This window comes from Rutidosis leptorrhynchoides, chromosome 1 (genome assembly GCF_046630445.1).
Source record: "Rutidosis leptorrhynchoides isolate AG116_Rl617_1_P2 chromosome 1, CSIRO_AGI_Rlap_v1, whole genome shotgun sequence".
NCBI classification, from domain to species: Eukaryota; Viridiplantae; Streptophyta; class Magnoliopsida; order Asterales; family Asteraceae; genus Rutidosis; species Rutidosis leptorrhynchoides.
In genome coordinates this window covers 445,302,182-445,374,270 of record NC_092333.1, presented here as the reverse complement: position 1 = coordinate 445,374,270, position 72,089 = coordinate 445,302,182, and the positions used below count along the sequence as shown (strand labels likewise).

Here is a 72,089-nt window from a genome sequence, read left to right as displayed (position 1 = left end):
AAAAATGGTTTCCAATTTTCGAGTCAAAGTTTAGTTTCAAAAAAGTCAAATAATTCGTTCTTTGTGAAATTCGAATTCCAGTTAATGTTTTTGGATCAATTTATAATTTGAAACGTTTCTAGGAGTAATTTACAATGTATTTCATGTTGAAGTCGTAGTCTTAAACAATTCAGATTTCAAAATCAAGATTTGTGTTCATGGTATTCAAAACGAAACTGCGGCTTCTATTTTATTTTATTTTTTTCTGCTGTTAATTCCAATCACTCCAATAAACCATTTCTGTTTCATTTAAATGTCCTAAAACCAAAACATTTAACTCAACTGAAGGAAGGGTTTTGATCTGGTCGATTTGATTTTGAGAGGAGGAAGAAGAAATAGGAATTAGACGGGTTATAAAGTTATAGGTTGGTTATAATTACAGAAAAACGAGCTAGAGCAGGTGGTCATGGGAGTTTTGGGAGAGCGAGAGGTCTCGAGTTCGAGTTTGGTCTGGGACATTTTTTTTTAGAAAAGCATTATGAGGTAGTTTTCAAATAATAATAATAATAATAATAATAATAATAATAATAATAATAATAATAATAATAATAATAATTATTATTATTATTATTATTATTAATTATTAATTATTATTATTATTGTTATTATTATTATTATTGTTATTGGTAATATTAATTATTGTTATCATTACAAGTATTATAGTTATAATTACTATTATCATTATTATTATTATTATTACTAATATTGGTGTATTCATAAAAGTTACCATTTATTAACATTATCAAATATTATTGATATTATCATTATTAATAGTATGATTATAGTTATAAGTAGGAATATTGTTATTGTTATTATTATTATTATTATTAACGACTAATATATGTATTATCATTATTATTATGTAAAAATAAATACTATGATTAATACTATTATCATTTTGTTATTAAGTAACATCATTAAATACTACTAGCGTTATTATTAATAGTATTAGTAATATTGATATAAATATTATTATGATTAGGATATTATTATTAGTATCATTAAGTATAAGAATTATTATTATTATTAAGTATTATGTACTAATATTAAAAATTATTATTTTCGCTACCATTATTACCAAATTATTCATTTTTCTACTGATACTATCATCATGAAATTTATAATTAAAAACTATCATCGATATTATTATTAACAAAATTATTAACTTTAATACCTTTATTAGTAATATTAAGTATTATAGTTATTATCATTTTTACCATTATTAATATTATATTAGTTACTATATTTTAACAAACAAACAATATATATATTTAATACGTATAACATAATAAAATTAATATTTTAATATACCAAATGAATATATGAAACATATATATATATATTTTTGATATATATATATATATATATATATATATATATATATATATATATATATATATATTATTGTTTAATTTCAATTATGTGTATTAATAAATAAACAAATGATATAGGTTCGTGAATCCGAGGCCAACCCTGCATTGTTCAGTTGTTCAATACCGTCATATGTATTTTTACTACAAAATACAGTATTGTGAGTTTCATTACTCCCTTTTTAAATGCTTTTGCAATATATATTTCTGAGACTGAGAATACATGCGCTGTTTTATAAATGCTTTACGAAATAGACACAAGTAATCGAAACTACATTCTATGGTTGAATGATCAAAGCCGAATATGCCCCTTTTTACTTGGTAACCTAAGAATTAGTAAACCAGTCTACTAATTGACGCAAATCCTAAAGATAGATCTATTGGGCCCAACAAACCCCATCCGTTGTAGCGGATGCTTTAGTACTTCGATGTTGTTTTATCATGTCCGATGGATGTCCCAGAATGATAGGGGATATTCTTATATTCATCTTGTTAATGTCGGTAACCAGGTGTTCAATCCATATGAATGATTATTTTTATCTCTATGCATGGGACGTATATTTATGAGAACTGAAAATGAAATCCCGTGGTCTATTAAAATTATGAAATGATTATTTATGATAAACTAATGAACTCACCAACCTTTTTGGTTGACACTTGAAAGCGTGTTTATTCTCAGGTATGATGTTAAAGCATAGGGGTACGAAATAGTTATAATTTTACTACGAAATACTATTAAATACGATACAATTTTACACAAGTTATTTATTTATTTATAGAGTGGATATACCTAAACCTTGCTACAACACTTATAGGCAGTGTACCTAATCGTACAGTAGTCTAGTTTTTAGTAAGTCCGGTTCGTTCCATAGGGAGCAAGCCAAGTTTAACGCTATATATTTTTTTAAACTATATTTGTATATATATATATATATATATATATATATATATATATATATATATATATATATATATATATATATATATATATATATATATATATATATATAGTATTATTATTATTATTAAAAAGGGAGGTTTTACCGTTTAATGACCGGTTTGTCGATTTTATGTCTTAAGTCGCAGTTAAAACCTAATGTAAAATATTAAAGATAAATATAACTTAATTTAAAGAGTAAAGTAAATGACAATAATTAAAGTGCGATAAATTAAAGTGTGATAAATAAAATGACAGTAAATAAAATTGCGATAATTAAAAAGTACGATAATTAAAAAGTGCGATAAATAAAAACGCAATGAATAAAATGACAGTAAATAAAAGTGCGATGAAATATGAAATAAAGGAATTATGCTTATTTAAACTTCCGTAATCATGATGTTTGACGTGTTGATTTTAGTTTATTACCATGGGTTAATTGTCCTTTGTCCTAGATTATTCGATATGTCCATCTGGTTTTTGTCCATAATAGTCCATCCGTCATAAATATAAAGTGCGAGTGTCCTCATCAAATTATCCTTATACCCGAAGTCAAATATTCCAACTAATTGGGGACTTAAACTATAATAAGGTTTTAATACTTTATTATCAATTACACCAAGTGTCCTTGCATGTAATCCACCCCTGTTTTAATGAGTCCATTGACTATTAATTCATTCCCGTGCCCGGTCAAATGAACGATTATTAGTACTTATAAATATCCTTCCCATCGTGTCCGATCGAGTGTATGTGGTTATTTATAATTACGTCCAATTGTAAATCTTTATATTAAATTAACGAACTATCATTCAGTTAAACAAATATAAAGCCCATTAATAGTCCATAGTCCAATTTCTACAAGTGTCGATCTTTTGTCCAAACCCCAATTATGGTACAAAGCCCAATTACCCCGTCTTTAATATTTAGCCCAACATCATGATTACTTCGATTTAAATAAGCATAATAATAACTTAGCTACGAGACATTAATTTAAAAAGGTTGAACATAACTTACAATGAGTATTAATAGCGTAGTGTTACACGGACAGAATTTCGACTTACACACTTACAACATTCGCCACTATAACCTTATTATTATTAATCTTAAATTAAAATTAAAATTATAAATATAATATATATATATATAAATTGAGAGAGAGATAGATAAAAGGTGAGTTCATCGAGCAGAATTCACTGGCTTTTATAGGCCCACGTTTCACTGTACAGCTCCACGAGTACGGAGCTTTTGTGCTTCAAAGCTCCGCGAGTGCGGAGGTTCGATTTCCAGCTCACACAATTTGGATCCTAGCTTGCCGACGGTTTTTAATATATAAATATAATATATATAATTTTATAGAATTAATTATATATTATATTATATTTATGTGCATAGTTAATTTGTAATTTTAGGTCCGTTGCGTAGCGCGTTGATAGTTGGTTCATGTCCCGGTTCCGGATTTTTGAATGCCTTTTCGTATGATTTAATATCTTGTACTTTGCATTTTGCGGCTTGTACTCTTGTCATTTTTAGTCGTTCTTAATCAATAAATTGAACCACTTAAATTGTATCTTGTACTTTTTAGCGTTTTGGTCATTTGCATCTTTAAATCGTCGATTCTGTCTTTTGTCTTCACCTTTTATTATTTAAACGAATATCACTTGTAAATAAAACAATTGCAACCAAAAGCTTGTCTTTCTTGAAGGATAATGCTATGAAATATATGTTCATTTTTAGCATTATCAAATATTCCCACACTTGAGCGTTGCTTGTCCTCAAGCAATATAGATCTTGAATAAAACTTTACTAGAATCACTTCTTTATTCTTCACACTTTGTACATCAGTGATTTCAATACGGCGGTATGAACAATGGTAGTAACGATGTGGTTTGCAGTCCCACATGACTATAAAAATTTAGATCCTTTAGGAAATTGGATCTTTATGAAAACATTTGATCTTTAGAAAATTCAATCTAGCTTTTACCCTAGATAAGTTTTCCGGAATAACCCTTCACCAGTGTTTGCAAAATGTTTTTGTGGGTTTCAGATTTGAAAATTTTAGCTCAAAACTTATGGTTTTATGTCACCTACTTGCTAACCTTGTATTAGGAAAGAAACACGTCCAGTATACTTGCTTCGTATATTACCTTTCGGTAAACTACCGTCCGGTTGTAAAGGAAAGCGTTGAACAAGCAACTGTTAAGGCAATGTCCCGTGACATGCTTTTGATTATGGTCTATATCATGTCGGATGCAATTACTATCCTTTGTAGGAGTAATAGTAAAGATCACCCTATAGTTTTTCGGTCTGGCACAAGGTCCTGTCTTCGACCATGCTATGCAACCACCATTCTTACGGTTGACACCCGATTTGGTTCAGGTGACCTAATGAATTCCGGTGAATTCTTAGGATTTTACGTTCAATGGTAATGAACGCATTAAAAATGGGCTTTCAGAAAACAAATCGGTTTTAATTTGATCAAAATATTTTCTTGTTCAAGCTCGAGTTTAGATATCATTGAATTCCATGAGTTTGTAATTGTCAATCTTTAAAGTCAATCTCAAGGATTGAGTAATATCATGCTTAAATGCTGATTTTTAATCTTTAAGGAGATTATCCTTTCTGGGGGTCTGATTCATTAGTCTTATCAAGCTAGTTTGCACGGCGCCCTCCCCATTTTACGAGACAGATCCTCTCATAGTTAGGATAAGTCTGACCACATGGCGAACCTGTTTGATGCTGAGGTCCGTAGATTTCCTGCTGATTTTAGAGATGACTTTTCTAGATTTTTCATCAACCTACAGCTGGTCTGGACGACAACTTCCTGACCTAAATCAAGAAGCGCGTGTCTTTTTCTGAAGACTTTACTTCATTTTAATGATGGAATTGATTCATCGTGTAGACCCATCTTTTCTTTCAAATGTATTACAGTAAATCGGGTAAAACTGATTAGTTTAGTCCAAAGCAAAAGTACCTGCAATAATCTTGTACAAAAATATGTTATATCTGTTTTAAAGAACTTGGTAAATTCTTTCTACACTTAGCTTTTATTTATTCTTTTCTTTGCCTTTTTATTCTCCTTTATTCCATTTTAAATGAATTCAAGCATTTTTGGGTTGTTTCTCAATTTATGTTCTCTTCGAGGTAACAATAATTTCGGTATTCACCTAGTTTTACCGTTCATAAATATGTATAAACATGATTTTGAATTCATTTGGTTGAAATTTTTTTCAAATTTTCACAAAATTTGGCAATTAAACTAAGTGTAAACCCGAGAGAATTTATAACCCTTCCTCACACTTGAGATCTTGCAATGTCCTCATTTGCAAGAAATCAGTAAAAATTTAAATTCATGAGGGTGATTAGTGTAGAAAAATGATTAAAAATACCGAGTTTGCAAACATATTATTTTATATCACATTTGATATTTTGCGTCTTATCGTCAAAATTAGTAGCTTTTGCTGAACTTTAATGCCAGCCTTTGAAAATGCGTTGTTTTACCCTGTTTTGTACATAAGATAAACTACAAACATACATAATATTTTTATTAATTTCATATAAACCTACAAAACAAAATAAAATTCAGAATGGGGGAAAGAAAACTAGTTCTTTAGTGTCTGCTAGTGGAAAAGACCAATCGGATTCCATTCTCGGAACTACAAGAGAACAGAACAACTAACTTTAGACAGCATTTTCTTTTTAGAACATTTGAATCTCCCCACACTTAGGTAGTTGTGGTGTCGAAATTGTGATTAACTTCATTGTTAATTTCTTTTGGACCATAATCAATTTGCATATCTGTGACTTTTGCTTTAAGCCATTGGTCGGATTCCTGTGTAATATACACAAATTCAACTAGTTTTTCCTTTTCTTTAGGCGATAGATTGGATATTAACCGGTTACATAAATTAAAGTTCCCCTTAATTCTAGCATCGCGAATCCGTTTAATAAGTTTCTTCATTGAACTATTAATAACGGAGTCATTTAATTTCGTATCAACAACGGGGTTCTTTGTTATCAGGTCATTATTAGGTGTTACTTCATTTTCCCCACACTTAGGCGTTTTATTACTGTTAAGCACTACCGTTGGAGTTGGTAAAACAATATGGTTCTTACCAACAGTTTTTGTTGGTTCAACGGTTTTGGTTGGTGGAGATTTAGCCTTTCGACTCACAAAGGTGATCGATTTTTCATCATTACTAAGTGTCATTCTACCCTCTCTTACATCAAATAACGCCCCGGTGGATGCTAAGAATGGTCGACCTAAAATTAAAGGAATGTTTGAGTCCCCTTCTATGTCAATGACAATGAATTCGACTAAAAAGGTTAAATTACCCACTTGAATGGGTAGGTTGTCAGCAATTTCAACTGGGTGCCTAATGGTTTGATCAAAGAGTTGAACACTCATTTCCGTTGGACTTAACTCACCTACTCCTAATCTCTTATATAATGAAAGAGGCATAACACTCACACTCGCACCTAAATCTTCTAGTGCATCATACATGACACAATCACTAAGTAGACAAGGAACAATAAATTCACCCGGATCACCCATCCTGGGTGGAACTTTTGGTGGAACTGTCTTCACCGGATTTATTTTTACGGTTTTTGTTTCTTGTACTTTCTTATTCTCCTACTTCTTTCCAGAGGTATCACAAATTTTATTACTTATTACTTGCTCATACTCAACTCCTTTTCTTGGAAACGGGATGGGTGGTCTGTATGGTGCCACCACTAGCTTTACATACTCGGGTGGTGGTGGTGTTGTAACTTCTTCATTGTTACTCACATCGAAAACCTTCCCATCTTCTGGTGTTGGTTTTTCAGAATTTGTTGATACCATATTAACATTTTCATTCAGAGGATTTACTTCAGTATTACTCGGTAGCTTTCCTTGTTCCCTCTCATTAGTCATGCTAGCAAGAGTACCTATGTGTTTTTCTAGATTCAGAATGGAAGCTTGTTGAGTTCTTAATGACTGAACAAACCTCTCATTTGTTTGGGTTTGAGATGTAATAAATTGTGTTTGAGATTCCATTAGCTTTGCCATCATTTCTTCCAGATTTAGCTTTTTCTCTTCGGTTTGTTGAGGTGGTTTATATAAGCCAGGTCTTTGTTGATTGAAAGTGTTGTTTTGAGTTGGTTGGTTATTCAGACCTTGTTAGTTATACGAGTTATTGTTGGGTCCATTTGGATTGTAAAGAATGTTTTAATTTCGATTGAAGTTTGGCCTTGGCGGTTGATAGTTATTTTGATAATTATTTCCCGGCCTTTGGTTCATGTAGGAAACATTCTCACGTTGTTCCATCATTTGCTCGATGTGACAATCTTTCGTTAAGTGTGGTCCACCGCATTGCTCACAATGGATTCGTATTGCGTGAATATCTTTATTTATCTTTTCCATTCGTCTCTCGAAAGCATCTATTTTTGCGGAAACGGAATCAAAGTCATGGCTAGAATCGGCTCTAGCCGCTTTAGATGAATGAAATTTATCTTTTTCTTGGTGCCACTCATGAGAGTGGGAGGCTGTATTATCAATTATCTTGTGAGCTTCAGTTGCAGTTTTCTTCATAATGGAACCACCAGCTGCTATGTCGATGTCTTTTCGTGTAGTAATATCGACACCTTGGTAGAATATTTATACTATTTGATAAGTATCTAAACCATGCTGGGGACATCCTTTCAACAACTTTTCAAATCTTGTCCACGCCCCACATAGAGTTTCATTTGGCTTCTGCGTGAATGTAACAATTTCTCCTTGAAGTCTCACAGCTTTATATGCCGGAAAGAATTGTTTAAGAAATTTTTCAACTAAAACATCCCATGTATCAATCGCCCCTTCAAGTAACGATTCTAACCATTTTTGGCTTCTCGCTTTAAAGTCCAGGGAAACAACATGAGATATATCTGTTCATCCTCAACTTCTCGGATTTTGAATAGTGTACAAATCCTATTAAAGGTACGAAGATGTTCGTTTGGATCTTCTTTTGGCGTACCACTAAATTGGCATTGGTTAGTTACCATGTGTAGGATTTGTCCTTTGATTTCATAATCTGGTGCATTAACATCTGGCTTAATAATGGCGTGACCTTGGCCCGTGCGTGTAGCTCTCTTTCGGTCTTCCATACTTAGAGGTTCTTGATTTTCCATAATTGGATTTGTTGAATCTGAATCACTAGAGGATTATGATTTAATGGTTTTTTCCTCGACAATCTCTAGATGAGTGATTTGTGGTTTAGGAGGAATGATTAGTGGTTCAGGATCTCTGAATGGTCCTTGAATATCCTCCGGATTCTCAATTGTGAGGTCTGGTTCAAAAAAATGGATTATCAAAAATTTGAATTGGAGTACTTGGTAGACTAGATGACGATTCTAAAGAAAAATCAACGGCGACAATGTTGGCTAGATGTTTTGATCGAGTTACAGGATGTGAACGTATGAAAGGTGTTGAACGTTTTGCTCGGTGCATTCACTGAATATCCTATTAGTTATAAAAGATAAAAATTATATAAGTTATCAAATTAATAGACTTTTCTGATTTTGCCCACGTTTTGAATAGCCAATAGATGCAGCAGGTAGCCAGGACCCTTTAAATCGGAAGCCCACAACTCGCCACTAACAAATCCAACTATTACTACGAACCAGAAAATTTTGGATGTCTATCAATTTAACCGCTTAAAATAATTTTTTGTCGAATTTTAAAGAAAATAAAGAAAATTCTATGTCCTAAAAACTAGAGTGTCGAGAAATAAGAAAGAAAAAGAGCGCGTCGAAAAACGCCGAAAAAAATAAAAGGTCGAAAAATAATCGTTGAAAAACAAACAGTCGAAAAATAATAATAAGAAAATAAACGTCGAAACTAAGAATTCTAAAAACTAAAAATTAAAACTTACGTCTAAATGTATTAAAGCTTAAAAAGAATTCTATATCCAAAACGGCAATAACTTAAAAAGGCACTAAAACTTAAAACGGCGTCGTAAAATTTTAAAGCACCTAAATCTTAGTCTATAGAAAAAGCACTTAAGGGATTTTACGGCAAAGCCTAAAAATCTAGAGCTACTATGGCAAAATACTAAGTTTAAAATTAATTACGAACGATAAAAATATACAAATTATGAATTAAACTAATAAAAATAATAATAAACAAAAAATGATAAAATTACTTATTTTTATAAAAATATTAATTTTTTTAAAAAAATATTAGATTATGAATTAATAAAACTAATTAAAACCTAAAAGTAATAAAAACTAAACTAATTAATATTAAAACATAACCCTAATCTAAATTAATTAATAATAATAATTAATAAAATCAAACCCTAAATCGTACGTCTGATGATCAGGCCCTGTCAAGTCACCTCATGCGACCGCATGCGGTATTAGTTGTCTAGCTATGCGATTGCATGGATCCGGAAACCAGGCCAGATTGTTTGGGCTTCGACAGGCTTCGGCCCGATTAATTTTTTTTTTCTGTTTTATCTTTATATAAAATATTTATATAAATAAAAACATATATTTTAAAAATTACCTATTAGTTTTTGTAACTAAAAAAATACAAACTTTTAAATTTTAAAACGTAAAAATATAGTTATATATATATATATATATATATATATATATATATATATATATATATATATATATATATATATATATATATTCTTTTCTTTTTTTATGTTTTTATATTTAAAATTTACTATATTTTTACAAAAATAGATTAAAAATAAATATTTATATATATATATATATATATATATATATATATATATATATATATATATATATATATATATATATATATATATATATATATTTTAGAAAAATAGCGTTTCGCTTCGGCGTTGTTGAGTTCCCCGGCAGCGGCGCCAAAAATACTTGATGTTAAAGCAGAGGGGTACGAAATAGTTATAATTTTACTACGAAATACTATTAAATACGATACAATTTTACACAAGTTATTTATTTATTTATAGAGTGGATATACCTAAACCTTGCTACAACACTTATAGGCAGTGTACCTAATCGTACAGTAGTGTAGTTTTTAGTAAGTCTGGTTCGTTCCACAGGGAGCTAGCCAAGTTTAATGCTATATATTTTTTTAAACTATATTTTTATAAATAAATAAATAAATATATATATATATATATATATATATATATATATATATATATATATATATATATATATATATATATATATATATATGGCAGGATCAATGGGGAAGTAACCAATCGGGGGGAAGCGGGGGGAAGCAAATTTTTTTTTTCCTTTTTTTTGAATTTTTTTTTTCCGGCATCAAGATCACACGAAAATATGAACATTTAGAAGAGACACTTCGTGATGAATGTTATTATTTAGGCGGGAAAACGATCGACAAAAATAACATTCAAGATAATATTGCTCGTGAAGAATATGAAGGTTTTTTTTTCATGTTTTGTGAAGTAAAATTTAGCCCGATTTAGAGTTTAGGGTTTAGGGTTTAGGGTTTAGGGTTCTAAATCGTTCGTGTTAAAAACTTAATCTAAATCCTAAATCTAAACCCTAAACCCTAAATTTCTAAACCCTAATATCTAAACCCTATAAAACCTAATATCTAAACCCTAATATCTAAACCCCAATAGCTAAAACCTCAAAATACGCTCGAAAAACACGATAATTGTTATATATTGATTCTTCAAGCGTTTTCCCGCCAAAATAAAAACATTTATCACAAAGTGTCTCTACTAAATATTCATATTTTCATCTCATCTATAATGTTCGTGAACAAAGTTTTTTCAAAAATGAAAAAAAAAAATTTGCTTCCCCCCGCTTCCCCCCGAATGGTTACTTCCCTCTTGATCCTACCACTATATATATATATATATATATATATATATATATATATATATATATATATATATATATATATATATATATATATATATATATATATATATATATATATATATATATAAGTAGTATTATTATTATTATTATAAAGGGGGGTTTTACTGTTTAATGACCGGTTTGTCGATTTTATGTCTTAAGTCGCAGTTAAAACCTAATGTAAAATATTAAAAATAAATATAACTTAATTTAAAGCGTAAAGTAAATGACAATAATTAAAGTGCGATAAATTAAAGTGCGATAAATAAAATAAAAGTAAATAAAATTGCGATAATTAAAAAGTACGATAATTAAAAAATGCGATAAATAAAAATGCAATGAATAAAATGACAGTAAATAAAAGTGCGATGAAATATGAAATAAAGGAATTATGCTTATTTAAACTTCCGTAATCATGATGTTTGACGTGTTGATTTTAGTTTATTACCATGGGTTAATTGTCCTTTGTCCTGGATTATTCGATATGTGTGACACCGCTATTTTTTTTATAATAAATACGTGGCGGAAGCATAATATTAATTAATTACGATATCGACATTTGGACAAACCGATGTCACGTGTCATTAAAACAATTTACATATTAACAGGAAGAGACGTAAATACATTCTGTTTTCAAAAGTACACGGTTCATATTCTAAAAGACCACATCCGAGTTAACCCTGTCAAACATAACATCGTCATGCTCGTCTTCTCCCCAAAATGCGACATTTACAAAAGCTAATAACCTGCAGGGAGGAGATGGAGGGGAATTAGCACGAAGCTAAGTGAGTACGACTAACTACAGGCCATAGCATACACAAGTGTTATAATAATCATGTCACATAGTCTAACACACAAACATCACCCAAGTGCCGTCTACAGAGACTTTGGCGGCTCGGCCAAACCATTAACCACCAGCTGATCGGACTGGGGCTTACCAGAAGTTCCTCCACCACCGCATGTATATACATAATCCACACGCGACGGACGCGTCATTCACATTTATATACACCACGATTGTCTAGGCCACCACATGAGGAACCCAACCCGCAGGTTGATCTCTCCTACCGAGGCCACCACATAATAGGGACGCACTGGGCTCCAGCAGACAAGCATCAACCAACATGCAGTCATCACAATGTACTAACTATCCACAACAATAAGTATATCTAACAAGCATGGCAATTATAATATAACATGCTTCTGTATACTATATTCTCCAGTTAGTCCCACTCACCAATTACTAGCAAACGAGAAGGTGTTCAGTTATCTAATCACTGAACCTTCTCTTTCTCATTTTCTCCTGAGAAATACATATACACGAGTTAGTTTCTATTCGATAGCACAAAACAGCACAATACAGAAATTTTTGTCAGAAAACGTATCCGCTAAATTTTTTTTGCTTAACACTTATGCACTTTCAATGATTAAAGCATGAAATGCTACAAATCTTACCTTGATAGAATCAGTAAATCACGAGGAACACAAAAATATAAATGATTTGAGCTCTAAAACAAGAATCAAGGATTAGAGTTTGGTAGGTGAGGGAGATGAAGAACGGGTGTGTTTGGGAATTTTCTGGAAGAATGCAGAAATGGGCTGCACTAGTCAACATATTAAGTTTAAATCCTACACTGTGCAACACACGGGTATTTATCAGTTATCTGATATCTTTCGTACATCATTTGGCAACCCAAACGAAGTCCAAATTAAATAAATAAACCTGTTCTGTGACCCTTATCACGAACTGGTCCTAAGCACATCATTAAATAATAATAAATATTAAATAAAAATAAAAGCATATAGTAACACTAAACTAATTTAAGGGCACTTTAGTAATCTTACAACTAGGCTCGATTGAAGATGTTATAATATGTCCATCTGGTTTTTGTCCATAATAGTCCATCAGTCATAAATATAAAGTGCGAGTGTCCTCGTTAAATTATCCTTATACTCGAAGTCAAATATTCCAACTAATTGGGGACTTAAACTATAATAAGGTTTTAATACTTTATTATCAATTACAACAAGTGTCCTTGCATGTAATCCACCCCGGTTTTAATGAGTCCATTGACTATTAATCCATTCCCGTGTCCGGTCAAATGAACGATTATTAGTACTTATAAATATCCCGCCCATCGTGTCCGATCGAGTGTATGTGGTTATTTATAATAACGTCCAATTATAAATCTTTATATTAAATTAACGAACTATCATTCAGTTAAACAAATATAAAGCCCATTAATAGTCCATAGTCCAATTTCTACAAGTGTCGATCTTTTGTCCAAACCCCAATTATGGTACAAAGCCCATTTACCCCGTCTTTAATATTTAGCCCAACATCATGATTACTTCGATTTAAATAAGCATAATAATAACTTAGCTACGAGACATTAATTTAAAAAGGTTGAACATAACTTACAATGAGTATTAATAGCGTAGCGTTACACGGACAGAATTTCGACTTACACACTTACAACATTCGCCACTATAACCTTATTATTATTAATCTTAAATTAAAATTAAAATTATAAATATAAATATATATATAAATTGAGAGAGAGATAGATAAAAGGTGTGTTCATCGAGCAGAATTCGCCGGCTTTTATAGGCCCACGTTTCACTGTACAGCTCCGCGAGTGCGGAGCTTTTATGCTTCAAAGCTCCGCGAGTGCGGAGGTTCGATTTCCAGCTTACACAATTTGGATCCTAGCTTGCCGACGGTTTTTAATATATAAATATAATATGTATATATATAATTATATAGAATTAATTATATATTATATTATATTTATGTGCATAGTTAATTTGTAATTTTAGGTCCGTTGCTTCGCGCGTTGATAGTTGGTTCATGTCCCGGTTTCGAATTTTTGAACGCCTTTTCGTATGATTTAATATCTTGTACTTTACGTTTTGCGGCTTGTACTCTTGTCATTTTTAGTCGTTCTTCATCAATAAATTGAACCACTTAAATTGTATCTTGTACTTTTTAGCGTTTTGGTCAATTACATCTTTAAATCGTCGATTCTGTCTTTTGTCTTCACCTTTTATTATTTAAACGAATATCACTTGTAAATAGAACAAATGCAACCAAAAGCTTGTCTTTCTTGAAGGATAATGCTATGAAATATATGTTCATTTTTAGCATTATCAAGGTACGAAAGAAATCTTCCGCTGTGCAATTGCTCATCTTAGAGATATTACTTGGAGTCATTCATGACATATTTCAAAAGACGTTGCATTCGAGTTGTCGAGTTCATCAAGATTATTATTAAGTCAATTATAGATGGATATATTATGAAATAGTATGCATGCCGTCAACTTTCGATGTAAATGAAAGTTTGTCTTTTAAAAACGAATGCAATGTTTGTAAAATGTATCATATAGAGGTCAAGTACCTCGCGATGTAATCATATGTTATTGTATTCGTCCTTATGGATTTGGACGGGTCGTCTCACTCTCTGGGCTAAAGCAATCTAAACTGCATGCTTGACACAGAATTGTACCTTAATAACCAAACGTTTCAGCAAAACCCCAAATGAGATTGTTTACAATCGCAAACCCGGTGTTCAGTTTTTCGATTTTCATATGTACTTGCTATGTCTTAAACGATCTTGAAAATTTAGGAAAGTTTATTCCTAAGAGTGATGAAGGAATCTTCATAGGATATTCTCGTGATGAGAATGCTTATCGAATGTACAACAAATGGACTAAGATCGTTAATGAGAGTGTCAATGTTCAGTTTGATGAACTTTCTGAAATGGTGATAGAACAAAATAAATTCAACTATGATCCTCAATGTTCAACAACAACCGCTGATGTGCAGCGGAGGGGTATATAAAATACTTATTTTTTTTAGCAGGAAATACTATTAAATACGATACAATTTTACACAAGATATTTATTTATTTATAGAATGGATATACTTAAACCTTGCTACAACACTTATAGGCAGTGTACCTAATCGTACAGTAGTGTAATTTTTAGTAAGTCCGGTTCGTTCCACAGGGAATCTTTTTAAACAAAGCTTAACGCTATATTAGTTTACTTTAATAAAAATACAAATATATATATATATATAAGTAATATTATTATTATAAAGGGGGGTTTTTACCGTTTAATGACCGGTTTGTCGATTTTAAAACTTTAGTCGCAGTTAAAACCAAATGTAAAATATTAAAAATGAATACAAGACTTAAATTAAAGCATAAAGTAAATAATGATAATGAAATTGCGAATAATAAAAGTGCGATAAAATAAACTTGCGATAATTAAAAAGTACGATAATTAAAAGTGCAATTAAATACAATAACAATAAAAATGCGATAATTAGAAGTGCAATTAAATATAAAATAAAGGAAATTAAATATGAAATAAAAGAATTATGCTTATTTAAACTTCAGTAATCATGATGTTTGACGTGTTGATTTTAGTTTTATGCCCATGGGTTAATTGTCCTTTGTCCTGGATTATTTAATATGTCCGTCTGGTTTTTGTCCATAACAGTCCATCAGTCATAAATATAAAGTGCGAGTGTCCTCGTCAAATTATCCTTATACCCGAAGTTAAATATTCCAACTAATTGGGGATTTAAACTGTAACAAGATTTTAATACTTTGTTTAATAATTACACCAGGATGTCGACTGAGTGTAACCCAAGGTTTTAATATTTTGTTATCAATTATACCAAATGTCCTTGTACATAATTTCACCCCTGTTTTAATTATTCTAGTGGCTATTAATCCATTCCCGTGTCCGGTTAAATGAACGATTATTCGTACATATAAATACCCCGCCCATCGTATCCGATTGAGTGTATATGGTAATTTATAGCGACGCCCAATTGTAATTCTTTATATTAACATTAAAAAACTATCATTTAGTTAAACAAATATAAAGCCCATTAATAGCCCATAGTCTAATTTCCACAAGTGTCGTTCTTTTGTCCAAACCCCAATTATGGTACAAAGCCCAATTACCCAATTTTAGTAATTAGCCCAACATCATGATTACTTCGTTTTAAATAAGCATAATAATAACTTAGCTACGAGACATTAATATAAAAGGGTTGAACATAACTTACAATGATTAAAAATAGCGTAGCGTTACACGGACAGAATTTCGTCTTACACCCTTACAATATTCGCTAACATACCCTTATTATTAGAATTATAATTAAAATTAAAATTAAAATATAAATTATAAATATAAATATATCGTATGAATGAGGAGAAAAAAGATGATGAAAATGATCAGATTTCGGTTTGCTTTATAGGGAGTTTCAAAACTGGGGGCTCCGCGACTCGCGGCCATTTTGGCCTTCAAACTCCGCGAGTCGCGGAGAATGAAATTACAGCTCAGTCCCTTTGGAGTCTTTCTTGCCGACAGTTTTTATTATTTATTATAATATATAAATAATTATAAGAATTATTTAAATATTATATTATATTTATGTGCATAGTTGACTTGTAATTTTTAGTCCGTTGCTTCGAGCGTTGAGAGTTGACTCTGGTCCCGGTTCCGGATTTTCGAACGTCCTTGCGTACAATTTAATATCTTGTACTTTGCGTTTTGAATCTTGTACTCTTGTAATTTCGAGACGTTTCTTATCAATAATTGGAACCTCTTTGATTGTCTTTTGTACTTTTGAGCTTTTTGGTCGTTTGCGTCTTCAATTCGTCGAATCTGTCTTTTGTCTTCACCTTTTATTATTTAAACGAATATCACTTGTAAATAGAACAATTGCAACTAAAAGCTTGTCTTTCTTGAGGAATAATGCTATGAAATATATGTTCGTTTTTAGCATTATCAAATATTCCCACACTTGAGCGTTGCTTGTCCTCAAGCAATATCGTCTTGAAATACTAGAATCACTTCTTTATTCTTCACACTTTGTACATCAGTGATTTTCTATACGACGGTATAAACAATGGTAGTAACGATATGGTTTACAGTCCCACATGACTATAAAAATTTAGATCCATTAAGGAAATTGGATCTTTATGAAAACATTTGATCTTTTGAAAATTAAATCTTGTTTTTACCCTAGATAAGTTTTCCGGAATAACCCTTTACCGGTGTTTGCAAAATATTTTTGTGGGTTTGGTGGGTTTTAGATTTGAAAATTTTAGCTCAAAACTTGTGGTTTTGTGTCACCCACTTGCTAACCTTGTATTTGGAAAGCAACACGTCCAGTTTACTTGTCCCGTATATTACCTTTCGATAAACTACCGTCCGGTTGTAAAGGAAAGCGTTGAACAAGCAACTGTTAAGGCAATGTCCCCTGACATGCTTTTAATTATGGTTTATATCGTGTCGGACGCAATTACTATCCTTGGTAGGAGCAATAGTAAAGCTCACCCTTATAATTTTTCGGTATGGCACAAGGTCCTGTCTTTGACCACTATGCAACCACCGTTCTTACGGTTGACACCCGATTTAGTTCAGGTGACCTAATGAATTCCAGGTGAATTCCTAGGATTTTACGTTCAATGGTAATGAACGCATTAAAAATAGGGTTTTCAGAAAACAAATCGGTTTGTAATTTTGATCAAAATATTTTCTCGTTCAAGCTCGAGTTTAGATATCATTGAATTCCATGAGTTTGAATTCTCAATCTTTAAGGTCAATCTCTAGGATTGAGTAATATCAGTCTTAAAAGCTGATTTTTAATCTTTAAGGAGATTATCCTTTCTGGGGATCTGATTCATTAGTCTTATCCAGCTAATTTGCATGGTGCCCCCCCCCATTGTACAAGATAAATCCTTCTCATGGTTAGGATAAATCTGACCACTTGGCGACCCTGTTTAATGCTGAGGTCCGTGGATTTCCTGCTGATTTTAGTGATGACTTTTCTAGATTTTTCGTCAACCTACAGCTGGTCTGGACGACAACTTCATGACCTAAATCAAGAAGCGCGTGTCTTTTTCGGAAGACTTTACTTCCTTTTAATGATGGAATTGATTCATCGTGTAGATCCATCTCTTCTTTTCTTTCATCGGGTAAAACAGTTTAGTTTAGTCCAAAGCAAAAGTATTTTCAGTTATTTGTTACAGATATATGTGACATATGTTTAAGATAACTTGGTAAATTTTCCCACACTTGGCTTTTATTTTCCTTTTTATCGTCCTTTATTCCATTTTAAATGAATTTTAACATTTTGGTTTGTTTCTCAATTTATGTCCTTTTTGAGGTAACAATAATTTCGGTGTTAAAACCTAGTTTTATCGTTCATAAATATGTATAAACATGATTTTTAGTTCATTTAATTGAAAATTTTGAAAATTTTTACTAGAATTGGGTAGTCAGTATATAAGACCAGGGCTGTTCTTTATTATCAGAGAGCACTAGATTCTAATACAACTACTGCTTTACTAGTATTTTTAATGGTAACCAAGTGTAAATATAACCCCTTCCCACACTTAAATCCGAAAGAATTTAACCCCTTCCCACACTTAAGATCTTGCAATGCCCTCATTTGCAAGAAATCAGTAACAATTTAAATTATTGAGGGTGATTTGTGTGAAAATGATTAAATTTTACCAAAGTTTCCAAATATATTGGCGTTTGTTTGCTGAATGATAAATGGTGCACATCATTTGTTCATTCCGTCTTGTTGTTATTTCACATATATTTTGCATTTTATCGTCAAAATTAGTTGCTTTTGCTAAACTTAATGCCAGTCTTTGAAAATGCGTTGTTTTACCCTGTTGTGTACATAAGATAAACTGCAAACATATATACATATTTTTGAAGTTTGGTATATTACCCCACATTCAAAAATTATTAAAATCTAAGAATAAAAGTTAGATAATTATAAAAATGATTACAATATTAACAAAAGTATTAAACGTATCAATAATTACAAATTACAAAAAAAAAACTAAGTATACTAGGGATGATACTGGTACCAATAGGGGTTCCAGGCATAACCATAGGTGCTATAGAATTCTTCGGCAGGGTCATACGTAGGATACGGTGGCTGCATCTCTATAGACCAGGGAGGGAAGATGGGTTTCGGTGTAGGAATATAGTTTCTACCTATATGTTGGCAATGAGCTATGATTTGGTTCTGATGAACTTGCCAATCTTCAAATGTTCTCTGTCTAGCATTTTCGTATTCCTGAGAAGCTATAAACCTTTACATTTCTTGCATCTCATTCCCCCCTCCTACATTACCTTGCTGTTGGTTTCTCTCCACCTGTGGATGTCTACCATGGTATCGTACTGCGGCGTTATTTCGCCTCTTCAAAACTTTCGCACCATGGTATACATTTAAACCTATAGTATCGCGGGGTTCTGGTTCTTCTACTAATAATCCCCCCCGACTTATATCCACACCGAGATATTCACCAATCAAAGTAATGAAAATACCACCTCCTATTATGCTATGCGGTCGCATCCCCCGAACCATAGCTGATAAATAATAACCCACACAATACGGTATACTTACAGCGCTTTGTGGGTCTCGAATACACATATGGTAAAACAAATCCTGTTCATTTACTTTTTCCTTGTTCTTACCCCTTTGTGTAATCGAATTAGCTAAAAACCTATGTATCACTCTTAATTCGGCTCTATCTATATCCAAATAAGAGTAATTTCCCCCTTTGAAACGGTGATGGCTTGTCATTTGACTCCACACACCGTGTGTATCAAAATTTTCATCTATCTTTCTACCGTTTAGTATCAACCCTCTACAATCGGCAGACGCTAACTCCTCAGGCGTATATATACGTAAAGCCTGAGCCATGTCCAGTAAAGACATGTGGCGCATCGAACCGCCTAACAAAAATCTAATAAAAGAACGATCGGTTAAACTAGCTACCCGATCATTCAACTCTATACTACACAACAATTCTTCACACCATACTTTATATACAGGTCTACGCATGGTGAATAAACGTACCCAGTCATTAAAAGAAGAATTACCATACCTCTGTACAAGTAATTCCCTAATTGGCCCGGCCAATTCTACAGCTTCTAAGGGTCCCCATTCTATGACCCTTGGTACCTCAACAACCTTAGAATGAAGAGTATGCAAACCCCTTTGGTATTTTGGATAATCTATCCAAAGTCTGTCAAATCTCAGGTTCGGGTGCAACTCTTCCAAGTGCATATCGGAAAAGGTCATGACTGGATGAGGTATATCCTGCTTGTAGTAGTTATCCACCTCCTGTTGTTCCGCATTCTCAGCAGGAGCATTGCGGGCTTGGGATGAAGATTCACCCCTTTCAGTCTGCAAAACACATCAAACACAAATTTTGTGCATACAAATATGCATTAGTGTCAGCAAAATCATCAATCAAAATAATTACAATGACATGATCAATTTATATCAAACTTAAGCTCATTTTCACATTTTTATCAAATCTACACTTTTTCAAATAAGCATATACGAAAATGTTCGCCAAGTTCATAAGCATTCAACTCAAATAACATGTCAAAATAATCATTACTAGCAATTAAACAAGTTTCAAATGGCATTATCTTTCAAAAATCAAGTTCATGAATTTTAGACTTGAAAAAGTCCACTTTAATTCTCAAAATCATGTTTAGGCTCAAAGTTTGGATCATTTAACTACCTAAACATGTTACACTACTTAATTTAGCAACAATTCATGACAAAAATCGGCCATAACCTGTTTATATCAAAAAGCCCCAAATTTGCTCAAGAACACAAACCCTAGATTATTCAAAATTTGAAGTTTAAGGCTTCTAATCATGTTAAATAGCATCAATCTAGGTTATACAAGCATAATACATAAACAATTTAAGCCTAATTACACTAAAAAGCATTAAAATCAAATTGGGGAAAAAATTGCTCAAGAACACCAAATTTCGGATTAAATGGTGTTTAGGTGTAGAAATTTACCGTTTTTCTTGAGTAATTCCTAGATAGCATCCTTCTCAACATGATTTTAGTAAAAGATTTGGTGATTAACGGTTAAAAATTGTGATTTTAGGGGTGTTTTTGGGTGTTTTTTCGAGCAGTTTTTCGCTATGTTTTTGAGTTTTGGGGAGTGAAACTGAAACTGATCGTTCAGCTCTTTTTATTTTTTTTTCTGATTTTCGACCCCTCCGCGAGTCGCGGAGATTAAAGCTCTAAACTCCGCGACTCGCGGAGTTTGGTATTTTTTTTTTTTATAATCTTTAACTTATTAAAACAATTAAGTAATTAATTTTAAAATTTTGTTTCCCTTGTTATTTAGGACGAGGTCGTTTCGGATCGATGTCCTAGTCCGTCCCTCGACAAAATTTTAAAATTTGTCTTTTTGTAGCGATTGTTTTAAAAGCTAAGATTTTTGGGTTTTTTCAATGTTTTTGGCATACTTTAATTCAATAAGATTAAAAATAATGATAATAAAAGTTCTCGTCCCTCCCTCGGGTAAAGCAATTTCGGTTCAAAGACCTAGTCTTCAACTTACGACGAATTTTAAAAATCATATTTTTAACTTAATGAGATAAAGTAAATTTTTGTTTTTAAATTCACACAAATTAAATATAAAATTCAAAATTAATATTAAAAATTCACACCAAACTTAATATTTGAAATGCATAAAATTAAAAATTCATATTTTAAAAATTAAAAATTCACACCAAACTTAATTTTAAAAATTCATATTATAAATTCACACCAAACTTATATTAATTTTTCAAATATTTACAATTTTAAAAATATTTTTTTTTTACAAAGTTTACAATATTAATTTAAGATTTAAATATTAATTTTAAAAACATGGTAAAAATAAAATTAAAAATCTTTTTGTCTTTTTATCCCACTTTAATCAATCAAATATTATCAAAAATATGCGCCCCTCTTTTTGGTAAAGTAATTTCGGTTCCAAGACCTAATTTAACTCATGACGAATTTTTGAAATATTTTGGGTTGATTGATTAAAGATATTTATACCTTAAGAATAAACGTTAAATTTCGCAGTGATGTAATAAATTTTTGAATGATATCAATAATTTCGGTCGCCAAACCTAATTTTATTCAATACCAATTTAATACTTTTTAGCGAACAAATTAGCGTTTATTATCAAAAGGTTAAAAATAAAAATAAAAATAAAAACTGTACAGACATACCTGTGAGATAGATTTCTTAGTTATATGATCTATCCCATTCATAAGATAGTCGGTTTAATTGGTTTTCCATGGCTACATAGGCGTAACCTCGAGCATTCAGTGTCTTTTCTTCTAAACATATGAACGGTCCGTCTCTGCATAAAGTAACAAATTCGGTATTTGAATAGGTTTGATTATTTGAACATTTACCTCCATGTGACCATTTTCCGCATTTGTGACATCTTTCTAGGTGTCGTGCTCTTCTTTTCGCTGCGGATTTTGATTTTCCTTTACCAAATTGTAATTTATTATCTTCGCATCTGGATTCTTTTCTAACTCCGTCCATTCTTTCTCTGATTACTGATACTATTTCACTTGGTAGTATGTCATTATTACATTTAGTGATCAAAGCGTGTAGCATTAGACCATGGTTTAGTTCACAGGCAGTCTTCATTTTGTAAAAACCTAAAAAAATAAAAATTCAGAATGGGGGGAGAAGACTAGTTCTTTAGGGTCTGCTAGGGAAAGACCATTCGGGTTCCATTTTCGAGAACTACACGAAAACAGACAATCTAACTCTAACAGAAATATATATTATCCTTTAAAGACTTGATTCTCCCCACACTTAGTTAGCTGTGGTGTCGAAATTGTGATTAACTTCGTTGTCGACTTCCATCGGACCATGTATGTAATGTTTAACTCTGTGACCATTAACTTTAAATTCAATCCCATTTGAATTTATCAATTCTATCATTCCGTATGGGAAAACTCTTTTGACTATGAATGGTCCAGACCATCTTGATTTCAATTTTCCAGGAAATAGCTTGAATCGTGAATTGAAAAGAAGAACTCTGTCTCCTTCTTTAAATTCTTTTGAACTTCTGATTCTTTTATCATGCCATTTCTTCGTTCTTTCTTTATAGATTAACGAATTTTCGTATGCTTCATGTCTTAATTCTTCTAATTCGTTTAGTTGACTTAATCGTAGACGTCCGGCTTCATGTAAATCAAGATTACATGTCTTCAAAGCCCAAAATGCTTTGTGTTCAATTTCTACTGGAAGATGACATGCTTTTCCATAAACAAGTCTAAAAGGTGTGGTTCCAATTGGAGTTTTGTAGGCTGTTCTAAAAGCCCAGAGTGCATCCTCCAATTTAATGGACCATTCCTTCGGATTTGATCCTACGGTTTTCTCTAGAATACGTTTTAAAGCTCGGTTGGTATTTTCAACTTGTCCACTTGTTTGTGGATGATATGCGGTGGAGATTTTATGAGTTACTCCATATCTTTTAAGAACTTTCTCAAGTTGATTATTACAGAAATGAGTACCCCGATCACTTATTAAAGCTTTCGGTGTTCCAAACCTTGCAAAAAGACGTTTTAAAAAGTTGACTACAACTCGTGCATCGTTAGTTGGGAGAGCTTGTGCTTCCGCCCATTTAGATACATAATCAATGGCTACGAGTATATATAGATTATTATGAGATTTTGGAAATGGACCCATAAAGTCAATACCCCAAATGTCCAATACTTCACATACTTGGATGATATTTTGTGGCATTTCATCACGTTGACTTATTTTTCCGGCCCTTTGACATGCATCACAGGATTTGCAAAGAAGATGTGCGTCTTTAAAAATTGTAGGCCAATAGAATCCAGCTTCATAAACTTTTCTAGCTGTTAGTTGAGGCCCATAATGCCCTCCTGTTGGTCCTGTGTGACAATGGTTTAATATTTTACTAGCTTCATCTCCAAATACACATCGGCGTATTATTCCATCGGGACAACTTTTAAACAGATGTGGATCTTCCCAAAAATAGTGTTTTATATCACTGAAGAATTTCTTTCGTCTTTGGTACGATAATCCTTTTTCAAGGAATCCACATACTAAGTAGTTTGCATAGTCTGCAAACCATGGGATTTCATTATAATCTATCTTCAATAGATATTCATCAGGAAAGTTGTCTTGTATGGCTGATTCATTTAGAACTTCTAATTCGGGATTTTCAAGACGAGAAAGATGATTAGCGGCGAGATTTTCTGCTCCTCTTTTATCTTGGATTTCAATATCAAACTCTTGTAAGAGTAAGATCCAACGGATTAATCTTGGTTTAGCATCTTGTTTTGAAAATAGGTATCTAAGAGCAGAATGGTCGGTATAGACCACCGTTTTTGCTAGAACGAGATATGATCGAAATTTGTCAAAAGCAAAGACAATAGCAAGGAGTTCTTTTTCAGTAGTTGTATAGTTCGTTTGTGCTCCTTGTAATGTCTTACTAGCATAATATATAGGTTGAAATCGTTTTTCAATCCTTTGTCCTAAAACGGCTCCCATTGCAAAATCACTTGCATCGCACATTAGTTCAAATGGTAGATTCCAATTTGGTGTTATCATGATCGGCGCATTAGTGAGTTTCTCTTTAAGAATATTAAAAGATTTGATACACTCATCTGAAAAGATGAATGGAGCATCCTTTTCTAGGAGTTTATTCATAGGAGTGGCAATTTTAGAAAAATCTTTTATGAAACGTCGGTAAAAACCGGCATGCCCTAGAAAACTCCTAACTCCTCTAACATTGGTGGGATGTGGAAGTTTAGCAATTACATCTACTTTAGCTCTATCCACTTCAATTCCTTCTTTTGAAATTTTATGTCCAAGAACGATGCCTTCTTTAACCATGAAATGGCATTTCTCCCAATTAAGTACTAGATTTGATTTTTCGCATCTAATTAGCATTCGTTCCAGATTAACTAGACATGATTTAAATGTATCACCGAAGACTGAAAAGTCATCCATGAATACTTTCATGCATTCTTCTATCATGTCGTGAAAAATCGTCATCATACACCTTTGAAAGGTTTTAGGGGCGTTACAAAGTCTAAATGGCATGCGTTTGTAAGCAAAAGTACCATAGGGGCACGTGAATGTGATTTTCTCTTGATCTTCGGGTGCTATTGGAATTTGAAAATATCTGGAAAATCCATCTAGAAAACAATAGTAACTATCTCCGGCTAATCTTTCCAACATTTGATCTATGAAAGGTAAGGGAAAGTGATCTTTTCTGGTGGCGTCATTTAATTTTCTATAATCAATACATACACGCCATCCTGTTACAGTCCTAGTAGGAATAAGCTCATTTTTCTCATTTGTAATGACAGTCATGCCACCCTTCTTAGGTACGCATTGAACTGGGCTTACCCATGGACTATCAGAAATTGGATATATCAAACCTGCATCTAGCAGTTTAATAATCTCTTTCTTAATTACATCTTGCATATTAGGATTTAGTCTTCGTTGGCGTTGCACATACGTTTTATGACATTCTTCCATAAGGATTTTATGTGTGCAATACGAAGGACTTATTCCTTTAATATCATGAATCTTCCATGCAATGGCTGGTTTATGAGCTTTCAACACAGAAATGAGTTGTGATTTCTCATTTTCAGTAAGAGAAGACGATATTATTACAGGTAATTCAGATTCACCATGTAAATAGGATTTACATGGTGATTTAGTCTTCGTTGGCGTTGCACATACGTTTTATGACCTTCTTCCATAAGGATTTTATGTGTGCAATACGAAGGACTTATTCCTTTAATATCATGAATCTTCCATGCAATGGCTGGTTTATGAGCTTTCAACACAGAAATGAGTTGTGATTTCTCATTTTCAGTAAGAGAAGACGATATTATTACAGGTAATTCAGATTCACCATGTAAATAAGCGTATTCCAAATGGTTTGGAAGTGGCTTTAACTCTAATTTCGGAGGTTCTTCTATCGATGATTTGTATCGATATTTGTCTTCTTCTTTTAGCATTTGAATTTCTTCTGTTGTTGGTTCATATCCATTAGCTATAAGTGTAGCTAACATTTCAGCTTCATCAATTGGTTCATTACTTTCTCCTAAAGAGCATTCTCCTGTTCCTTGTAATTCTGGAAATTCTTCTAATAATTCTGCATGTGCATCTATAGTTTGAATATAATAACATGTATCATCTGCAGATTGTGGTTGTTGCATTGCTCTATCAACTGAAAAGGTAACACTCTCATCCTCTATACTTAGGGTCAGTTTCTTACCGAACACGTCTATCATTGCTTTAGCCGTGTTTAAGAATGGTCTTCCTAATATGAGAGGAACTTGAGAATCTTCTTCCATGTCCAAAACAACAAAATCTACTGGAAATACTAAAGTACCAACTTTAACTAGCATGTTCTCCATTATCCCTCTAGGATATTTTATTGATCTATCGGCTAGTTGTATGCTTATTCTGGTTGGTTTCAATTCTCCAAGGTCTAGTTTAGTGTATAGTGAATACGGCATTAGATTTATACTAGCACCTAAGTCTGCCAATGCTTCTATTGAACTAAGACTACCCAGAAAACATGGAATTGTGAAACTTCCTGGATCAGATAGTTTTTCTGGTATCTTATTCAACAGCACTGCTGAACAATTAGCATTCATAGTAACAGCCGAGAGTTCTTCCATTTTCTTCCTATTTGAGATTAGATCTTTCAAGAATTTAGCATATCTAGGCATTCCTGAAATCACATCAATGAAAGGAAGATTTACATTTATCTGTTTAAACATATCCAAGAATTTGGATTGCTCGGCTTCAAGTTTCTCTTTCTTCATTTTACTCGGATAAGGAAGTGGTGGTTGGTATGGTTTAACATAAGGTTTAGCCTTAACTGTGTTATCTTCATTAACCTTTTCAACTACCGGTTCTTTTTCCTTATCTTGATCAGGTTGTGGTTCTTGTGGAGTAGGAATAGCTTCATCAGAAGTTACAGGTATTTCAGGTGGTTTAAGTGTTGTACCACTTCTTGTGGTAATAGCTTTAGCTGTTTCATTCCGGGGGTTAGCATTTGTATCACTAGGTAGACTTCCCGGTTTTCTTTCACCTATTAACCTTGCTAGGTTACTTACTTCTTGTTCCAGATTTTGAATAGAAGCTTGTTGATTTCTAAATGCTTGAGCATTTTGTTCATTGGTTTGTTTTTGAGATGTGAAAAACTGCGTTTGAGTTTCAACTAGCTTCGTCATCATATCTTCTAAATTCGGCTTTTTATCATCGGTTTGTTGTGGTGGTTTGTTTTGAAAATTCGGTCTTTGCTGATTGTAATTATTATTGGATACTTGTTGATTGCTAGGACCTTGTTGGTTGTTGTATGGAATATTTCGGTTATAATTCTGGTTTTGATTGTAAATCGGTCTTGGCGGTTGATAATTATTCTGATAATTATTTTCAGGCCTTTGGTTTATGTATGAAATATTCTCTCTTTGTTCCATTGTTAATTCAATACTGAGACAATCTTTTGTCAAATGTGGTCCTCCACACTGCTCACAACTAATTCGTATTGAGTGAATATCTTTAGTCATCTTTTCCATTCGTCTTTCCACAGCATCTATCTTTGCTGAAATGGAATCTAAGTCATGGCTAGAATCGGCTCTAGCTGCTTTAGATGATCTAATGATATCTTTTTCTTGGTGCCACTCATGTGAGTGGGAAGCAGTATTATCAATAATTTTGTAAGCATCAGTTTCAGTTTTCTTCATAATAGAACCACCAGCTGCTATATCTATGTCTTTCCTTGTAGTGATGTCGCATCCTTGGTAGAATATTTGTACTATTTGACAGGTGTCTAAACCATGTTGCGGACATCCTCTTAACAACTTTCCATATCTAGTCCACGCCTCATATAGAGTTTCATTTGGTTTCTGTGTGAACGTAACAATTTCTGCTTGAAGTCTTACGGCTTTAGATGCAGGAAAGAATTGTTTAAGAAATTTGTCAATTAAAACGTCCCATGTATCAATCGCCCCTTCAGGTAACGATTCCAACCAATCTTTGGCTTCTCCCTTTAAAGTCCAGGGAAATAACATGAGATATATCTGTTCATCCTCCACTTCTCGGATTTTAAATAGTGTGCAGATCCTATTAAAGGTACGTAGATGTTCATTTGGATCTTCCTTCGGCGCACCACTAAATTGGCATTGATTAGTCACCATGTGTAGAATTTGTCCTATGATTTCATAATCTGGCGCATTAATGTCTGGATGAGTAATTGCGTGACCTTGGCCAGTGCGTTTAGCTCTCATTCGGTCTTCCATACTTAAAGGTTCCAGATTCTCCATAATTGAATTTGTTGAATCGATATCACTAGATGATTCTGATTTAATGGTTCGTTCCTCAACAATCTCTGTTTGAATGATTGGTGGTTCCGGAGGAAAGTTTAATGGTTCACGATCTACGAACCGTTCCTGAATATTTTCCGGATTCTCAATTGTGAGGTCGGGTTCAAAAAATGGATTATCGGAAATTTGAACTGAAGTACTTGGTCTACTGGATGACGATTCTAAAGAAAAATCAACGGCGGTAATATTTGCTAAATGTCTTGATCTAGTTACAGGTGGTGAACGTACAAAAGGTGGTGAACGTCTTGCTCGGTGCATTCACTGAATATCCTATTAGTTTTAAAAAGGAAAGAAAAATTATAATAAGTTATCCAACCAATAGACTTTTCTGATTTTGCCCACGTTTCGAATAGCCAAAAGATGCAGCAGAGGGGCATGATTCGTTTGGTCTCAATATAATTGAGGACTGTTTGGCTCCAATAACCCGGTCCACGTACAAATCCAACTATTACTACGAACCAGAAAATTTTGATGTCTATCAATTTAACCACTCAAAATAAATTTTCGTAATTTTAAGAAATTTAGATAAGAAGTAGAATAAAAATCTATGTCCTAAAAACTAGAATAGCGAGAAATAAGAAAGAAAAAGAGTTCGTCGAAAAAGGTTGAAAAAGAAAAATGGTTGAAAAATAAAAGGTGACGAACAAAATAAAAGAAACTTATAAAACTTAAAAATACTTGACTAACCTAACCTTATTACTACAACTAACTTAAAATTATAATCGCAAATTGAGATTACTAATTGGAATGATAATTGATACATAGGTAAAAGTCGTCTAAAAATATTAAAGCTTATGGGAAAAACTATATCCCAAATAGAAATAACTTAAAAAGAAACTAAAACTTAAAAAGGCGTCGCAAAATTCTAAAGTACCTAAATCTTAGTCTAAAGAAAAAGCACTTAAGGAATTCTACGGCAAAGCCTAAAAATCTAGGAATAAAAATAACTATGGCAAAAACTAAGTTTAAAACTAAATATGAGCTAAAAATACAAAAGTTACGCTAAAACGATTAAAAAGGGCCAAAATATAAAAATATACAAAAAGTTGTAAAAAGTACAATTTTTATAAAAATATTATTTTTATATTATTTATTTAATAAAACTACTAATTTTACAATTTAATTAAACTAATTTAACTAAAATATAAATTAAATAAAACTTAAATTAAAAATAAACTTAATTATAATAATAATAATAATTAGGGTTAATAATAATAATAATTAATAATAATCCGTAATAAATGCAGGATTAGGGCTTCCTGTTCGTGTGTCAGGTTACCTCCGCGACTTGCGGTATTCAAAGCTTCAAACCCCGCGACTCGCGGGGTTCCAGTTTTCAACTCTGAAACAGTTTGAAATTTTACGCGTTTTTTTTTTATATTTTCTGTTTTTAATATTTTCTGTTTATATAAAGAAAAATATGTGTATAATAAAAACTTATATTTAAAACTTAAATAAAAATAGAATTACTTTATAATTTTATAAATAAAAATCTTAAAACTAGATTTATATATATTTTTTTTATATGTTTTTAAATAAAAACAAAATACTTAAATAAAACTTATATAAAAATAAAGAAACTTTATAAAACTTAAATATTTATCAAACTCCTAAAATTATTTATATTTTTGTTTTTCTTTTTATATTTTCGAATTTCTAAAACGTATTTTTACAAAAACGAATTTTAATAAAATTTAACTAAAATTTTTTTTTTATATTAGCGTTGCGCTTCCGGCGTTTAAGAAGTTCCCCGGCAGCGGCGCCAAAAATACTTGATGTGCAGCGGAGGGGTATATAAAATACTTATTTTTTTTAGCAGGAAATACTATTAAATACGATACAATTTTACACAAGATATTTATTTATTTATAGAATGGATATACTTAAACCTTGCTACAACACTTATAGGCAGTGTACCTAATCGTACAGTAGTGTAGTTTTTAGTAAGTCCGGTTCGTTCCACAGGGAATCTTTTTAAACAAAGCTTAACGCTATATTAGTTTACTTTTATAAAAATACAAATATATATATATATAAGTAATATTATTATTATAAAGGGGGGTTTTTACCGTTTAATGACCGGTTTGTCGATTTTAAAACTTTAGTCGCAGTTAAAACCAAATGTAAAATATTAAAAATGAATACAAGACTTAAATTAAAGCATAAAGTAAATAACGATAATGAATTTCGAATAATAAAAGTGCGATAAAATAAACTTGCGATAATTAAAAAGTACGATAATTAAAAGTGCAATTAAATACAATTACAATAAAAATGCGATAATTAGAAGTGCAATTAAATATAAAATAAAGGAAATTAAATATGAAATAAAAGAATTATGCTTATTTAAACTTCAGTAATCATGATGTTTGACGTGTTGATTTTAGTTTTATGCCCATGGGTTAATTGTCCTTTGTCCTGGATTATTTAATATGTCCGTCTGGCTTTTGTCCATAACAGTCCATCAGTCATAAATATAAAGTGCGAGTGTCCTCGTCAAATTATCCTTATACCCGAAGTTAAATATTCCAACTAATTGGGGATTTAAACTGTAACAAGATTTTAATACTTTGTTTAATAATTACACCAGGATGTCGACTGAGTGTAACCCAAGGTTTTAATATTTTGTTATCAATTATACCAAATGTCCTTGTACATAATTTCACCCCTGTTTTAATTATTCTAGTGGCTATTAATCCATTCCCGTGTCCGGTTAAATGAACGATTATTCGTACATATAAATACCCCGCCCATCGTGTCCGATTGAGTGTATATGGTAATTTATAGCGACGCTCAATTGTAAATCTTTATATTAACATTAACAAACTATCATTTAGTTAAACAAATATAAAGCCCATTAATAGCCCATAGTCTAATTTTCACAAGTGTCGTTCTTTTGTCCAAACCCCAATTATGGTACAAAGCCCAATTACCCAATTTTAGTAATTAGCCCAACATCATGATTACTTCGTTTTAAATAAGCATAATAATAACTTAGCTACGAGACATTAATGTAAAAGGGTTAAACATAACTTACAATGATTAAAAATAGCGTAGCGTTACACGGACAGAATTTCGACTTACACCCTTACAATATTCGCTAACATACCCTTATTATTAGAATTATAATTAAAATTAAAATTAAAATATAAATTATAAATATAAATATATCGTATGAATGAGGAGAAAAAAGATGATGAAAATGATCAGATTTCGGTTTGCTTTATAGGGAGTTTCAAAACTGGGGGCTCCGCGACTCGCGGCCATTTTGGCCTTCAAACTCCGCGAGTCGCGGAGAATGAAATTACAGCTCAGTCCCTTTGGAGTCTTTCTTGCCGACGGTTTTTATTATTTATTATAATATATAAATAATTATAAGAATTATTTAAATATTATATTATATTTATGTGCATAGTTGACTTGTAATTTTTAGTCCGTTGCGTCGAGCGTTGAGAGTTGACTCTGGTCCCGGTTCCGGATTTTCGAACGTCCTTGCGTACAATTTAATATCTTGTACTTTGCGTTTTGAATCTTGTACTCTTGTAATTTCGAGACGTTTCTTATCAATATTTGGAACCTCTTTGATTGTCTTTTGTACTTTTGAGCTTTTTGGTCGTTTGCGTCTTCAATTCGTTGAATCTGTCTTTTGTCTTCACCTTTTATTATTTAAACGAATATCACTTGTAAATAGAACAATTGCAACTAAAAGCTTGTCTTTCTTGAGGAATAATGCTATGAAATATATGTTCGTTTTTAGCATTATCAACCGCCTCATCCACAAATTCAAAAGAAAGCCCTAACACTATTCGAACTTGAAATATTTTTCAAACATTTCTATCAAGGAAAAAAAATCACAAGTCCAAGTGTACCAACGTCAAATGATAAACCGTCTTCAACCGATGTCTCAACAAGTGCGTCTTCATCTACACAAGAAATCATTGAATGAACCCCACATGTATCGACTGCTACTCCTTTAATCGCACATCAACTGGAACATCTAATAGTGAACCTCTACAGAATACCATACATATTGCAACTCAATAAGTAACCACAACAATCTCAATTCCAAATCCCACATTGTACATCCAACTTCCACCAATATCACTGATATTTCTCAATTACACTATGTTTCTTATCGCAATATCGACCTTTTTTTACTCGGTTTTGATCTTTATTGCGCTTATAAGTGAAGAAAATGGGAAAAGTCGTGTTCTAAGCATTGTTGCAGTCTTGAGTACGAAATTGGTGCAAAGTTGACCAAAGTGTGTGAAAAAGATCAAGAAAACTACAAAGTGCTGAAATCTGACCAAGAACGACGTTCCACTCCATGGGAACGGCATTCCATTTGCCAGAAAGGCATTCCAAATTAAGGGAACAACGTTCCACCTACAGAAAAGGACGTTCCAGGTCTGAAGAACGATGTCCCAATACGAAGGAAATGAATAAAAATGGAACAGAGCATTTAGAGGCCGAATTGGAAACGACGTTCCTAATTAAGGAACGGAGTTCCACTTTCAAGTACACAAGAACGACGTTCCTAGAAATGGAACGGCATTCCACCTCATCGGGCACCAAAGGATTTTCTGGGCAGAATTTTAAGTGAAATATAAATAGAAAGAGATGAGGGTTTTTATAAGAGGAGTAGATTAATTAGAGCAGTTTTGGAGGCTGAGGTTAATTAGGGTTTTGACATCTCATCAATTAGGTTTTTAATCAAGTTTTCATCAATCTTCATCAATTACATCAAGGATTTGGAGCTAGCTCAAGATCTAGGGCTCGTTCTTCATCATCTTTATCTTCTACCTCTAGCACAATTTGTAATTTTCATAGTTTGGTACAAATTCATCTTTAATCTTGCAATATAATGTTTGATTCTTCATTTACTTTGATTATTATGTTAGTTCTTGCCATGCTTGGCTAGATTCTTATATGTACACTTGCTTATGAAGCTTGTAAGCTAAGGGTTGTTCATTACTTACGTTTATGATTGTCTTTGAATGAATCTATGAGTTGTTGGTTGAGTTATGCTATTAGAATTAGCTAAAGAACCTTTGCTATCTTTGTTTTGGACTTTACTTTGATTATATGAGTTGTCTAGATTTTCTTAGGGATTTGATTAGTGAAGCAACTGGTACTTCAACACTTAGGTGATCTAGACAATTAAATTGGGGATTTCAAGGAATTGGGTTCTTGGTTTGAATTGGTTTTTAATTAGTCCTTAGTCAAAATAGAAGTTTGGTTTTCTTAAGGGATTTTGATTACCAAAAGGAATTTAGGGGACTTTAATCCAAGTTAAGTACCAATGTCACTCTTATGATTCAACTAGATCTTATTGATGTAAGCTTATGGGAATTCGCGAATATTGAATTGATCATTATAGTTTTGTTAGGGATACTAGAACACATTGTTTGAACACAATTTCATCATAATTAGAACAAAGAACAATATGAATGCTTCAAGTGGAATAGTCAAGTGTGCATGCTTTTATTATATTGTTATTTTCTAATCATTTCTATTTACTTGCTAATACTGCGAGTGTCTTTCAAAACATTTCACAAAACCCCCCAACCAAACAAACCTTAGGATAATTATTTGTTTTCATTAATCCGATTGGCAATTATCGCTCTCTTGGGATGAATCTTAAATGAAAAACTTACTAATACAAGGACCGAGTCATTGTTTCTCGAAGCTTGTCATCTTAGTCGAATCCACGTTTAATTCAATTATAAATTTAAAAGAAAGCAATATGCGACAAGCACATCAATCATCAAATTCAGAGCTACATGAAAATTCTTTGGACTACCTCGAGACCAGGGCCCCAAGAGTGCCACCGCACCGGGAATTAAAAATTTAGGGGCATCAAAATTACAGTTGCTGTTTTACTATACTAGAGGGCTTTAATATGATTTACTGCGATTAAACACGAGTTATAATGAACATGTTATGTTTTAGGTAAAGATTAAACTACTGTAGAAGCTAAAATAAGCAAATCTCAAATTCAGTTTTAATGGAGTTTTAGTTTTAGTGAAGAAGATGACCAAAAGAAAGAGGTGGGGTGGTGGCCACGTAAGTGGTTTTGACTTTTTCTTACTTTATAATTTTAACCCGTTTTAAAATTTTGTAACATTTTCATATTCACCCTTACACTTTATAAGTCTATCACTTCACAATTTTCACACCAAGTCAATATACTTTAGGATATTAGAATAAAATAACATGATAGCAAACATGAAAATAATAATTATGATAAAAAGTGACTTAAGAAACATATTGCAACCACAAGTTAAAAAAAAAATTAATAATCATAGATTGTTAACATTCTTGTTAAATTAAAGATCAGATAGCTCAAAGAGGTAAGGCCAAATACTAAAATTTCTGATAAATTGAATATAAGTTTAAGTATTATCCATAAAAAAATTATGATTTCGATTATGCACTCAAGTGACCTTCTTAAGCTGCAGACTTAAGTGACTTAAGTGACGATGGCATAACTCATGAGTAGTACATGACAAATGTCCTTTAAATTTCCCGATTTTAGAATAAAACTTTAGATCAATAATTTAATTGACGTTTTTATTAAAAAAAATTGTATATAAATATCGTTTTAGGTGGATATGTGGACTTATAATTCGAAGTCTATCTTCAAATATTATAAGAGTTAAACTTAATAATAATAATAATATTCGGTAATAATAATAATAATAATAATAATAATAATAATAATAATAATAATAATAATAATAATAATAATAATAATAATAATAATAATAATAATCGATGTGAGGATGATCGCATAGTTTAACTAGGTTACCTAAAAATAGTGTATTTTTTATTTATAAGGACATCTTTTTTCAGAGTCGCACGGGGGATCCAAAATTACAGGATCGGCTCTGCTCGAGACTTTGCCCACATCTTCAGATGTGGATAATACCCTATATAATGATTAACATGATCACCTACTTCACTTAAATCTATGGACTATTGATAATCCAATTAATCAAGTGATTCGTAATCCAAATGCACATGTCACCACCCGAAGAGCCTCAACCAACTTTTATCTCTGCGCAAGCTTTCTCGGCATCATTGAACCAATAAAAGTCGTGGAAGCTTTAGAATAATCAAGTTTGGGCAATTGAAATGCAAGAAGAACTCAAACAATTTGATCAAAAAAATTTATGACTTGTTCCAAAACCAAAGGATGCTTCCATTATTGGCACAAAATGAATTTTCAAAAACAAGAAGAACAAAAACGGGGTTATTGACTTTGATGAAACATTTGCCCCTGCTACCCGCATCGAAGCCTTTCAGGATTTCTTAGCATACGCTACTCATAAAGACTTTATAGTCTTTCAAACGGAAGTAAAAAAAAAAAAGCTTTCCTTAATGGAACTCTCAATCTATGTCAAACAACTAAAAGGTTTTGCAAGTAAAGTTCATCATAACTATGTATATAGGCTTGACAAAGATCTATACGGACTTAAACTATAATAACCCAAATAATATTAGATTAATCATACTATGTACATAATAATAAAAAGAAACTAGTAGTAATGATAATTGTATATAATCTAAATCTAAATGTAATTTAAAAAAAATACTCCTATCAACTATATCGTAATGATAATTAAAATGTTGATTAGTGAAATAGTTACTATGTCGATTTTGGGGACGAAATCATTTTAAGGAGGTAATGTTGTAATAAATGTTAATTTTCAAGTTAGTTTAAATTTTATTATTTTTTATTTCGGGGACGAAAGAAATTTAAGTGGAATATGTTATAATAACCCAAATAATATTAGATTAATCGTACTATGTACATAATAATAATAATATTAATAATAATACTAATTAACAATAATAATAATGATAATAATAATAATAATAATAATAATAATAATAATAATAATAATAATAATAATAATAATAATAATAATAATAATAATAATAAGAAAGTAATAGTAATGATAATTGTATATAATCTATATCTAAATGTCATTTAAAAAAAAAGACTCATATCAACTATATTGTAATGTATAGAGTTCTATTAAAATCCTATAATGATGATGTCATCATTAGACTAATTCCTTTGTTAAAAAAATTAAAAAAAACAAAAGAAAAAAATCTAAGCATGGTGAGTGATGTCATTAATCTAAATAATATTGAATTAAAATTAAATCTTATTAATTAATTATTATTATTAAATTTTAATAATAATTATTAAAATTAGATAATTTTGAATTATTTTAATTAATTATTTTGAGTTGAGTACGAGAAGGTATAAAAGCTAGACAGAAAGAAACCAATTCTAAATTTATATTTTAATTTACACTTTTAAAATAAAATGACAATCAATATTATCTCTTATGATTGGATATGGATTGTTTAGTATGCATTTTAGGTGTTTGATGAAATGTTCAGCTAACGAGTTTCTTAGTCGGACTCTGTGGTTCTACGGGTCACTTAAATAAATGACTTTAGCATTTACGTTCACTTAATACCTAACACATATCATTAAACTGTTTCGTTTAAACAAACTCGTGGTTTCACGGTTCATTTCACGAGTGATAATTAAAATGTTGATTAGTGAAATAATTAATACCTAGTGTGCATTAAAAAAAGAAAAAAAAAACAAAAAGAAAAAAAAAAAGGGACTAGGTAGACCGTAGAAGAAGTCAACATAGTTGCAAATATGAAAAACTCAAATCCCATATTTTCAGTTTACCGTTCTGATTTCTAGGCCAAATGGGAAGGACTACTTTACACACGACTTGAAAGGCACAATTAATTTCATGAGAATTAGTGAATTTTGATACATAGTGGGAGTAACATGAATATGTGTGTATGGTATATTTACGATTACGCTTGACCACCGTAATTATAAATATAAGTTGCACATGATCATTACGAAAATATTTCTTAAGGCAGAATAGGGTTATGGATAAGATTTTCAATATCTCAGACGACATTGTAATTATTAATGAAAAATGCTTAATCGCAAAACTTTAAAACTTAGTAATAAATGTGATGTCCTGTTTCATGTTTTGAATGGGTCGTTACATAAACAAGCTCAAAGAGCATGGTATGATGTGGTAACACAATTCCTTCTCAAACATGGTTTCTCCAAAAGATCAATTGACCTATTGGTTTCTCCAAAAGATCAATTGACCTAAACATGTTTATAAAAAAGCCAAAATGAGATGTTATTCTTATCCAAATTTATGTTGATGACATTATTTTGAATCAACTAATAAAAATTACCGCAATAAAGTTTTTGATTTAATGGTTAAACATTTTCAAATGAGTATGATTGGTTCACTTAAGCTTTTTTTAGGTTTTCAAGTACGGCAAATGTCAAATGGTATTTTTATGCATCAAACCAAATACATAACTGACAAGTTATCTAAATATGATATGGAAAATATCCAAACAATTGCAACTCCCACAGAATGTCGTACCAAAATTCATCATGACTTTGATGGAAAACTAGTAGGTAAAACTTTGTATTGTATCTCAGTATGATTACTTCCCTCATGTATCTAACCGCTAGTCATTCAGATATTTCTTTCACTACATGTCTATGTGCCAGGTACCAAGAAAATTCAATGGAGTCACATCTCAAAGTAGTAAAAAGAAATTGCTGCTATCTTATGGGCATGAGTACCTTAGGAATCTGGTATCCTCGTGGTACAAGATTCAATTTAGTTGCATACTCTGATGCGGATCATGCGGGTTGCAAACTTGACCGTAAGAGCACCTCTGGACATATCCAGTTCTTGGGTGACAAACCTAGTTCTTCATGAAAAAATTGTTAGTTGGTCCTTAAAGAAACAACTTTGTGTCTCCAACTCAACTGTTGAAGCAAAAATACGTAGTTTTTGCAGCTTGTTGTTCACAAGTACTGTGGATGAAAACACAGCCTACATATTACAGATTCACATTCACTAAATCGTAATCTACTATGACTCACAAAGTGCATCTTTCATAACCTACAACCCTGTTCAACATAGTAGAACAAAACACATTAATATTCGCTACCACTTCATCAGTGATCATGTGGACAAAGGTAACATCGAGCTGTAATTTGTTCCCACTGATGCCCAACTTGCTAACTTATGTACTAAACCTATAAACGAAGCTTAATTCAGCCTTTTTAAAAATAAACTCGGTATGGTGAATCTTCAACCCACTCCAGATCAATATGATCTTTGAACTTGCACTTTCTCACTTGAATTTATCACCGTTATATATTTGTAACTTTTGCATCATTTAAAACCAAAACTATGTTTCTATAATACTGAACTGAAAAGAACAAAAATATTGTACGCTTCATAATTGCTTTTGTACACATAATAGTGCAAAACATATTATTCGGTGTTTTTCTCGCAAGTTATATCAATTCATATCTCTGAGGTTTTACGAAAACAAAGTGATCGACATTGATCAAAGGAAGAAAACTTCCATAGTGTGAAACTTGTACAATAGATTTGATACCGGCGAGGTTGACCTCGGAGTTTGAATACAATTGTCTGATCCCAGCGATGTAGATGGCGGAGTATGAAAATTGTACAATTGTCCGATCTCAGCGAGGTAAACCCAGAGTATGAAACTTGTAGTACGATCCGGCGAGGTTGACCACGAAAAATGAAACTTGTACACGACATCTTTCCCGTGTCTTTCCCATCTCACCTTTTTTAACCCAAAGTGATTTTGTTAGGAATTGATACTTGCACTGTGTCACAATCCTAAAACTAAGGATTTACTGTTGATGACACATTTCAATACCTTAAGTCACTTAAGACTTTATCCAGAACTTCTTTCATTTGTTTATCCTGTTCTAGATCACAAGAATAGCCAACGTCAGAACATTTGATTATTGTGTCGCAATCCTAGAACACAAGGATTAGCCGCGGTTCGCATATTCCACTCTTCAACCTAACATTTTTTTTCATGTTCTTACAGCTATATTATTTATCACTAACTTGTTCTTGATGTTTTCATTACACAAACACATCATGAAGGGAGAGAAAAAGATCAAGTTAATTTTCACCCACTTTCGAGAAAATTCTCATGAAATCACTGTTGCTTCGCTCCTCAACATCAATTACAAAGCCTACCACTCAAGCTTCCGCACCGCCACTTCTAAAAGTCCGCACACTAAATTTTCAACTTCAATATTGTCATATTCATGAAAAACCTAAACCTATATCCAATTACGGGGAACAAGAGAACGCAATAATTTAGGGAGCTAGAGATCTCATCAATCAAGGGGGAGCAAGAAAATATACACCCAACTTCCTCTTTCAAGCATGCAAAACTTCACAACCAATCCGAGAGACCCACAACTTCTTCCAAAAGAAGAAGTTTCCAACAAAGTTAACAACACAATGAAACACAATGCATATCGTGTACTAAGAAGATTTGGAACCCAATTGTACCAAGCTTCACGTTTCTGCATTCTACTTTAATTTCAACTGAAGTTGAGGTTAATTTTTAATAGGGAGTGATCCGTACACCACCAGTTTTTAGCCGTACACCACCAAACATGCATTATGATGTTGTACTGTACAACAATGTAAAGCATGTTTAGTGGTGTACGGCTAAAAATTGGTGGTGTACGAATCATCACCCATTTTTAATTGGAGCTTTTCTTTACGTTATTTATATTATGTCATTTTTTAATTTTTTAATAATTTAGAGTGTTTATGTTTCTTGTTTTTCTTTCCTTTCTGTAAAATGGGCTAAACCCCTAAGGCCCTAAGTATGCACTTAGAAATCATGACCCCTAGCTAGCCAAGGGACGAAAATAGCTTTCTGACATTTTCAGGCGTCGACCGTACTTGCCAGCTAGGTATATCGTATCGATTTACCACTCGTTAGAAACCAAAATTTAATTTGAATATAAAATGTATATTAATTTTTGTCCTTACGTGTTATCGAATAAACCACCGCTTTGGTGATTTGGTTAAACTTTTTTCCGTTAGAGCAACAAGTGCTTGTTCTTAAACCAAGGGTGCTTAAAAGTTTTTTACATGCGAATCACTTTTTGCTCAGCTGGTCCCTCTATTTTACATCAAATCGCTAACAGCATCCCTTACTTTCTAATTTAGATTTTTGTATCCTTTAATAATTTTAATTTTGCAATCCGAGTCCCTCCGTCTAGATTTCGTTAAAAATGTCCGTTAACCCTTGACATGTGCTTTGCATGTGAGGGTAAATTTGTCTTTTTAACCTTGTTCTTCTTCAGATGAAGAAAGAAGAATGGTAAAGAGATTATTTTACCTTCACATGCAAGGCACATGTCAATGGTTAACGGACCTTTTTAACGGAATTTAGACGGAGAGACTCGAATTGCAAAATTAAAATTATTAAAGGATGCGAAAATCCAAATTAGAAAGCAAGGGATGCTGTTAGCGATTTGGTGACCAACTAAGCAAAAAAGTCCATGCGAATGGATAAAATGGGATTTGTGGCAAAAACTCGTTTTAAGTGTTACTACGACTTCGTACGTCATTAAAGATGGTTTTATTAAAAATACTCAAGTAAACATTTTTGGTAAAACCCGCTTGTATTAAACAACACGAATCAAAAAAGCGTTGAGAGTTCAACTAACTAACCCTTATGCAAGGATTGTTTAATCACGTCAATCTTGATAACGACCCAATTTATTTGATTTAAACTTAACTTTGTTTTGAAAGGTACGACGATTGGTCTATATTTGTTATATGGTTAAAATTGATACATTTCGTTAAGTTGTTTTAATCGTTAGACAAAATGCTAGGAGAGGTAACATCCAAGTGAGTACTCTTTCTTTTATTGTTTCTCATTATTATTCTTTCTTTCTTTCACCACAAAAACCCCTCAAACATTTATTACTATGTGGCAAACATTTATTAATAAATGTTTTGCCACAAACATTTATTACTATGAAAAATAATATAAATCGATCACCAATCACCAATCTTAAACACTCCGCCTCTCTTGAAACGAACCAGACTTACTGATTAATTTTCTACATCGATCTGGGTTGTTACACGTACGTGTGCGATAGTGATCAGTAATTTAGGTAATTGTAATTTAAAGGTCTATCATATACACATCAACACTCTCAACCCCTTTTTAAACCCTAGAGTTGACCAAAATTACAATAATTTCATAACACTAGAGTACAAAATTTTCATATATAATATATTATGAATGATCTGCGTTTGTCAACACAGTTTATTAGTGTTTAATACAATTATAATTATATAATTATATAATCATAGTAAACGCTTATATATAGAACGGTGATATTTCACTATTATTATTATAATAAATCTATTACAATTAAAAATTAATGGGTCATTTTTATATAATAAAAAGTTGTCAACGAATGTATAATGGATTCATAATAATATTAATTAATTTATATATTACATATAGATACAAAAAGAATTATAATAATGCTTAAATATAATATTAATTTCCTAATCAATAATCTTTAGAAACAAAATGCATATAAAACTTTTATTATTAGAAAATTTAATTTAATTGAATATGAAGTTTAATAAGAAAAAAATAGGTTTCCTTTATAGTTTCATTTTTAACTAATTAATAATAATGATAAATTTAATTTTAAATTTTACTTAATTATTAACTGAATGCCCTACTGTCTTGTCACATACATAGAGTCATGGTGTCACATTTAAAGTACGCGGACGATGTGGTTGTCGTGTCAGATGTTGCTGTATGTATTCTTTGAAATTTATCCTAGCTCCTTGTTAGGTTTTTTAATATATTTTGTCGTTCAAAAAAATATATGTCTAATTATATATATATATATATATATATATATATATATATATATATATATATAACTCGCACTATAAAAACATGTATACACACGCATTTCATTTATCAATTTCAGAACTCTCTATATCAATATCTATATCTAGGGTTTCAAACGTGTGTTCCATCTCCGTTGATAAATTGTTCCTCTTTTCGAATATACATCGTTGAATTAGCTTAACCGGAAACTAATGGCGGTGAATCAAATTTTGTTGGTGACTTCAATGATGGTATTATTTGGCATTATTTGTTCACTTGTTGATGCTCAATTCACTTTACCTGCTCCCGATTTCAGTGAGGGTAATTAATCCTTTTTCGTTTAAATTATTCAGTTATTTATTTTGTTTTGTTTTTATATGATATTTATTAATTTATTAATTGATGGAGTTTAGAGGATCTAATATTGTTGTTACATATTGGCACGACTTTAGCTTGGTATCAGATGTTGTTAGATATTGGCAAGACTTTAGCTTAGTAATTAGTATTAGATTTTTATGTAATTTTTTATTATCTTTTTTAAAAAGAGATATTATTTAATAAAATCATGTATGGAGATGATACTAGGAAACACCGTCTATTGTGAAACCCAAAAGGGTTTCTTAGTGTAAACTTCCAATTTTGAATTTATTATTAGCCTCTCATGAATCAGAATAAGCACTATATTACTTTTATCTTATATGGGATTATGAAAGCATAATTTTTATATGACATGAGCTTGATTATATCAATCTGATGTGAGGTTGATTATTATATACAATACAAGAGTATATATGGAAATGTATCGTGTTTAAGAAATTTTGACTGAGCTCTGATTTTATAGTTTGAATCTTCTTAAATCATTTGGAATTTTATTTGCTTTTAATTTAATCATTTGACATTTTATATGATTTAATCATTTGACACTATATCATTTTTGGTTTGTTTTTCATTTAATTCACTCTTTTCTTATTATTAGAAGGGCAATGTTAAATTAGATATAATAAAATATAAATTAAATACAAGAACATACGGCGAACACAACCTTTAGTTGAACTGGTAGCGAAACTTGAACTTATTTTTAAGGCTCGCCATGTCGGGAGTGGTCTTTGTTCGGTTCGTCGGGTGGGCTCACCCTGGCCATGTGCTAGAGGGCACCATTAGCACGAACTTGTCCTTGTTCCGCCCTCGAGGTTTTCGTGATGACCTTTATGGTTATCAAGCATATATCATGACGATGAAATGTATAATTTTGTTGTACATTTATCTGCGTTATTAGTACATTGGAATAATTAATTAATATATAATGTCTCAATTTTTGAGGATAGGTGTGATGGTTATGAATGATTATGTTATAAGTTTGTGTTGCTGATGTGGTTGTCTGTTCTAGTCGGAAATTGTCTAATACTTCAATAGAGGATTATGATGGTCATATTCTGTATCAAATAGATAGCCATTTGAATACAAATGATTAATCTAGATTTTAAACATGTTAACTTTTAAAATTTAAATATGTTAACTTTTAAATTGACTATGTATTTATAGATTCAATAGAATAGATAAGTATAGTTGTTTGGATTTGTGCGTTGATGATTGAATAATTGCAGGGACTTCTATTGATTAAGGCATCGCTTATACATTGATGATTTTTGCATTTCTTGTAACTTATTTCATCTGAAAAAGTTAAATCATGGTGAAAGAAAATAAGAAGATATTATTGAAGAATCAAGTAATACAAGCACTTATGTCACTACCCTAATTAATTTCTTTTATGTATTAATTGTGTATTTTATTTTATTTTTTGTCGTGTGTAATATTTTATGTATTTTGTAAAGTGTCGTGTGAAATCAACATGACATCTTTTCCTCACCTATAAAAGGAAGTGTCATTTCGGTTGTAAATAATCTCAAGTTTGAGAAATAAAAACACATAGTGTTGTCTTTGAGATTCTTTCTTATTCTTTCTTGCATTTAGTCTTATATTTTTTTAGCATGTGTTTAATCTTTCTTCTAAGTCTTATATACATATAGACCTACCTTAATTCCCCTTCGATATGGTCTTATATTTAGCAAGTGTGTAATTGTTCTTATAGGTCTTCTCTAAATCTAGCGTAACTCTCCCATCACTGTGGTATCAAAGCCACATTGCTACTAAAGTTTTGGATTAGTATACTCTGTGACTAATATCTTTAAACGAAACTCTCACATCAAAAAAGTTAGTTTTTCTCTTTAACCTTCTATTAGTGTCGAAAATATTGTAAGTCGACAAGTGTGGCCGAAATAGTGTTTGTCCAGTTTAGTGTAGAAAATATAAAAGAGTTCTTAATATTTCTTAACCATCATGAATCCCCAGCTCCTACACCAGTCATCCTCAACTAGTTCCCGATGATCCTATGCCATTAAAATAGATCACCTATATGAAATCTCGTATATACCATATGTGTAGGAACCCAAATTACATCATAAACATGAATATCGAGATTATTCGGTAAGTATGAGTAATAATGTAAGAGTTACGAACAGTTTCGATAAAGTGAGAGAAAAGCCAAAATTTTATTACACGGCCTTCTTAACTCGTTTCGGTAAAATGGCTAATCGTTTCCTATGGAAGACATAGGTAAGTATTTATAGCCCTCATCATACTAACTTTTACAAATAGGGACTTACATAACCTACACAATTACAAGGACAAATCTAGATATTAATAATCTCCCCATTTGTGTTTGTTGTGAAGTTTAGTGACTTCTAAGCTTTAACCTAAAAATTTCATTGGGCCTTTGGTCAACTTCAAGATCGTTCTCATGGATCTTCAAATGTGATCTTATTTTCTAAGTCATTATTTGAAGAACATATCTTGGTAGCCAATGACCACTAGTGTCTCTAGGAAAGCTTGAAAATGCATTTGCATCTTTAAATTGTTTTCGCTTTCTGTATCCATGCAAAATCTTCAAATGTCGTGCGTTAATTTTCAAATTAAACCGACTTTGGATCTTCGACACAATTTCTTCAATGATATTTTTCTCTTCAGTATCTTGACCCTTTTATAACTTAATGTTTAGGAATCTTTCATCATGTTGGTGCATAATCCCGAGCTCTATTATGTAATAAGTTCTATTAGTTTTGTATTTCGAATTTCAGTCATGTATGAACATCGTCATTAATACTTTGTATTTGAATTGCTTAGTATAATGTCGTGAAATGGTTAAGAGCACTTGGTTGGCTGCTCAGACCATCGACCGATGGTAGGGACCATCGGTCGAGGGACTATCACCATCGGCCGAAGGTCCCAGACCACCGGCCGATGGTCACTGGAATTATATATATATACGGGTTTTGTGGTTCATTGTTAGGTTACACACCACAAACCCTATTGCCGTCGTATTACTCTGTGTTTACCGTCCCAGACCAATCCCCAACCGAATACAAGGCTCTAGGCATCGATTATATCAACTTTTTGTTGGTTAGATTGATCCCGATAGTTAAATCAAGTATTCGACTCGCCCTAGCTATCGTTTCCGTCGTTAATCTAGGTTAATACATTTGATCTAAGGTCTATAGTACGTCTACAAAGTGGTATCAGAGCTTTTGAGTTGCTGATCAAAACGTTTTTGAGTCGATTTTATAGTTTTTGTTTTAGGGTTTTGGTCAAAACGGGTTTTCAATCAAAAGTTGAAATTTTTACGTTTAAATCTTGTGTTTTCGAGTCTATTTTTGTTCAAGGGTGTTTTTCTGAGGTTTCTATCGGTTTTGTTTAAGTCTAGAACGTCAGATTTGATCAAAATTGAAGTTTTTGTCGAAAAACCCTAGCTTTTTCTGCCAGAATTCGTAAGAACTACCCTCGGCCGATCGTCCTAGACCATCGACCGTTCGTCACGACCCTCGACTGTACGTCAGACACAATTGAACGATCGTCTAGCAGTGAACTGGAGGACAGTCTTTCATAACTTAGAACCGTTTGTCTTAACCATCGTCCGTTCGTCTTTTGTCCATCGGCCGATCGTCTGTTATCATCGGCCGACTAACTCTTCCATCGACCGAAGGTCCTTACGCTAAGATTGAGGTACTGAGTTTTCACCATCGGCCGTCAGTCTTAGACCTCCGACCGATTGTCACCGTCCTCCGACCGATCTTCTCGTCCATCGGCTCTTTTGAGACAGAATCTTTTAATTGCACTTAAGTAATCTTAATCAATCTTAATCAGTCAAAATGTCTGACACTAATGAACAAATGACAAATGAATACAGCGCGTTAGTAATTGCACCTGGACTACAAAAACTGTTACTTAATGAAAGTGAATCTGGATCAGCGAATAAAGTACCTAGACTTGACAACCTTAAGAATTTCTTGGACTGGAAAGTTAGCTTTGTTATTTACTTAAATGGTGTCGACTCTAGACTTTGGGAATGTATTGAGAATACGTATGTATGGCCATGCCGAGCAGATGGTGAACCCAAAGAAACTTCACAGTTTAGTCCCACAAAGCGTGAAGAGTACAATCTTGAGTGTGGATGTTATGCTCAGCTAACCCAAGCGTTGTCTAAGGAGATTTTTCAGCAATTTAAGAACCGAAACAAAACATCGTATACTATCTAGTTGGCTCTTCAATCAGCAACAGAGGGTACAGCTACTTATCGTGCGACTAAGGGTAAGGTTTTGAAGGATGAATGGAGGGTGTTTGCAGCTCTTCCATCAGAATCTCTAGGACAGACTTTGGAAAGATATCGATTATTGGTTGTAGAGATGGCAGATTATGGGATTGAGGTGCCTAATGAAAAGGCAGTAAGGGTGTTGAAAGATGGTCTTCCAGAAAAATGGGATCATGAGATTGAAAAGATTCAAAACAGGTACAGTTCATCAGGTCGTCCATTGACACTAACAGCTTTTACGTCGAAGTTGATGGAGAAGGACATTCAAGATGAAGCAAAGAGAAAGAGACTTGGTTCTGTAGCAGCTGCTGCATCATCTTTAGCTTCATCTTCTGGTACTCATGCTCCATTACAGACAGCATACATATCAGCCAATGCTTCACAAATGTCTGCACCATCGTCTCAGTCGGGCTACTTTAATGCTAAATTACAAGCTCAAAATTCTACAATTAAGATGATTGAGGATTCTCCGATTTAACAGACTCAGACTCAGACTCAAACTCATGTGTTTCAAACTGAGAACATCAAGAAGAGATCTCGTGAATCTATTCAGGAAGATATGGCTTTGGCAGCTATTGTTGTTAACTGATACAACGATATGATTGGTGAACAAGTGCTTAATAGTCATCTTGAAAATGAAGACTATGATTAGATTGATGAGGATGAGCTTGAGAGAATGGATATACTCTACTGTATGGGTAGCATTGTGAGACGTGCTAGAAAGTACCTGAAGAGAACAGGACAAAGATCGTTGAGTTTGAATCGAGATTCGAAATTTGGTTTTGATATGTCCAAGGTTAGGTGTTACAATTGTGATGAATATGGTCATTTTAAGAAGACTTGCACGAGACCACCCAAGCCTGGTTTTCATGATCCTTTTCACCAGACAACCATCTCAGTTACACCACAACATGTAATTGTAGAGAAAGAATCTTCGGGTTCTGTTCAATCCAAGGCTTTGACTACAACGTATGCGGATGAAGTATGTGACTGGTCCATCTCGATAGATACGCAAAAGGCTAATGTTGTGTTTGTAGGTAAAAACGAAGCAGAAATTGAAGAGGAAAGAATTGTTCGGAAAAATGCAGGTTGTACGGGTAAGGATAATCCAAATTGCACATGCTATGTGTGCAAATGTGATGCTAGGTAGAAGAGAGCAGAAGAGAGGTAACAACCCAACCCGTATTAAAACCGGCCCATAAAAATTTTTCCTTTAAATACGCGTTAAATAATACTTTAGGTCCCATTACACAATTTCCAAAACATATTTGTTACCAAAGTAAGTTCATCGAACTCAAAACATACATTAATAATTTAAACTCCTTAATACGATGATACGTTAATTAAATTATAAACCGGTTATAATCATTATGACCCGGCTAGTTACGTTTACACAAAACCGAGCATGGTGATTTGGGACTACGCTACCCAAATCCTAATCGAGTACAAAAGCAAGATCTTCTAAAGCAACCTAGCCAAGATCTCTAATCCCCAAGCTTACCCGAGCCGCCAAGCATGCAAACCTATAAAAATGTAAACAACGAGAGGGTAAGCTAACGCTTAGTGAGTGAAAATATACTACATACATATATATGCATAAAATGGACACGCCACACAATTAAACAAATACCGCATACCGGAGCATCCAAGCATAAAGGCAAGCTAAGCTAAGCATACCGTACGATCACTAAGCAACAAACAATAACATCAACAATAAGGTAGGTTCACCAACGACGATGTGAACAACGCCATTAAGCTACACCCAGAGGGTTAGCTACATCACAACAATACGACAATATATATACATATATATATCACAATAATACGACAATATATATATATATATATATATATATATATATATATATATATATATATATATATATATATATATATCACAATAATACGACAAACATCGATGTTCACAACATCCAAAAGTATTCAAGATCTCAAGGCTAGCTCTACGAATGGTATCGTCGACATCGAACTTAAATCCCATTCGTCCCAATTAACGTGGTATCGTCAACATCGAACTTAAAACCCACGTATGAGGTATCGTCAATATCGAACTTAAAACCCTCATCGAATGAATTAATGTGGTATCGTCAACATCGAACTTAAAACCCACATACGAGGTATCGTCAACAACGAACTTTAAACCCTCATCAACGTCACTACAATAGTCGTATGGCATCGTCAACATCGAACTTAAATTCCATACATATGAGGTATCATCAACAACGAACTTTAAACCCTCATCAACACCACAATATACTCTAGGGTATGGTATCGTCAACATCGAACTTTAGCCCATACCCCACAAATAGATAACTCATATACATACGTATATAATTATTCCACTCACAAGCCAATGTGATAATGTACACACGAAGTGTGCACCTCGTCAAAGGTGGTCAACCAAAACGCACAACCGTGTCAATTGGACCTATACACAAATCCATCAATCCACCTATATGTGAAGTAAGCTCTATAACCGAGAACCACTTCACCCCACCCGCACCCATCCTACACATACATAAGCATATAGGATATTAACACTCACCTTGAAGTCTTGATGAATGCTTCCAAGAAATTCGCGACTCGTCAATGGAAAGTACCTATTCCATAATCACGAAACAAGCAACACAATTAGGGTTGACTTACAAACCAACCCAATTCGACACTTAGTGCCATTTTGACCCAAAGGAGTCAACATCGCGCCGTTAGCGAGTTTTGACACCAAAACATATTTAACTCGGTTTTATACTTCAACTTAATACATTTTAAGTTTATAAACCTCATTAAATCGACAATTGGGTCATAATCATCACCAAACCCTAATTTTGACTCTAGTCAAAATTAGTCAACCCAAATTCACCTAAAGTGGTTCCAACACTTCCATAATTACTAAACCTAGTGATTAAACTCAAGATTAAAGCCTAATCAAGGCCAAATCGTCAACCAACCCAAAACACGCCAAGTGACAAGAATAACTAGTCACCATAAACCCATTTCATCATCTAAGAGGGTTTCACAACAAATCAAACTCAAACCCTAACTTGAATATCAAATCTAACAAATGTAATTCGGAGTTTGAACTTACCAATACCACCAAAATGATGCCGTTGACGAGTAGAACAACTTTAACACTTGAGGTTTGACCCGAAACAACCTCCTTCTTCTCCAAATGGAGTTCTCTCTCTCTAAAACTCTCCTCTCTCTCTAGGGTTTGAAGGTGAAAGTGTTTTTGAGTGAAAATGAGGATAACATGAGCCTTGAATCAGTCTTAAGGCTCTAGAACCGGCCATAAGTGAAATTACCAAAACACCCCCAAAAGATTCCATTAAAATGGGTTAAAAATGTCATTACAGCGACATTTGTCGCATTTCGCGACACTTTGTCGCGTTTCGCGACACCAGGACGCGATACCCATTTTTTAAACGCGATAAAAGAACAGAAGTCAAGTTTCAGAAGTCATCGCGTTTCACCCTTGCCCATCGCGTTCCGCGATGCTTCAAAACGCGATATACCATGTTGAAACGCGATAATACCAGTTTTCAGCAGTTCAGGGACTGAAGTTGACAGATTCTGATTCTGATGTAAATTCTGAAAATGCATAAGTGTTAGGATGACTTTTAGTGGCGCTTTCTGGTGCACACATTTACTGACACTTTCAGGAACATTTTCTGATGCATTAAAAACTCAGGGTGTTACAACTCTCCCCCACTTAGATTCGATCACGTCCTCGAGATCCTAATCATTTATTCAATCCGAACCTACACGCCACGGTTCTCAACAAACGTTTCAATCCGACTTCCATCACATTACTCATTAACCCAAGGACTAATCCGTTAACTAAGATACACACTTGCACGCATTCCGAGCCGTGCAATACACGCAACAACCAAAGTCTACAACAATTACTTAGAATACGCGAAATCGCCACGTATTCTTCCAACTCCTCTAGGTAATTCTTCTCAAAGAGTTACCCTTAACAACTAAATCGTCACCCGCGATTTATCAAATTCCACAATTCCGAGCACCAAAACTTGCTCAATCCCTCACATCGGGAAAAACTCAACCAATCTCGTACCGAGATATCAACCCTTTAACGTACCCTTACCAAGTACATTGCTAAAGTAACCACATGCCAACATAAGGTCAACAACCAAACCGACGAAGACTGAAAATAAAAGTGAATCCTTACGGATAACACTTACCACTTAACATCCTTTGTAGTGCGCAACACGACCAATATGCAACTACCATAACATCATAAACAACCGGCTAAACCGATAGTGCCCAAACGACTATGGCAACGCAAATCCCAAGGTGTACAAAATAGACTATTGTCACACCAGTAACAACATGTGAGCGAAACACGGCTATCGTATCACTAATCACACAACCTGGTCCTCACGATCCCATCATCGGTGTATAAAACAACCGATAGATCACACCACACGGTCCTTACGACCCCACCATCGGTGTATAAAACAACTGATAGATCACTCAACATCGGATGAAGTCAGCGGACCCCATCAACGGTCATGCTTCACCGATATGTCACTACTCCCATGATGAAGTCAGCGGACCCCGAAGGTCATGCTTCACCAATCAACACCCTTTTTGGCCTCGAACAACGAGTAGCGTAACATCGCGCTCTGCTACGCCATAGTGAATCCTAACGGATACCACTAACCATTCACACAATCGAGCAAGAACCACCAGTATCAAACATAGGCACAAAACAATAATTCTCTTAGAAGAGAATCCGATACGCACATCCCTTAACCGAGGGATTTCACCTTGCTCATCAAACACGTCCGTTATCTCTCGACGAGATTTACCACATTACCACCTCGGTGATAATTTAAATCCAAACCATAAGTACAATTTATCCGAATTTGTACTCTACCACAAATCGACCAAAACTAGGTCCCAACACAAGTTTCGGATTTACTAAAAGCGTCATCTGAAATCTCCCACCAAAACCTCCTCGTGCGGGAGTGTAACTCCCCCACTTGGAATTACGTTCCATAACCACAATTTGTACAACCGTACAACGCTATCACGGGTAGACTTTACTAACAATTGGGTTCACACGACCCATCACCATATCTTGCTCCAACCTTGAGCCTACCAAGGATCTTAACCTATCCTTAAACACTTCGAACGAAAAGTGTACCACAATTTACACAAACTATACTCTCGCAATCATTCAATTACTTTAGTTTGTCAAATTTCACCTACTCACTCATGTACCTAAGGGTTTCGCTTCGGTACCCTAAGTGCAATGTAACCGCGACACAATTGGAGTCTAACACCACGCTAGTAGGTATAAGAGAGGCACCTAATATCGCGTCATGTAGACTCCATTACCAACATACATGGAGGTCCAAAACACTCGATTTCAAGGGTTCCAACCACCCGACGAACCTCACGGTTCATCAACTTTAACATGAGAGCAAACACGCTCTAACATCCGAACACCTAAGCCCACCCACATGGCTTGGTAGAAACATTTCCCAATACTAAGGAATGCTTGGTTGCACCAAGTCTTACGCCCTTCGCCCAACAATCAAAACGTCACCATAGGGTACTTCCATTAGGAACGTCACCCATGACGATAACATGCACAACACGATGCATTTAACATACTCCAACTCAAACGGCACATAATAAATAATCAAAGGACATATTTATTAAAACAAAACGTACCTTAATGTCTCCTTGCCGCCCACGTCCCCGCTATCTCGGGACATTCCGACTTACAATGTCCTTCTTCTTGGAAATTGAAGCACACCATGCCAACACGCTTTGGCACCGAACATTCCCACGACTTGTGACCCCTCATTCCACAATTGTAACATCTAGACGCACTAGAATCCGGTATACCCGTCCATGTACCACCCGTGCTCACACTCGGACCCTTAGTCCTCTTACTTGGAGCACCATAAGAAACAACCCTTTTTTCACTTGAAGGTTCACCAATCTTTGATCGCGTATACGACTCGAAACCTCTAGCCACGTCGAATAATTCCGCAAACGATTTCGCGTGACCCCGGCTAATCTTATTCTTCAAGTCATCATTCAACGTTCGATAGAAATCTTGCATCAACAAATTATCATTCCCCAAATACTCCGGGCAAAAATGAGCCTTCGCCATAAAGGTCGTCTTGAGAGTATTCAAATCCATAGAACTCTGTTGCAAATTTCGCAACTCATTACGCATTCCCGACAAATCAGCTGAAGTCCGGAACTCCTCGAAGAATTCCTTCTTAAACCCGTCCCATGATAACGCCATAAACGTTTCACCACCGACAAGATCAATCTTGCCATCCAACCAATCCTTCGCCCTACCCCGCAACAAACTAGTAGCGAGTCTCGTCTTCTTCTCAGGAGGGCATTTAATAGTACGAAAACACCCTTCGACATCCGAGATCCAAGTTGTGCTTACCAAAGGATCCGGTTTCCCGTCATACATCGGGGGTTTAGTCCTCATGAAGCTCTTAAGACAACGCTCCATTTCACTACTACCCCGAAATTCGGAATACTTCCTATCCATTTCTTTTTGAAACGCACTCATTTGCTCCGCAACGGCGGCCGCAACTCTAGAGTTAAATTCCTCATCATTCGTCTCGATCTCGTTTCGCATCGTCATTCTAAAGAATGCAAAATGATTAGTCCACAAACGTATAAAGCAACACGCATAACACCGCCCCATCTTGCTCAACACTCGTCGTACATCACTTGTTAGACACGATTTGCACCCGTAATAAGGTTTGCAAGTCCTTATTACGCACACACGTCGTCTCAACTCGTTAGTACAATGACCGCCTCTCTCAATGATATAACCAACACAACGACGATTCTACGCGATATAAACACACGCAAGGGAATAGCATCACAACACAAGCCAAACATCCTAGTTAGTCCACCTACAAACAAGGCACTAACTATAACCCGTTCGGACCCGTTCACCTACAAGTCCCGCAACAAATAAGCACACACAAAAGTCTAAGTCTAGGCACCTATCTCAAGTCGCCTAAATCCCTTAGACCATGCTCTGATACCACTTGTAACAACCCAACCCGTATTAAAACCGGCCCATAAAAAATTTTCCTTTTAATACGCGTTAAATAATACTTTAGGTCCCATTACACAATTTCCAAAACATATTTGTTACCAAAGTAAGTTCATCGAACTCAAAACATACATTAATAATTTAAACTCCTTAGTACGATGATACGTTAATTAAATCATAAACCGGTTATAATCATTATGACCCGGCTAGTTACGTTTACACAAAACCAAGCATGGTGATTTGGGACTACGCTACCCAAATCCTAATCGAGTACAAAAGCAAGATCTTCTAAAGCAACCTAGCCAAGATCTCTAATCCCCAAGCTTACCCGAGCCGCCAAGCATGCAAACCTATAAAAATGTAAACAACGAGAGGGTAAGCTAACGCTTAGTGAGTGAAAATATACTACATACATATATATGCATAAAATGGACACGCCACACAATTAAACAAATACCGCATACCGGAGCATCCAAGCATAAAGGCAAGCTAAGCTAAGCATACCGTACGATCACTAAGCAACAACAATAACATCAACAATAAGGTAGGTTCACCAACGACGATGTGAACAATGCCATTAAGCTACACCCAGAGGGTTAGTTACATCACAACAATACGATAATATATATACATATATATATCACAATAATACGACAATATATATACATATATATATATATATATCACAATAATACGACAAACATCGATGTTTACAACATCCAAAAGTATTCAAGATCTCAAGGCTAGCTCTACGAATGGTATCGTCAACATCGAACTTAAATCCCATTCGTCCCAATTAACGTGGTATCGTCAACATCGAACTTAAAACCCACGTATGAGGTATCGTCAACATCGAACTTAAAACCCTCATCGAATGAATTAATGTGGTATCGTCAACATCGAACTTAAAACCCACATATGAGGTATCGTCAACAACGAACTTTAAACCCTCATCAACGTCACTACAATAGTCGTATGGCATCATCAACATCGAACTTAAATTCCATACATATGAGGTATCGTCAACAACGAACTTTAAACCCTCATCAACACCACAATATACTCTAGGGTATGGTATCGTCAACATCGAACTTTAGCCCATACCCCACAAATAGATAACTCATATACATACGTATATAATTATTCCACTCACAAGCCCATGTGATAATGTACACACGAAGTGTGTATCTCGTCAAAGGTGGTCAACCAAAACGCACAACCGTGCTAATTGGACCTATACACAAGTCCATCAATCCACCTATATGTGAAGTAAGCTCTATAACCGAGAACCACTTCACCCGAACCGCACCCATCCTACACATACATAAGCATATAGGATATTAACACTCACCTTGAAGTCTTGATGAATGCTTCCAAGAAATCCGCGACTCATCAATAGAAAGTACCTATTCCATTATCACGAAACAAGCAACACAATTAGGGTTGACTTACAAACCAACCCAATTCGACACTTAGTGCCATTTTGACCCAAAGGAGTCAACATCGCGCCGTTAGCAAGTTTTGACACCAAAACATATTTAACTCGGTTTTATACTTCAGCTTAATACATTTTAAGTTTATAAACCTCATTAAATCGACAATTGGGTCATAATCATCACCAAACCCTAATTTTGACTCTAGTCAAAGTTAGTCAACCCAAATTCACCTAAAGTGGTTCCAACACTTCCATAATCACTAAACCTAGTGATTAAACTCAAGATTAAAGCTTAATCAAGACCAAATCGTCAACCAACCCAAAACTCGCCAAGTGACAAGAATAACTAGTCACCATAAACCCATTTCATCATCTAAGAGGGTTTCACAACAAATCAAACTCAAACCCTAACTCGAATATCAAATCTAACAAATGTAATTCGGAGTTTGAACTTACCAATACCACCAAAATGATGCCGTTGATGAGTAGAACAACTTTAACACTTGAGGTTTGACCCGAAACAACCCCCTTCTTCTCTAAATAGAGTTCTCTCTCTCTCTAAAACTCTCCTCTCTCTCTAGGGTTTGAAGGTGAAAGTGTTTTTGAGTGAAAATGAGGATAACATGAGCCTTGAATCGGTCTTAAGGCTCTAGAACCAGTTATAAGTGAAATTACCAAAACACCCTCAAAAGATTCCATTAAAATGGGTTAAAAATGTCTTACAGCGACATTTGACATGTTTCGCGACACCAGGACGCGATACCCATTTTTTAAACGCGATAAAAGAACAGATGTCAAGTTTCAGAAGTCGTCGCGTTTCACCCTTGCCCATCGCGTTCCGCGATGCTTCAAAACGCGATATACCATGTTGAAACGCGATAATACCAGTTTTCAGGAGTTCAGGGACTGAAGTTGATAGATTCTGATTCTGATGTAAATTCTGAAAATGCATAAGTGTTAGGATGACTTTTAGTGGCACTTTCTGGTGCACACATTTACTGACACTTTCAGGAACATTTTCTGATGCATTAAAAACTCAGGGTGTTACAAGAGCTGATGAAATTTTACTTCAGAAAGAGGATTAAGGATAGGTTGTATGATAAGTTTCGCAAAGCTCAGGACTTATCAGATCTTGAGTTTACTATTGACTCGTCTGATGAAGAAGATGGGATGAGTTGTCATGTTGGTACTTGGTTCAGAAAGGAGCTAGAACATTTGCTCAACTGTGATCTTAAGAGTGATGATGAGAAGATTGTTACTGTTCAGAGTCCAGTTTGTGGAGATCAAGGTGAGAGCAAAGGAGGATATGAGGCTGATTACTCGGATAGTACAAGCTCAGAGTCAGAATCAGATGCAGATTCTCAGGTTGGAAGAAATGACTATGCATTCATGGCCAACACGCCCAGAAATGATAAGGTATGTATTGATTCAGTTTCTAATTGTTCTAAATGCATTGGTTATGAACAGGAAATTGAGAAGCTTGAATGTGTTATCACAAAGCTTAATGAGATATCTGTTACATGTGAGACTTGTCCTAAGCTTAGAATTGACCTTAAGAATTTAAGTTTGGAGAATCTGACTAATAAAAAAAACTATGATGATGCGCTTTTCTACCTTAATAAACAGAAAGACTATGTTGATGTGATTAAGTCTTTAGAAAATCAGGTGGGTTACTTAAAATCAACGGTTATAGATGATGGAAAAGTGATTACTATGTATTTGGGACAAATAGAGACTCTTAAGGCAGAAAGGGATTCATTTAAGCTGAAATATGAGTCTGAAAAAGCTAGGATCGACAATTGGCAGAGGATGTCTTATGTGAAACAGACTTTGAATCCTCCTAAACAGGAGGGTTTAGGTTACAACCAGGTTGCCCCGCCACTTTTAGGTAAGTATATTAACAAACCAGTTGAGAAAAGTAAGGGTCCTGTTGTAGAACTAGAATATGGTAAGCCTAAAGAAACACCTGTTGAGAGTTCTGTTAAGATAGTTGAGTCGAAGAAGCCTTTAGATGTTGTCTATGAAATAGAGTCAGATACTGATATCGACACTAAGAAAGACAGCAAACCTTTTGAGCTTGTCACTAAACCAGTTACCATTCTGAAAAATCCTGTTAATGCTGGTAAGATGACTGAGAGTCAAAAGGCTCAGTCTAAGAAAACTGTGACTCCCAAATAGAAAAAGAAGAAGAACACCCAGGGAGTGTCACCTAAGTTTGTCAGTAAGGGAAGGATAGATGAATCAGGTCCTAAGGTAGAACAATCACCAACAGGGGCAAGTTCCAAATCTGGGAGTGTGTCCAAGTATGTTCCGCCTGGTCGTCGACAGACTGTTAAGCAACAAGTCTCGTCATCCCCTACGACTAGACAACATACTGAACCACCTAGGAGACAGTTGTCACCAATTAGACGCAAATTGTTTAATTCTCATGATTTTGATAATGTTAACTGCTTCAATTGTGGGAGGTTGGGACACATGGCTATGAATTGTAGACCCATTCGACAGACATCAAGAAGGAAGGTTGATCTTAGTCCAAATCGTTTCTTTAATAGGAGATCACCTTCACCAGTGTTTAATTCTTTGTCTGTGCAAACAAATGATAAAAGGGTTTTTCAAACTAATGATTATTATAGAAAACCATTATCGAATAACACAGTTTGGAAACCTAAATCAGAAGTTAAGAGGGTTCAAAATCCTGAAGGTCCTTCTGGATCTAAAGGACAATGGGTGGAGTTTCCAGTTGTTGGTGTTGATGGGAAACCCACTGCCATTAGGGCATGGGTGGCCCTTTCTAACTAATCCTCTTACTTTAATGTGCAGGTCGCCTACAATCCACGCTGTAGTACTTGGATTGTTGATAGTGGGGCGTCCAGGCACATGACAGGGAACTTGTCTTTGCTGTCTAATGTGAAAACAGTGGATGGAGGACCAGTTTCTTTTACAGGTAGTGAAGGAGGATTTTTTACTGCTCAGGGTGTTATTACTAATGAGAACGTCAGCTTTGATAAAGTTAATTATGTAGAGCAGATGTCGAACAATCTGCTTTCAGTTTCACAAGTTGCTGACAAAAAGTATACCATTGCTTTTTATGATAAGTTTTGTTATATTTTGAGAAAAGAGTTTGTAATTCTGGAAGACATGATTCCGATGACGGCTCCAAGGTGCAAGGATCTCTATATCCTTGATATGCGTAAGGCTCATGTTAAAGCAAATATAGGTCATCGGGCATTTGTTTCTAAGGCTACTGAACAGGAGTCGATTATCTGGCATAAGCGTATGGGTCATCTGAGTCTAAGGAAGATGAATAATCTAGTCCACAATGGATTAGTTGATGGTGTGAATGTTAAGAGTTTTCATATTCCTGAAGCATGTATTCCGTGTAAACAGGGGAAGCAGACTAAGAAGTCACAAACTGCCAAGAAGCATCATTAAGTTAATATTCCTTTGGAATTGCTGCACATGGATCTCTTTGGTCCAGTTAATTGTAAAACTCTCACTGGAGAATCGTATTGCTTGGTAGTTACAGATGATTTTTCCGGTTTTCATGGGTCGTAATGTTGAAACACACATCAGATACTTTCGATCATATTAAAGTTCTGATTCTGAAGTTCGAAAGTTTGTATTAGTTGAAGGTTAGAAAGATTCGTACTGATAATGGTACGGAATTTAAGAACAATCAGATGCTGTTGTTCTGTAATGAGAAGGGGATACAACAACAGTTCATTCCTGCTTATACACCTCAATCAAATGGTGTTGCTGAAAGAAAGAACAGGACTCTAATAGAAACCGCAAGAACAATGCTAGCAGATTCATGTCTTCCAATTGTTTTCTGGGGTGAAGCCGTGAGTACTGCATGCTACGTGATGAACAGAGTTCTAGTGGTGAAGAGACATGGTAAAACATGTTATGAACTGTTACACAAGAGAAAGCCAAACATTAAAAATTTTGAACCCTTTGGTGCACCTTGTACTATTCTGGTACGAGACGCTGGAGGAAAATTTAATTCAAAGGTGATCTCGGGTATCTTCTTGGGATATGGGAATCCGAACAAACGAGTGTATAATACTGAGTCCAAGTGTGTGGAAGAACGTCATGAGGTTGATATTCAATGCAATGCTCCACCTCGTGTCATTAAAGGATTCGCATGGCAGTTTGAATATGATAAGTTATTTGATTCCTTCAATCTTCCGCCAGACGCTACAGATGAAGAAGTTCTGACTCAGATATTGTTTGATTGTTAAAACACTTCTGAAAATGTTATCACTACTCCAGTGCAGGTTCAGAATCCGGTTTCTAGCTTGCAACCAAGTCCGCAGAGTGTTAGAGGTGATTTTGATTCAAATGAGGACGGGGTAGTATATACAGATGAAGATAGTGAGCTTGAAGATGACGACGAAGTTAGTTGAACGCAACTGACTTAGGAACATCTTAATCCTCTATATAATCAACCACCAACTGTAACAGTGACTGAACCACCAACTAAAGCAGGAGGTGTACGTAGATCCAATCGTGTGATTCTGCCACCTAAATGACTTGATGATTATTATGTGGATTCAAGAGGCATTCCTCACATTAGTATTCCTCTAGGGAAGTCTAATGAAGCCTTTACATCTAAAGTTCCAACTACATCAGAGGTTCCCGTGACTAGTGTTAGTTCAACAGTAGCGGAAGATGTTCAGACAGAGAGTGCGAATGTGGTAACAGCTTTTTATTCAACGTTGAATAAGACAGGAAGAATATTTGTGCATGCTCACTCATGTTATGTGTGTTAAATTGAATCTAAAGATGCTTATGAGGCATTGAAGTTTGACGAGTGGGTTAGTGCAATGCAAGAGGAGCTGTTACAATTCAAACACTTAAAGGTTTGGAAGCTAGTCAATCCACCGCATGGTTGTGTACCCTATGGTCTTCGATGGGTTTTGAAGAACAAGAAGGATGAACAGGGTATCGTTATCAGAAACAAAGCTAGATTGGTGGTAAAGGGATATCAGCAGATCCCTGAAATTGACTATGATGAGGTTTTTGCTCCGGTTGCATGACTGGAAGCAATCAGGATTTTCTTGGATTTTGCATCGTTCATGGGGTTTAAAGTTTTTCAAATGGATGTTAAAAGTGCATTTTTGTACGGCGAGATTAATGAAAGAGTGTTTGTTGAACAACCACCTGGTTTCGAAGACCCGCATTTCCCAGAAAAGGTTTATCAACTTGAAAAGGTACTTTATGGTCTTCACCAAGCTCCTAGAGCATGGTATGCTACGTTGTCCAATTACATGCTAGAGAATGGTTTTCGGAGAGGTGTCATTGATCAGACACTTTTCATCAAAAAGAAGGGACAACACCTTATGTTAGTGCAGGTCTATGTTGATGATATTATCTTTCGGTCTACAGATCAGAGTATGGTTGATGAATTTGAGAAAGTCATGCAACAGAAGTTCAAGATGAGTTCGATAGGAACGATAAAGTTTTTCTTAGGTCTACAAGTAGCTCAGACGGATAAAGGCATCTTCTTGCATCAGACTAAGTATGTTGCTGATATCCTAAAGCGCTTTTAGGCAGATACAGAGAGACCAGCTAAGACTCCATTGTCGGTTAATCATGGGATCTCACCCAATTGTGAGGGTGCTCCAGTGGATCCTACTTTATACAGGGCAATCATCGATTCTCTAATGTATCTTACCGCTTCTCGACCAGATATCATGTTTGCGGTTTGTCTGTGTGCTCGTTATCAGGCAAATCCTAATGTTCATCATATGTTCGTAGTTAAGAAGATTCTGAGGTATCTGAAAGATACTCCCAGCTTAGGGTTATGGTATCCGTGTGAGGATGGTTTTGATCTCACAGCATACAGTGATTCAGACTATGGAGGATGTAAGAAAGATTTTAAGTCAACATCAAGAGGTTGTCAGTTTCTGGGAAGCAAACTAGTTACATGGCAGTGTAAGAAGCAGACGGGCGGTGGCTCAGTCCACGTGTGAAGCAGAATATATTGCCGCAGCCATCTGTACATCGCAGGTCAACTGGATGCAACAGCAACTACGTGACTACGGTTTGCAAATTTCTAACACTCCTATTTATGTTGATAATACTGCGGCCATAGCTATCACTAAGAATCCCGTAAATCATTCTAAAATGAAACACATAGGGATTAAATACCATTTCATTAGAGATTGCTATGAGAAAAAGCTGATAGATATAGTGCAGATAGACACAACAGCCCAAAGGGCTGATCTTTTCACAAAAGCTTTTGATAAACCGCGATTTGATTTTCTGTTAAAGGAAATAGGTATTAAATTTCTTACTGACGTGGTTCCTGAAACTGAGGTTCCTAACACAGAGGAATCTAACCAAGAGACTGAGTTGTGAAGAATTTGCAACTGTCTGTATTATATGTGTAGCTTTGCATGATAGTTTGTAGATCATCTGCATGTTTACTTTTCATTTGCATGATAGATTAGTTTTTGATGATATTTCTACATGTTTGCTTATGTTTTTAGATAGTTTTATGTTTTTGTACAGAGAAAATAGAAAAGCCATAAAAATCATAAAAACCAGAAAAACAAATAAAAATTAAAAAATGGAAAATCAATAAAAAAAAACTGAAAATGAGTTGCGTATTCTTTATTGTGGGAAGTGATTGCAACACTGAACTGACATGTAAGTTGTGAAAACAAGTGATACAGAATGACTGATAATGTGTTAGTAGACTTTATTGATCTAATTCTAGATAGAGATGATCACACTAACAAAGCGTAAATATCATGATGAGGAAATCATAGAAAGATTTACAGCGATTGAGGGTAGTCACCTACTTATCACTGAATATGTACTGAGAAATGGTTGTTCAGAAACTCAACAGACGGTTGAGGTCTCCCCTACTACGATTTATACTCGGTAGCAAAAGGATAATTTTGTGAGTCCCCAAGGTGAGCATACTTTGTCTAGGATACATACTTGTTTCTATTTACCTTTATTACTTGGACCGAAATTCCACAACATATATATCGGGTACTCAAAGGGAGGTATTTTCTCTAAAAGGGTTGAGAAGTGCAGTCTTGTATCACAGACACGGAATGATTTGTATATTGCAACATCATCGGGTTCTAGATTTCAATATCAGAAGATTAGTTTTCCATGCAGTTACTACTAAAGTCAAAGACAGTAGTGCATCATCATCATGTATAGTTGTATTTACTTATTTATTTTGTTTGTTTTATTTATGGAGAAAAGGCAACATCAGAAAATCCAAAAAAAAAAAAAATTATGTTTTGTTTATGTTTATTTATTTGAAGTTGTAAAATCATGGATCAAGAATTGAACAAAGCTTCAGCGATTCCTATGTTATCTAAGTCTGAGACAACAGATATTCCCAATCGGAGAATTATTTGAACGATTTAGTTATCTACATCCAAGGGGGAGAAATTTATCAGATCATCAGATATAGAGAACTTAAATCATTCAGTTCAACTCACATTTGGTGATCTTTACATTTTTTGTCTGTGATATGGGATTGTGCCTATTGACCTGGATAGAGGGAATATTTTCTGGAGGATATCTTAGCGTTCCATCACTCAAATATATTTATCACTTTCATCCATCAAACATCATACATCATACGATTTCCGTTTAAGTATGGGGTTTATAGCGGCCGGTATGCGTCTTTTCAAAGTATGCAATAAATTTGAGATTCACAAGGTTATCTGAAACGAAAGGTGTAAGTTTAAGGTAGAAGCTTATGGCTGACAGGGTTGCTAGAAACATCGTGAGATGGTTCTGTTCAATCAAATTGAAAGTACATTGATGTGATAAGAGGACAGCGTCAACATGTTGTGCTCAATTGTTCTACCTGAAACATCGTGCGATCTCAAATGAGGACTGACTTCGTGATCAAAGTCTAACATTGAAAAGTGTTAAGGTAATTAATATAACGTGATCATCGAAGTCTAGGGTGAAAGTTGATAAATGTTTACTGATATTTTTGAAAGTTGTTCTGTATATGCTTTATCAAATAAGTTTGTGAATGAACTGTGGAATTACTTGTCAATATAGTTCAGTTCTGATCCCCGAATCAAAAGATTTAATCAATTTGATATATCAATTCATAAAAAGATGTGCTATACTCCTTGAAGTGTGATTCATGATAAGCAGTTTTACTTGTTCTTATGTCGATAACATCATGCATTTGTTAATGTTAATATTTAATGAAACTGATGTTAGAAGTTAATTCACTATAGATATAAAAGGTTAAATGTTACTGATTACGTCTGTTATAATATTGCTAATCATGACACACTGGGTCTTGTACAGTTATCTGCTTTGTGTATTTGCATGAGCATGCATATCTGAGATAGTTTGCATTCATATGTTAGTTGCATGTGCATTTCTGTTTCATCTTTTAAGGTTAACAACTCAGTTCTCGGAACGGTTTACTGTGAAAGGAATCCAATGTTTTTCATTAAATTTGAAAACAAGTTGTTTAGAGATTAAAGGAACAAAGCGTGTTTGATTTATACTGTGGAGATCAGTCCCAGGAGGAGTAAATGTGATAAAAGAAGTATAGTTTGAATTTGAAAAGGGTTAAGTTTTAAAGTTTTTCAAAAGCTCAGACCACTGGCCGAATGTAATTACTTCCGGCCGATGGACAATGACGCTCGACCGAGTGTTAAGACCATCGGGCCGAAGGATTAGACCATCGGCCGATGGTCACTGACAGGGTATAAAAAGACCCAGAGTCGAACGGGTCAGTCACTTTGTGCAAGTTTGATCGATTTTACCCTATTTTTTCAAGTTAAGTGAAAGGAGTTTTGGTCCGTGTGAATTGTGCATCTTTTTATCGTGATTCCAGTGCCATAATCGAGGTAATCCAATTCGTTTCCATTTGTTCTGAATCGTTTAATTTGTGTTCGAAGTTTAACATGCCAATCGAGTGATTGTTGTTAACTATCTATTGAAATTGATGATTTATATATGTTTATCGGCCTCTTTAGCTACTATTGTGACCATAATCCAAACCAGAAACCACAGATTGATCAAATTGGGGTTTTTAACAAAACAGATCTGATGAACTATCTCCGGCCGATGGTCTCTGACCCTCGACCGATGGTGTCTGACACTCGGCCGGATGACACTTCACTCGGCCGTAGGTCCTAAATTGATCAGTTTGTAGATGTGATTTAGACCAACTACCGTAGGTCTAGACCATCGGACCGATGGTCCAGTCCATCGACCGATGGTCACTTGATTGAACCGATGGTAGATTTTTATATTGAATTTAATTGAATTTTTTGGTCTCTGGTATTTTCTGTTATGCCTCTCTAATGCTAGTGCTTGTAGTATGTATTAGAATGTCAGGAGGTTCCTTTGTTGGGCAATGGATGTTTAACATCGACCGTAGGAGAATTCTGGCTAGAGGACGACCCATTTTAGTGGAACAAAAGGTCATTGCTACTCGACAGACCTATAGTCTTTGGGAACAAATTGGATGTCAAGCATTCTTAGACATTGGGAATTACTTCTGTCCTGAATTACTGTGGGAATTCTATGCCAATGTTGCCTTAGAAGATGGTAAAAAGAAATTTGTGCACTCAGGCCTATTTAACCAACAGTATAAGTGGACTATGGAGGAATTCTCAGACCTGTTGAATGTTCCTCACACCGGGGTTAAGATACTGTATCCTAGCAAAGATCTGAGAAAGATCCCCAATAGATTCAATCTATCTGACATAATTGCAAGGCTATGCAAGCCAGAGAGAGTAGTTAATGCTGGTAGGATTGAGGTTAGAGATGATGATATCTTACAACAACATGAGATACATTTAAGGATTATCAAGAGGAATGTGACCTTTAGGAAAGAAGGAGATAATCTGATGTTTGGTACTGAGGCTTTGTTTCTATATTGTCTACTAGAGGGTATTCAAGTGAATGTGGGACATTTTCTCATTCATGTGATGAAAGATCTTCTTGAGATGGAAGAACCATTTCCATACGCAGCTTTACTATATACCTTGTTTGAGAAACTTGGAGTAATTCAACATGAGGAAAAGCTAGTGCCAGAAGATCCCATTATGGGATGACTGATTCAGAGTTTATGTTTCTGTGTTTGTTTATTTTCAGCTTGATGTGTAATTTGATAATGCTAGCTTGTTAGCATTAATACACTATTTTATGTCTGTAATGGTGTCACTTTGGACATGTAATCGTGTAACTGAGATCCTGATCTATTAGTCTTTATAATGTAATATATTCTGTGATGATCACACTGTGATATTGTCTTTATAATGCTGATTTGAATTGTGTTTGCAGTTATTTTCATAATGTCGGGTGTTCAAGCTGATCCAGAAAACATTACACATGAATCCGATACTGAGTCTTCGGGAGGTCCGTTTTCTATTGATCTTCCAGGATTGAAATCTAACAGTGGCTCCAATCTCACTGCATGTCTAAATGAGAAAGTCCTAATGCTGGTAAGTACAAGGGGGTAATCGAGTTTCTGAAACGTTCAAGAGTATTTGCGGCTATCTCTATGCCCTGTACGACATATTACTCACATCAGAGAGAGTTCTGGGAACGTGAAAGAGTTGTGACTGTAGATGACCCGAAGGTAATTATAAGTACTGTTTGTGGTCAGGAGATTCAGATTTCTGAAGATACGATTCGAAACACTTTCTTGTTCGAGGATGATGAGAATATGCCGAAGAAGTTGTCAAAGACAAAGATTACTGGATGTGTGTTAAGATGCAAGTATTCTGGTGATATTACGAGAGCAACGATTAAAAGAAGTAGATTCACTCCACCGTATAGATATTTGTCACTTGTTGTGCTGAGGTGTTTGAGTCCGTTGCAAGGAGGGTTTGATGAACTGAGTGAAATCTATCAAGGAATGTTTGCTGCTTTAGTCTTAAAAGCTGATTTCAATTTCTTCGGGGTCATCTTTGATCTACTGGTGGAGAATGTGACAAGCAAGTTATATTTGATTTATCCAAGGTTCTTACAAATTATGATCAACCAGCAAACTGTTGATTTGCCAAGATTGAGGAAAGATGTCATTGATTTGAAACATATGACAGATCTTACTTTCAATCGACTTAATCAAAAGAATAGTGCTAATGACAGAAAGCTTGTGTGTCATCTTACAAAAGAAACTTATCAGTGTCCTCCAGGGAAGAAGTGGAGAAATGAAAATAGCTTATCCGATCGAGAGCCTGATTTTGAGGTAGCGAATAGTGATGAAGAAGTGGAACAACCAGTGAATACTCAAGCTGCTGGTGGGTCAGGTGCTGGTGGGTTAGTTGATGAGATTGGTGATATTAATCCAAATGTTGGTGTTAAGGAAGCTTCAAGGGGATCAAAAAGAAGAATGGTTGAAGGTGATAGTTCTCAGGTTTCAACTAAGCTAAAATTGAAAAGAAGGTTCAAGCTGGTTTATAAAGATGCTGGTGGATCGTCAGCTGGAACTCAACCAGTGACACCGATACCACAGACTCAAGGACAACAAACTTCACAACAACAACAACGTCCGTCAACGCAACAGTCACCACCCGTGGTTCAACAGGTCTCCCAAGAGACTGTTTCTACTCCTACTCCGGAAGCTCCGATTCATGCTGGAACTGAAGGAGGTGTTAGTTCCTCGACTCTTCGCAATTTGAATGATTTATATGTTCTAGCGATGGCTGACAACTTGAGGTTGAGAAAGGAAATGGATGAGAAGGTTGAGAATTTGAAGGAAGAGAATCGTGTGAAGTCCGAGGACGTTACTCGGTTAAGTATGCAAGTTGAGTTGCTTCAGAAGAAGGTTGGTGATCAGTCGTTGTTATTGACTGATGCAAAAAGAGAAGCTTCTCAAGCTAGGAAGTTGGCTGAATCTGCTTTAGCTAAGGTTACTACGTGGGAAGAAAAGTTTGATTTGATTGAATTGCGTGAGGGAGAGACTGATAATCAAATGGTGGAGGCACCTGGTTCCTCCAAAGCTACAGCACTGTCAGTAATTTCTCTTAAAATTGATTATAGTTTTAGTGATTTCTTTTCTAAACAGGATGAGCTCAAGCATTCTGTTGTTTATGATGAACTAGAAGAGGGAGAGATCCCTCACAACCTCTCTAGAGAAGAGCTGGATGAACTGGTGCGTCTAGAGAAAGAGGAAGCTAAAGCTGCTGACGCACAGTCCGACGATTCTCCATCAGAGGATGATTCTTTTGGGCCTGAGATTTCTGAAGATCGTGATGATAGGGATGTTGATGATTTAGTTGAAGATGTTACACATGAAGATTTTCCTACATATCAAAATGATAAGAATGAAGATCTTCTGGGTTTTGAGGAGTTGTTTAGAACTGATGATGAGATTTTGAATAGAATGTGTAAAGAGAAGGAAAGGACAGAGGTTTTGCCTGAAGGTTTCTTGCCGGTTAAGTATAATGATGAAGTTATTGAGAAGTTAGAAGCTGATTGGCGTGATATATTGAGAATCAGAAAGTACTGTGAGAAATAGAAGCTTGAGCCAAAGTACTTAAAGATGATTAATTTGAGAAAGAGTGCGAAAGGAAGGATTCTTGTCTGGGCATACATTGAAGAATTCAACATGTTTGCAATTAAGAGAGAGTTTGGTGTGGATTATATTAAACATGGTCATGAATTCAAGTCACTGCCGTATTTTGAGCTAATGCAGATTGCCAGGTTAATAATGTTATATTGTGGAATTGGTGATCGATCTTCGTTGCTGGTGAAGAAGATTCGAATTGCTTTTAATTCAAAGAATTGGGAAGGTTTTAGGACACAATTTCCTAGGATTAGTTTCAAAGTTAATCCTAGAACTGGTGAATCTCGAAGGATTGTGAAGTATAAGCGAGCAAAGACTATGAAGAAGGTACCTTTAAGGAAGTTGCCGCAGAATTGGAGTCAGAGATTCAGATGGTGGTTTTATGATGATCGTTCTGAAGAAGCTGTGATTGTTTTGGATAAGCTGAAAGAGGATGATATTGATTGCATTCGTGTGTTGGATCCGATTTGGTTAAGAAATTGTACCGAGGCTGATATTTTTACGTTGTATTACAACCGTATGCTCTATCGTCGTGAGAACAGGGTACAGGCTGAACAGTATGTGAAAGTAGCTAAGCTGTGCTACTTGAACAACATGGTAATCGATCCGTATGAATGAGGTAAATGATGACTGAAGATTTTTGAAATAGAACTAGGTCTTAGGGGGAGTTTGTTGGTGCATAATCCCGAGTTCTATTATGTAATAAGTTCTATTAGTTTTGTATTTTGAATTTCAGTCATGTATGAACATCGTCATTAATACTTTGTATTTGAATTGCTTAGTATAATGTCGTGAAATGGTTAAGAGCAGTTGGTTGGCTGTTCAGACCATCGACCGATGGTAGGGACCATCGGTCGAGGGACTATCACCATCGACCGATGGTCACTGGAATTATATATATATACGGGTTTTGTGGTTCATTGTTAGGTTACACACCACAAACCCTATTGCCGTCATATTACTCTGTGTTTACCGTCTGTAACGACCCGTCAAAATCGCTATTGACGCAGCACGTTAATCATTGATTCCACAGTGAGGTTTTGACCTCTATATGATACGTTTTGATAAAATATTGCATTCATTAAAATAAGTGACTTTCTAAACATAGAAAGTTATAAACATGTGGGCGAGTGCTTAAGTATAAGAAAAACCCCAAAATACATAAGTCTTTAATTTACAGGTTGACTTCACAGTCCAATTATTTATTACACAGCGCAGTTTTATTTTGAATGCAATAAACTTTGTACAAAGCATGAGAGACTCAATGCAGGCAACAAGCACATCACAGCGGAAGCAGTCTAAGGACCTGAGAATAAAACATGCTAAAAAGTCAACACGAATATTGGTGAGTTATAGGTTTAATTGCTCGAGTCATAAACATATATAAAGATAGACCACAAGATTTCATCAAAAGTTTATCAATAGATTCTACGTAACAGAGCACCCTGGTAACTACTCTTAACGCTATAGTGATAATTACCCCATTCATTTTAATACGCGCAAACCAACGTGTCTTAAACTCAAATAACATACGTCCGTTAAAAGGCTAGCGCTCTAGCTCGGACGGAGATGTCAAGCCCTATGGATCCATATACAATTATTCGCGCCCACCAGTCCATATCCTATGTACTGGCAGCTACTATTTACCAAAGCTAAGGGATTTTCGGTTTAACTCAGTGTAGAATTTTGTATGTACTTGTGTCCTATTGCGTTTAAAATAAATTGCATGTATTCTCAGCCCAAAAATATTTAAAGTATTTAAAAAGGGAGACTATAACTCACAGTTCAATATTGCGATTCAATATTGTAGGCAAATTGCGTAGACGTAATGATGGTAGACGACTGTATGGTTGGTCTTGGATTCAAGAACAATACCCCGAACAATACCCAATATTTCCTTATTTTAAAACGGTTTGAAACCCGAATTAAAAATACCCTCGAATATACTTTATTATTATTAAACTTAAAATTAAAATTATAATTATAATTATAAATATAAAATTTACGTACAGAAATTATTATGAAAAATTCGTCGAGCAAAACTGACCTTTTATAGTACTTTTCGATTTACTGTAGCTAATGCGATCGCATGAGTTTTCAGTGTTTTTGCCATGCGATCGCATGGCCGCCTTTTCCGTTTTTGTTTGCTAGTTCGTCGACATCAAATAGTATTTTACTGTAGCAAATAGTGTTTACTGTAGCAAATAGTGTTTACTGTAGCAAATAGTGTTTACTGTAGCAAATCACTATAGCAAAGTCGTTTTCACTGTAGCACTGTAGCAAAATACGGTTTCACTGTAGCAAATAGTGTTTTACTGTAGCAAAATAGTGTTTTACTGTAGCAAAGTCATTTTTACTTGTACATATATATATATATATATATATATATATATATATATATATATATATATATATATATATATATATATGTATATTTACATAGTATTAAATCATATAGAGAATTGGTTTAAATTAGTCGAAATTTTCCGGGTCATCACATAACCTCCCCGTTAAAGAAAATTTCGTCCCGAAATTTTGAGTAGTACCTGTTTCATGAGCGATATCAGTGAACAAATGTGGATACTTTTGCTTCATTTGATCCTCACGTTCCCAAGTAAACTCGGGTCCTCGTCTAGCGTTCCAACGAACCCTAACTATCGGTATTTTGCTTTGTTTTAATTGTTTGACCTCACGGTCCATGATTTCAACAGGTTCTTCGATAAAATGGAGTTTATCATTGATTCGTATTTCGTCAAGAGGAATTACGACATCCTCTTCAGCTAAACATTTCTTCAAATTTGACACGTAAAATGTGTTGTGAACATTACTAAGTTCTTGCGGTAGCTTTAATCGATAAGCAACTGTTCCAACTCTTTCTGTGATTTTTAAGGGTCCTACGTACCTAGGACTTAACTTTCCTCGTTTACCGAATCGTACTACGCCTTTCCAGGGTGACACTTTCAACATGACTTTGTCGCCCACTTGAAATTCTAGCGGTTTTCTTCTTACATCAGCATAACTCTTTTGGCGACTCATGGCCGTTTTCAATCGCTGTTGTATTTGAATGATCTTTTCGGTGGTTTCATGAATAATTTCTGGTCCAGTAAGTTGTCTTTCTCCTACTTCACTCCAACAGATAGGAGATCTGCACTTTCTACCGTAAAGTGCTTCAAATGGCGCTGCGTTGATGCTCGTATGATAGCTGTTATTGTATGAAAATTCTGCCAACGGTAAGTGTCGATCCCAACTAGTTCCAAAGTCAATCACGCATGCCCGTAACATGTCTTCCAATGTTTGTATTGTTCTTTCACTTTGACCATCTGTCTGTGGGTGATAAGCGGTGCTCATATCTAATCGAGTTCCCAATGCTTTTTGTAATGACTGCCAAAAACGTGATGTGAATCGAGTGTCGCGATCAGATATGATGGAGATAGGTACACCATGCCTGGGACCCTAAGAGGTTTTGCTCTTTCTTTTCGACTTAGGGCATCAGCTACAACATTAGCATTTCCGGGGTGGTAACGGATTTCACAATCGTAATCGTTTAACAACTCTACCCAGCGACGTTGCCTCATATTGAGTTGTTTTTAATCAAAAATATGCTGAAGACTCTTATGGTCGGTGTACACTGTACACTTGGTGCCATATAGATAGTGTCTCCATATTTTGAGTGCAAAAACTACAGCTCCAAGTTCCAAATCGTGTGTCGTATAGTTCTTTTCATGAATTTTTAGTTGTCGTGAGGCATATGCGATAACTTTTGTGCGTTGCATTAATACACATCCTAAACCTTGGCGCGAAGCGTCACAAGAGATCACGAAATCATCATTTCCTTCTGGTAATGACAAAATGGGTGCAGACGTTAACTTCTTCTTTAATAACTGGAATGAGGATTCCTGTTCCGTGGACCAATCATACTTCTTTCCCTTTTGAGTCAATGAAGTCAAGGGTTTGGCGATTCTAGAGAAATCTTGAATGAATCTTCGGTAGTAACCAGCAAGACCTAAGAATTGGCGGATTTGTGTTGGAGTCTTCGGTGTTTCCCATTTACTAATGGCTTCGATCTTGGCAGGGTCAACTTTAATTCCATGTTTACTGACAACATGTCCCAAAAAT

The 72,089-nt window shown here is 34.4% G+C and overlaps 1 non-coding gene across 1 annotated transcript; it reads right to left on the bottom strand.

The window, feature by feature from the left end:
* Positions 1 to 42,843: 42,843 nt before the first annotated feature.
* On the bottom strand, positions 42,844 to 42,985 carry LOC139887459 (small nucleolar RNA snoR83). Its single transcript, XR_011773291.1, has one exon. It is a non-coding gene; the product is annotated as a small nucleolar RNA snoR83 (small nucleolar RNA).
* Between the last annotated feature and the right edge of the window lie 29,104 nt (positions 42,986 to 72,089).